A 72,089-nucleotide genomic window follows, 5' to 3' on the forward strand; every position below is an offset into this window, starting at 1 on the left:
AATGTTAAAATTACTTGCTTCTGGGGAAGAGAACATGAGCAGAAAACTGCTGTTTTTGCTTAAAAGCTTTTTTACTCCATTTGTCTTTTTAAACTGTGTGCCTATAGCCGGTGGCGCAAGCAGTTAAGTGCGCGCGCTCAGTTGCGGAGGCCTGTGGTTTGCCGGTTCAGATCCCGGGTGCGCACCCATGCACCACTTGTTAAGCCATGCTGTGGCGGTGTCTCATATAAAGTAGAGGAAGATGGGCATGGATGTTAGCCCAGGGCCAGTCTTCCTCAGCAAAAAAGAGGAGGATTGGCATTGGATGTTAGCTCAGGGCTGGTCCTCCTCACAAAAAAAAAAAAAAAAAAAAAAAATGTGTGCCTATGTTAATAATAAAATCTAATTTTATAAAAGTGAAAAAAAATGAAGGAATTGAACTAGGTAATCTCTAAAATTCCCTGCAGTGAATATTCCGTGAGTCTATGCCTCTGAAGTTTTGATCTGTAAAACAAACCCTGTCAGGAGATCAGTAAGAATCATACTGGTACAAGAATTTCTGCTCAGAAAAAGACATGGTGGTGATTTGAAACTTTCCAAATGATAGTTCTCTCTTGAATGGAGATCCAAGTGGCTTCCCCCCATTACTCTACCTTATCACCTGTGGTAGATTACAAAAATATCACAAATTCTTCTGCTCCCTATGCCCATGACCTTGCAATGTGACTTTGCAGCTTCTCCCATCAAGAGATGGAGTCTATTTCTTCACCCTCCTGTCCTTTTTACTCGATTTGACCAAAAGAATGCAGCAGAAGTGATGTTGTACCGGTTCCAAGCCTCGGCCTCAAAAATACTAGCAGACAATACAAGTGTCTGCTCTCGTTCTTGAAACTGTGCCAGTCTACCATCGTCACAAGCCAAGGATGGCTTCCTGGACAAGGAAAGACACCTGGCCCCACTGCCTCAGCCAACAACCAGTCGAATCCCAGGAGCAGAGCTACCCAGCTGACTTGCAGCTGACCAGACACATGAGTGAACCTAGTCCAGACCTGAAAAACCACAAGCTGTGCTCAACCCAAATAGAATCATGAGTTGAATAGGCCCAGATGTTTTGTTATGCAGCAAAAGCTAACTTCTATGTAGTTCCTTTATAATCTGTGATTACCTTTTATTTATTAATTTTCCTTTCCTATAACAAATACTGGTAGTTATCCAACGTCCATTTCCCTCCTTCTTTCCTATTAATAGAACCCCAAGTTTGTTCAGGAATTCATCCCTCCTCCATGAGACTCAGGAGCCCCAGAAGAAGACCCTGCTTAATTTAACCAACAAATTTCCATTCCCTTTGCAGTGATTGGATTAGGGTCAGTCCCATAACCCAATTGTGATCGATGGAACCTGAGAGGAAGTCTGCTGGAAGCTTCCGGGAAAGGTTTCTTGGTCTTAAGAATGTCACACGAAGAGATGATCACTTTCTCCCTCTGTATATTGGCATATCTGAAAGTGACACTTGCAGTTGTAGCAACCATCATGAAATTTCAAAGAGAATGACCTGAGAAAAAAGCCAGCACAATCAAGAAGGCAGAGCAAAGAGATGAAAATAACTTGAGTCTTTAACTTTTGTCCTGTGCTGTTGAACCAACCAGCCCTTGAGCCTATCCTACATATGTACTTATGGTTTTGCAAGATAACCTATTTCTCTATTGCTTAAGCCAATTTCAATTGGCTTTGTTGTTACTTACAGCTAATGTTATAATTAACATAACTCTCACTCAAATATAAACTCCAAGAGAGCAGGGAACATGTCTGTTTCGTTTACCACTGTATCTCCACTGTCTAGCCCAGCATCTACCCCCTAGTAAGCATTTAATAGTTATTACTGAATGAATGAAAGTGTATTATATCAATCATTTATTTAGGACATCTGGAGTTGACACTTGACTAGACAGTATAAAGATCTAATTAGGGAGCCTGACTACTATTTGACTGTGAGCCCCTCAAGAATAGGACTCTTATCTTTGCAACCTAGTCCCTGGCATACAGTAGATCTCTACACATTTGTTGATAAAGGTCCTTTCTCACAGAATTCTGCCAACTCTCCAGCAGGGAGTGCACACAACCAGGTGTTCTGGGCTCTAGAATTCTCCTTGGGCTCTTCAGCCCCTCCTTTGCTGCCTTGTCCTCTGTCTCCCCCACTTGGAGTCAAAGACCACAGCAATGCCTATGGGGAGCTCAGGAGAAGGGACTTTCTCATTTTCAGAACCTCAGTGTCTGTCGTGTCCCAGCTTCCAGCACCTGTCAGAGAGCACGTGATAGAACAGGCTTCTATCAGAGGAAGTTCGCTTTAGGTCAGGGTTAAGCAAATGTTTTCTGTGAAAGGATAGTCAATATTTTAGGCCTTCTGGGCCATAAGGTCTCAGTCCTGTCATGCCCTTGTAACACCAAGAACTGTGGAACCAACTGGCTCTGGAGCCTACACTTCCTCTATACTTCTGGTTATGTGAGATAGTATATTCCTTTATTGCTTACACCAATTTTAGCTAGCTTTATTGTTACTTATAGCTGAAGACATAATTAACATAATCTCCACAACTAGAAGATAAGCTCCAAGAGGGAGGGAACTTAATAAGTAAATAAATAAAAGAATGAAATGAGTAAAAGAACGGATGTGGCTGTGTTCCAAAAACTTTAACAAGAACAGACAGCTGGTTAGATTTGGCTAAGGTTCTGCTTTAGGCAAACAAGGCATTGCTTAAGGTAGTGGTTTTCAAACTTTGTGTGTCAGAGTCACCTCTAGGGCATGTTAAAACACTGATGGCTGGGCCTCACCTGAGTTTCTGATTCAGTAGGTCTGGGGTAACAAGTTAACGGTTGCCAAATAAAATACAGAATTCGCTGTATATCTTAAATATGAATTTCAGGTAAATGATGAATAATTTTTAAGTTCATCCCAAGTATTGCATTATTATCTGAAATTCAGATTTAATTTGGCACCCTGTATTTTATTTGCTAAGTATGGCAGCCCTAGACAAGTTCCCGAGTGATGCTGATGCTGCTAGTCCAGGAACCACACTTTGAGAAACACTGGCTTATATAAGCTCATACATATAGGAGCTTTGCTAGTTCAGAGGTCTTGAGCTGGAGTGAAATAAATACCCACCAGCCCAACCCAAGAATCTGAACACCCAGTGTGTATATGTGAACATGTGCCTACTTCATTCACGAAAGGGTTTTTTGCCTAGACTAGATACTTTAAATATGCCTTAACTTTCAACATTTATTTATTCATTGTGCACTTACTATATGTAAGCTTTTTTCTAGGCTCTAGACATAAATGAAAGAATAAGGAAGATCAGATCCCTTGCTCGCCTAGAGCTGACATTTAGTGATTATCTGGGGGTAGATATGATTGGGCATTCATTTGAGAAGTTACTGGACTGCACATTGTGAGGTATTTACTTCAGACACATAAACTATGTTGTCTATCACCATGGTTATAAACATGGACCCTGAAGCTAGAAATTAGTTCTAACTAATTTGAAAAACACTGTCAAAGAAAATACAAGAGGCTAGGCTCTGTATGTGCTAGGGGCTAAGAATATCAAGGCCAGTAAGGTAAAAATCTTCCCTTTCTTTTCCCAGGGCAGCTTTACATAAAGGAATAGGCCTAGTGGTGTTCAAGCATGCCTTCATCACTCTATTCACACACATGGCGGGGGGGGGGGGGAGGCAGTTCATATTGTCTGAAACTCATCAGACATTCATTTGAGCAAAGATTTCTTAGCTCATTTTTGTTCATTCAACATTTCATTGAATGCCTCCTATGAGCCAAACAGTGTGTTAAACATCAGGATTCAAAAAATAAGGAAAGGCTTCTGTGTTTCAAAAGCTCTTAGTCTGACACTGATTTTATAGCATAGGAAACCACAACGGTGCATTGCATTTCAATGGTATGCTAAAATGAGGAGGTTCAACTAGAGATATTATGAAGGGAAGCAGAAGAGAGGCAGTAACTCAGAAAGGTGGAAACTCTTTCCAGGGGACAAACATTTATTCATTTAAAAAATATTAACTGAGCCCCTACCATGTGCATGCAGAAAGCAGCTTAACTATCTGGAAAGCCTCTGCCAGGGAAGCAGCCTGGCAGGTGCTAGTCCCAAGCCTGGCAAGACCACCAGAAGGAAAGAGATAGAGGCATCAGCCCTTGAGGGGCCCCAGCAGGAAGAAGAATGGAGAGACTCCAGTCTATGTGGGACCAGCCCTGTCAAGTCCCAGTCTCTCTGCAGCTATCTCTCATGGATGTCCTTTTCTTGGTTGTGGCCCAGAAGACTAGAAAGCAAGGCCATAGAGAGAGGAGTCCTGACAGGAAGCTGAATCAGGACCCAGTCTGGGACCTGGGAGGAAACAATGCTAAATCTCAGCCTCAGAGGTGACCCAGCAGACAGCAGAGCTATTAATTCTCCATCACTCCCACCAAGTAGCCTTGGACATGAGTTTGGGAGGCACTAGTTAGCAAGAGCAAGAGTTTCAAATGACTGTGGAAAGTTGTGCTGCTGGGCTAAGATAAACTTAATATGTGCATTAGAATCATCTGGGGGAGCTTTTAAAAAATAATGAATTCGAATGTCTCAGGTTGGGACTCAAGAGATCTGTCATATGCTCCCTAAATGATTCTGGTGCACTCTCTTTCCACAGACCAGCATTTGGGAGCCATTGCATGACACAGGTTTATATAGGGGCCTAAGTAATGTGATGCTTTGCATACTTGGCCAATTAAATGTATAAATAAAGGATTCTCTTCTATTAGGAGCTCACATTTTAAGGCAAAGGTAACTTATTATTTTGGAGGGCCTTCACAAAGGGTTTTGACCTCTAAGAGTTACAAACATTCTGTTCCAGCCAGCTTTATTCAGGAAGTCGAAGGAAACAACGCAGAACTCTTAGGTAGCTACTCAGAACTGGGGTTATTAAGCCTTGACTTGCAATCAGTCTTTCAGAAGGATAAACCAAACCTTTTTTCATACAAAATTTTAGCAGTTTAAAAAGTGATTTTGCATCAAATAAAAAAATCAAGTAATGGCCAACATAATACCACACATTTCTAACAATCAATGATTTTCTGACAACCCACAATTTAATGGTTTTATAATTAAACACAAATATACACTCCCTCACTCATTACACAAAATGTAACAGAAATCACCCTACTTTTTACGTTTCACATTAGCCTGAGGTAACTAAAGCAAGGAGGTGAAATGAGCCTGCTTTCATTCATGTGAAGTCTTGCTCTGCATCAGAAAATAACCACAAAATACCAAGAATCTTTTTAGAAATCCACCAGTTCAATTCCAAAATGATAGTCATTTTCTACAAATCACAACAGGAGAAACCCACAGGTGATAAATGAAAGTAGGGGAAGTTACACACTTTACAGTGTTAGAGCTGTGCTCTGTGGTTAGAGACCATGTAGCATTTTTTTACTTATGCTTGTATTTCTGACAATGTGGGTCCTACTCCCAATCTCCTTGGTAAAAGCCATCTAGACTAATTTTCCCTAGATCAGTGTGTTTCAAACTACAGGTTGAGATCCATTATTGGGTTGTGAAATCAATTTAGTGAGTCACAACTGCATTACAAAAAAAAAAGAAATAGAAAATTTTAGAATAAATCATACATGATAACTGTATTGTTTCATGGAACTTTTTGTTTTAGTTATGTGTGTGTGTGTGTGTGATTGGGATATTATGTATAGTCTATTTCTTACTGTGGATTGCATTAAAAAAGTTTAAAAATTATTGTCCTAGATACCACATGCAAGCCTGAAGATACAATTAAGCAGAATGACTGTCCCCTTTGCCTCAAATGAACATCTTAATTCTTTAAGCACTTCTGGACAAGGTAACCATCAGTTCTTTAGAACTCTGCCCTTCTCAGGCATTTGCCTAAAAACAACTTTAAAATCATTTCATTTCTATCTAGGCCTTTTCCAATATTCTGTAGTAGAATGATACACCTAAGCAACATCCCAGCCTTTTCTTAGTCCATTCTTTTTCCTTCTAAATGCCCAAGACATCATCTTACTTGTCATTTCTGCAACAGCAACCACCTACTCTGCCTCGTGGGTTTCTTTAGACTCAGTCCCCTCCCCACAGAGCACAATATGGCTCCTAGCTTCTCCCCTATTTCCTATTGCTGAAACAAACACTGAATTATTTTTCTATTTTTTGGGTGGGGAGGGATTGGGGAGAGAAGGGGAAAAGGTGGAGAATTGTTCTATTCATTTTACTTAAACTGAACAAAGAAATCAAGATAGAGCCAGAAAGAGACTGATAATAAGACTAAATAGTTTAGAAAAGAAATGAGAACCTATCAACAGAGATGTCAGTGCCAGAAGGAGCTGCTGGGAAAAAGGAGGCACAGGACCTCAGGTCAGCCCCAGGCAGGGTCAGCTTCACAGACATGTGACCTAGGCAGTACAGGGCACTGAGCTCAGAAAGACCCCATGCTTGCTTTAATGCTCTGCTGTTCCCATCTTGAAATTCTTAATAATTTTATCCTTGAACTTGCATTTTGTAAGTAAAGACCGATGGAACAATGCGGCATGTGTATGATAGATGTGCAATATGCATGTCTTGTGTTCCTTGCCACTCTATTTACAGATAGCATTCGCAATTCCCCATGAGCAAAGAATTCCGTTGGACTCATAATGTGTGGAATTCAGTAAGACTCAAAATGAGTGCAAGGTAAGCGTGTTAATCTACAACTGATTAGGCAGGGGTGCTGACAGCCCCAAGAGGTCATCTTTCAGTTTGAACCAGGACTTGAACAAAGAAGACATGGCATTTTTGAAAACACCAACAACCAAGGAACCCTATTCTTGTTACTTCCTTGAATCAGCCAACCTCTTAACACTGAAGATGACAGAGAAGAAAAGGGAAAGATAGGGCAACCAATAGTCTGTTTTCCTTTTAGTTTCTCCCTACACACCAGTAAGTCAAAGGCAGAATGTTGGTAGAATGAGTGGTATCAAGAAGTGAAATAAAACGTTGAGTTACTTCTGTCCAGCGTTTCCACTGTACTGGTAAAAACAAAATACACATGAATGTCTGAGCTACGAAAAACCAATTACGTAAGTTGAATGATTCCACATAAGAGTTAATGCTTTTCCGTGGGACTACATCAAACTAAAAAGCTTCTGCTCAGCAAAGGAAACCATCAACAAAACAAAAAGACAACCTAACAATTGGGAGAAGATATTTGCAACCATACATCTGACAAGGGCTTAATCTCCAAAATATATAAAGAACTGATGCATCTCAACAACAAAAAAAACTACCAACCCAATTAAAAAATGGGCAAAAGATCTGAACAGACATTTCTCCAAAGAAGATATACAGATGGCCAACAGACACATGAAAAGATGTTCAACATCAGTAACTATCAGGGAAATGAAAATCAAAACTACAATATCACCTCACGCCCGTCAGAATGGCTATAATTAACAAGACAGGAAACAACATGTGTTGGAGAGGATGTGGAGAGAAGGGAACTCTCATACACTGCTGGTGGGAGTGCAAACTGGTGCAGCCACTATGCAAAACAGTATGGAGATTTCTCAAAAAATCAAGGATAGAACTACCATATGATCCAGCTATTCCACTGTTGGGTATTTATCCAAAGAACTTGAAAACACCAATTTGTAAAGGTACATGCACCCCTGTGTTCACTGCAGCGTTATTCACAATAGCCAAGACTTGGAAGCAACCGAAGTGCCCATCAAGGGACGAATGGATAAAGATGTGGTATATATACACAATGGAATACTACTCAGCCATAAGAAACGATGAAATCCAGCCATTTGTGACAACATGGATGGACATTGAGGGTATAATGCAAAGTGAAATAAGTCAGAGGGAGAAGGTCAAACACCGTATGATTTCCTTCATTAAGTAGTAGATAATAACAACAATAAACAAACACATAGGGACAGAGATTGGATTGGTGGTTACCAGAGGGGAAGGAGGGAGGGAGGAGGGTGAAAGGGATAATTCGGTACATGTGTGTGGTGATGGGTTGTAATTAGTATTTTGGTGGTGAACATGATGTAATCTATGCAGAAATAGAAGTACAATGATGTACACCTGAAATTTTTACAATGTTATAAACCAATGTTACTGCAATAAACAAAAAATTAAAAAAAAAAAGTTAATGCTTTTCCGTTTGCATTGAAAACTGTCATTATACAGTATGAAGATGAATGGTAAAATTCATGCTAATATAAAATTTTAACTTTACTTAGAATGGCATTAAAAAGCAAATAAAAAATACCTTGAAAAGTTGAGAAAGAAATCATAGAAAGGAAAAAGCTTTATATTTTAGTACCTTTAATGGCACTTTTTTCCTGCTTTTTAAACAAGAGGCTTGCATTTTCATTTTGCAATGGGCCCTGCCAATTATGTAGCTAACCCTGTCTACACACTAGAAATAGGACCAATAGCATCCTGTTCCTCTGGAATTATTCTACATTTCTTTCACAAAGAGCTGGGTGTGGAATCCTTGAAGCAGAGGGGGCTCCAGAAGACTTCAGTCTGAAATCCATAGACAGGAATCCTCAGTGTCCCTTACCCAGCTCTGGCATGTATCATGACTTTGGCTTCCTTGGGGCAATGAGCACTATCTTGGCAGGCATGGACAGTGTCATGGTGCTTAACACCTCCGCTGAGCAGGGTTTGTTGTCTACATTTGGATTGGAGGTCCGGGTGAGTTAAGCTTACTTTCAAAGGCGCCCTCACTATCCAAAGTGTAGTAACCCAGGAAGAAAATGGGCTCCAGGATGTGGCATTGAAGGGAGAACTCATGGATGATCACAGCACTGTAATACTTGTGGTGAATGACTGGAAGAGGGAGTTTAGATCAAGCATCAGGCCCTAGCTAGACCCATAGTGTAGGAATGCCAATCCTTGGGTCCCACTGTTTAAGAAATAAAAACACCCAGGGACTTTCACAACTTATTGTCCTTCAAAGTGTGGTGTGAAAGACCTTAGAACCACCTGCTGTCCTGATGAGCACCTTGCCTCACCACAAAAGGATACTATAGGACGTGGCATCAGTTGGCTCCTCACCCAGCTTGAAATAAACCATGGACACTTTTTCTCAGGACATGGATACAGACCAGGGTGAAGTTCTGGGCTTGGTAGAGACTGAAGCAGGCTGGCACTTTAGTGGCACTGACTGCAGTGGAAGTAGGAGGAGACACGATGGTAAGGAAGATGCCAGAACCATCTCTCTCCTAGCTCTATCATATATGCCCACGTGGCACTCTTAGATATCATGGTAGCAAGTAAAATAATTACCTTCAAATATTTATTCAGCAGCTACTATGTGCAAGATACTGTTATAGGTACTGGGGTTATACCAGTGAAATAACAGAAAAAAAAAAAAACCCACCCTCATAAAGCCTATATCCCAGTGGAAGGAGAAATACAACAAACCAAATAAGTCAATTATTCACTATATTAGTATATTGAATATTAGTATATTCAGTATATTGAAATGGAGAATAAGCAAGGAATGAGGAGAGCGAGTACAGTGAGGAGAGTTGCAATTCTACATGTGGCTCTTTTATATTCTCTATTGGAGAATTCTGATATCTGAAGTCTTGGGTAGTCTAAATATATTATGTATTATTTCAACTGTCAAGCAGCTTCTTTCATTGTCTATCTGGTCATCTTTTTTTTGTGTGTGTGAGGAAGATCAGCCCTGAGCTAACATCCGATGCCAATCCTCCTCTTTTTGCTGAGGAAGACTGGCTCTGAGCTAACATCCATGCCCATCTTCCTCTACTTTATATGGGATGCTGCCACAGCATGGCTTGACAAGCGGTGCGTCGGTGCGTGCCCAGGATCCAAACTGGCGAACCCCAGGCCGCTGCAGTGGAGTGCACACACTTAACTGCTGCGCCACCAGGCCAGCCCCTGGTCATCTCTTATTGTGAGCTATTTGGTTGACCTAAATTTTCAGCAATTTTAGGGGCCTCCTGAAGATTCTTTGTTTTAATAGCTAGTATCCACAGCAAGGATTAGCAAACTATGGCTTGTGGAGCAAATATGGCCCACTGGTTGTTTTCATAAGTTTTATTCAAACACAGCCAGGCCCATTCGTTTACATATTGTCTATGGCTGCTCTCACACTATAGCAGCAGAGCTGAGTGGATGTGACAGAGACTACGGCTCACAAAGCCTAAAATATTTACTATCTGGCTGTTTACAGAAAAGTTTGCTGAACTCTGATCTACAGGAACTGAAAACAAAACTGAAATGGACACTAACATATAGTGTCAGAGCAAGCAAATTTGGTACAAGCTTTATAAAAATACCCTCTCATTCAGTAATTAATTCTGACAAATGAACCTAAGGAAATAATCAGAGAGGTACATAGACTTGTGTGCTGGGCTGAAAATATTATAAGTAATATATATCATAAATATAAATAACAGCAAAAAATTGGAAGCAACATGTCCAAAAAAGTATTAAATAATGGTATACTCATGGAAATGTATTAAAAGATTTATAGAAAAAGGCTCATGAAATCTAAAAACTTGACAAAATTCAGTCTTGTGTATTTTACCCTGGCTCCCCTCATTTTACCTCCTGCCTTATCTTTACGATCACTCAGGCTTTCTTCATTCTTTCTGCTTCAGGTTAACGCCTCCACATGTCATCTTGGTCCTAACTCTTTGGGATTTTCTGGTCTTTTATATCTCAATTTCATTCTTGTTACTGTTTTTTGTCCATAAATATAAGCAAAGCACCCTATGTTTGAGACAAAACAACCAACTACTCTCATCCCTGATATCCTCAATCTACTTACTTCTCTTAAACAATTCCCTTCTAGAAAAGGAGACAATAACCCACTATTCAGATATATTCACTATTTCTTTCATTTTTCAATCCACTGCACTGAAGCTTCTATGTCCTCTCCTCTCTTGCTCTAATAATATTTCCATTAAGATTACTAATGGCCTAGCTGCAAACTGGATGGCAACAATAGCTTTTAACTGTAAAGACAGGTTATTAAAACATTATTATAGGGGCCAGCCCAGTGGTGCAGTGGTTAAGTGCGCGCGCTCCACTTTGGCGGCCCGAGGGTTCGCTGGCTCAGATCCCGGGCACACACCGATGCAATGCTCATCAAGCCATGCTGTGGCGGTGTCCCATGTAAAGTAGAGGAAGATGGGCACAGATGTTAGCCCAGGGCCAATCTTCCTCAGCAAAAAGAGGAGGAACATTATTATGTTACAATTCTATCGAATTTTTAACATAACTACTTATTATAAAACTATTACAGAAGAAATACAAAACCACAGGAAATACAATTTCCAATAAAGATATGGGTTTAGCATGGTATGTCAAGTACTGTTCTAATTGCTGAACATGTATTAAATCCTTTGATCCTCATAATTATCATTGGTAGGTATTATTATTTCTATTTCACACATGAGGAAACTGAAGCACAGAGATGTTAAGTTACTTATCCAAGGCCAATTAGTGGCAGAGCCAAGATTTAAACTCAGTTTAGTTCTAGAGCTTACACTTAGTCACTACATTACATTAGCTCTCTCCAGTTAAGTGAACTACAAAAAACAATTATTACAAAAATATAAGGCATAATTTTATTACTTTCAACATTTCTTTTCATCACAATGAAAATAAACTAAAATAACACACAGCTTTACAAAAATAAATTTTTATTAAAAGCAGTAGAGTCTGAGCAGGAGACAGTACAAAGAGTGTAAACAATGTAAACATCACTACATTCAGCTCAGCCTGATTGAATGCTGAAAGACAACTCTAAATGCTCTATGTGCCTTTACTAGCAAGATACATTAATTCTATTGTACAGAGAAAACACACTCTAATTTTGATTAGGAAAAAGTATTTTATCGAAGTCGGTCCCAGCGCCAAATACTGGCATCATCACAAACAGCTATAAGAATGCTGCTATCCCTGCTAAAACTGGTTTGTCGAATAGCAGCACCACATTTATGATGAGTCAGTGTGGTACATCTAGGGAGAAAACATGACAACAGGTTAAATACCATACATACATAATGTTGCCAATATCTAACTTAAAACAATGAATTAGAAAATGAATAGATGTTGCAAGTCATACAGAAAGCATTCAAAACCAGAACATACTTCACTAAAAGCTCAATCTCAAATTTCATAAAATTTGGGTATGTTTTAAATTCAAGAGGCACCATATAACTTACATAAAAAGAGAATTAACTTGTCATCAAAGTACTCATGAAAAACAATCATTATTAGAATAAAAAAGAAATACTTTAAAATAACTGAGACATGTAAATGTTACAAATGATTTAAGGATGACATTGCAAGTATCATTAGTTCCTCTATACTGGCATAACATGTTGGAGAAAAAGGGAGAAATTATGACCAGGTAGTTCTAAATACTTACTTGGCTTTATGAGGATCTTCTACTTCTAAATCCCAAACATAAAGTTTGCCAACCTGATTGCCCAATGCAAGCATCTGTATAAACATTTTAAAAAACATCTAATTATTAAAATAAGCTATAAAGATTTCAAGCAATCCTAGGACATCTTTTTTATTTCAGAAAAAACTCAACTCCTGCCTCTGCTATGCTCTTGATTATTTCTTTGTATCTTATATTTCTGATTTGTAAATGGGGATAAGAGCAACTTATGCTTACAGAGCTGTCTTGAATAAATTAAGAAGGCGTTTTGCAAATTTATAAAGGGCTTTACAATTTACATTGTTAGCATGCACTCTTTATTCTGCCTTGAAGAACTATAGCAAAAGCTATAGAAAACTCTTCCAAAGCTTTCTTACAGAAATAACTACACAGGTAATTTGTTACCACAAAATCCTAACACCAAATTTCTTTAAAATTTTAGTTAACTAGTATTTTGTCTCTTTCATGTTGATTTTTCTCTAAGTTTTTCTAGGAAAAAGCTACATAAAAAGATCAAAACATTAAATCTTAGTAACATATGTTATGGAAAGTAAACACCTAATTGCCACCATTGAAATCTGTCAATTTCATTTATAATAAGCACTGCAGATGGTGTGCAGAGCCACAAGGGTAGAATAAATAATGTCAAAGGCCAAAGCAATTAATACACAACATCAAGGCAGATTATTAAAGGAAACAAAACACAGATGCACAACAGAGAAAACTAAAATTGCCCTGGTTTTAAGTAAAATATATCAAAATGTAAAAATATGTTGCTACCTTTTGCCAGAAATCCATAGAAAACCTCATGTACCAAATGTCACACTGGCTGTAATCAAATCGCCCAAGAATAGTCACATTAGACTCACTGGGTTTAATTTTATCTATATCATCTTCCATTTTGCCAGGTTTCCAGCACACGATGGCGTTTTCACAAGACTTTAAAAAAGAGAGCAAGAAATGAGAAAAAAGGAAACGTTACTTGTAGAACTGAATTTTAAATATTAAAAACAAAGCTTTTCCTCTACTATCATTTTAGAATTGACAGCTCTTAGAACCTAGTTATCCATCTAAGTACAGTGATATACATTCATTTATATTTACAGAGTCATTGTCCACACTTGAGGACAAGAAGTCTGATTATCAACAGATTTTGACAATACAAAAGCATTACATTGTCTGGAACATTCATGTTGGAAGTCACAATTTCTCTTCTAAGCCTAACCAAATTCAGCTCTAGATACTTTAGCATCTAGGGACTTGAAGTGTTTTATAGCAAAGGTAAATTACAAGCATCGTATTAGAACACATGGCTCTTCAATATGGCCCCTGCTTACATCACTAGTTTCATCTTTTCCCGTCCAAATGCCCAGTCCACTTCTAACCCCACGTGGTTCCCTTTATCTGGTTAACTATTATTCCTTCATCCCGTGTCTGCACTACATGGTAGGTGCTCAAAAGATGTCATAAGAAAGCTAATGAATTCACAGAAAGGGCCTCGGAGATCCGATTATATAGAAGCCAATAAAAGCAGTGATTTAACATCAAGACATTGATGCAGGGACGGGATTGAAATAGGCTGAGTTACACCTTCCCTATCCCCCAACATCGAACCTTTGCACACATTCTACTTAAGCAGCAAGTGGTAAAAAATACAATGGAAGAAAAATTGCAAAACAGTGGGCACTCTTCATATTACTGTTTAAGTCAGTGGTTTGCCCATTAAGGGACATTTAGCAATGTCTCTGGCCTTTAGCAAACAGAGGCTAGAGATGCTGCTGAACACCTTACAATGCACAGAACAGCCCCTCCCACAAAAAAGAATTATCTGACCCAACCTCAATAGGGCCAGGATTGAGAAACCCTGATGTAGGTGAAGAGTGCCTCCTGGAGTTTTACAAGTTTTACAGCCTACACAATCACATGCAGCAGCCTCGTGGGGTTCACTGGCATTTAAACAGTTTAAGAGGGGCCGGCCCTGTGGCGTAGTGGTTAAGTGTGTGCGTTCCATTGCTGGTGGCCCGGGTTCGGATCCTGGGCTCGCACGGCTGCACCACTTGTCAGGCCATGCTGTGGTGGCGTCCCACATAAAGTGGAGGAAGATCAGCATGGATGTTAGCTCAGGGCCACTCTTCCTCAGCAAAAAGAGGAGGATTGGCATGGATGTTAGCTCAGGGCTGATCTTCCTCACAAAAAAATAAAAATAAAAAAAATAAACAGTTTAAGAGCAGGGCCACAGGAAGATTAGGGAGGGGACAACACACTTTTTACTTCTCTGCCTTTTTTAGATTATGTAAGTTCTTTACTGTAAAGTACTTTAGATCACCTCGTCTGATGACTCTTAAGTAAGTGTATAATTGGACCAATAGCCTGCAGAGTTTTCTCAAAAAACTCATCTTGGCCCCAACTCTACTGAATCAGAATCTCTGAGAGGGGAGGCTGAAGCAGAAGAATTGTAAAATAGCTCTTCAAGTGCTTCTTACTGTCTACATTGGTAAAGGATCCTTAATTAGTAGAGCTCCCTCATGGAGAACTAAAGCACAGCAAATAAAAAGAATTTGCCCATGCTAATGGATGGCTGCACTCAAAAAAATCATCTAGAGAGCTTTTTAAAATTACAAATTCCCAAGTCCTTGTGCCAGATTTAGAATTTCTGGGGTGAGGCCTAAGAATCTATTTTTACAATGTTCTCCCAATGATTCTGATGCAGAGCCAGATTTGAGACCACCAATAGTTCATTCAGTTCAGCTTCCCACCGAAAATGCAGAAATCATTTCCTATCGTCTGATTCAGTTGTAAGAGCTGAAATTTTAGATGTACTGGCTTTTTACGTCTGATTCCAAAATAAATGGAGTAGATGTACTTTTCCCTATTTGTCCCAATAAGCAAAGCTTAAAAGTCTGAATATCAAATATAAAGCAAACGTAAGACTCTGAGAGGAACAGAGAAGGCAGATTGGTAGGGCTCCTGGGACAAGGAGAAGGTTGAGTTCCCTTTCGCCTCATTTACGTATCCCAGACTGCTAGAGAAGGCAACAATTCAGCAGTGCTAATCGGTGAAGACAAAAAACGCTCCAACAAAAGCCTGTTCTCTCTAGCCAAAGGACCAGTAAAGTGGCAACCTAGCAAGAGAAAAAATTTTCAAACACTCTACTTCAGTCAAATACCACAGAAAAAACTGTGGACCTGCTCCCACACAGCCCAGCAAAGGCCCAGTGGGGAATCCTCCGGTGGTAACTAAGCACCTCAAGTGTATACTCCTGACTCCTCCCTACCTCTCAGGGTAATGAGGTTCTCCTCCTCTCTGGTTAGGGTCCTCCTCCTCTCAGAAAAGGTCCAGTGGAGAGTCAGAATGTTCACAACCACCCATTAACTGCACTGTCAGTGGAGACCACCTGGGGAGCAGTATTGAGGCATCCCAGCCTCTCCCAGCTAGGGTGGTGTCACCTGAGGCCCAGTGGAAAGCCTGAACTCCCACCCCAGCAGTAATGAGATACCATCACCAAGTCAACCAAGTGGGAAACCTAGACTTTCCCTGCCACTTGCGAATCATGAGGCAGCATTCCCATTCCCCAGCTGAAAATTTATCAGATGAAGCCTGCTGTAGAAGATCAAAATAAGATCCAGAGTCTCATAACATATTACCCCAAAATCCAGACCTCAGTTAAAAGTCACTTGTCATACCAAGAAATGTAAAAATCTCAACTTTAATGAGAAAAGATCAATAGATGCAAACACTGAGATGACATAGGTTAGAACCACCTGACAAGGATTTTAAAGCAGCCGTCACAAAAATGCTTCAATGAGCAATTAAAAATACAATTAAAACAATAAAAAAAAGTCTTAGTGAAGAAATAAAAGATAAAAATAAAACGGGAATTTTAGAACTGAAAAAAATGATAACCAAAATAAAAAACTGAAGGCTCAACAGCAGTAGAGGAGCAATGAAAGAGTAAATTTAAAATTAGAACAACAGAAATTACCCAACCTGAACAAGAGAAAACAGACTTAAAAAAATGACAGAGTCTCAGCCACCAAGCAAAAGATCTAACATTCATATCATTAGAGTTCCAAAAGGAGGGGAGGAAGAGAGTGAGGCTAAAAAAGAATTTGAATAATGGCTGAGAAGTTCCCAAATTTGGGACAAATTATGTCCCCAAAAGACATAAACCTACTACAGATTCAAAAGGCTGAGTGATAGGGGGTGGGGGGTTGGCACAAGGGGTGGAGGGATGCACTTATATGGTGACTGACAAACAATAATGTACAACTAAAATTTCACAACTAAAAAAAAAAAAACCCAAGTGAACCCCAAAAAGATAAACTCAAAGAAATCCATATCAAGATACATCATATTCAAACTTCAGAAAATTAAAGACAAAGAAAAAAATACTGAAAGCAGTTAAGACAGAGAGAATACCTTACCTACAGGGGAAAAATAATTCCAATGATGGCAGATTTCTCATCAGAAACAACGGAGACCAGAAAGAAGGGGCACAACACTTTTCAAGCGTTTAAAGAAAAGAACTGTCAACATAAAATCCTATATTCAGTGAATATACCTTTCAGGAATGAAGGTGAAATGAGGACATTTTCAGACTACAAAAAACTAAGAAAATTTGTCACCAGCAGACCTACCCTAAAAAAAAGGCTACAGTAAGTTTTATGAACAGAAAGGAAATGATATAAGAAGGAATCTTTGAATATCAGTAAGGAAAAAAAGAACAATGGAAAAAGCAAAATAAGTAAATACAGTATTTTCCTTTTCCCCTTAAGTTTTTAAATTATGTTTGACGGTTGAAGCAAAAAGTTTAATATTGTTTGATGTAGTTCTCAATTGTAAAGGGAATATTTAAGAAAATTATATTATAAATGGAGGACAAAGTGATGTAAAGGGAAGTAAGGTTTCTACACTTCACTCGAAGTGGTAAAATGCTGATGCATAACAGATTGATATATATATTCACATACATATCATATAGATAACATCTAGAGCAAACACCAAAAAAGCTACACAAAGAAATATACTCGAAAATACTATAGATAAATCAAAATGGAAATTCTAAAATATGTTCACATCACCTATAGGAAATTAGAGGGAAAAATCCAAGGAAATAAAAGAATGAAAAAAGAAAGGTAGATTTAATGTAATAACTGACATGTTAAGGATGAAATATAAATGGTCTGAATACACCAACTAAAAGACAGTTTGGCAGAGTGGATTAAAAAAAATATGACCCAACCATATGCTATCTACAAGAAACTTATGTCAGATATAACAATATATGTAGATTAAAACTAAAAGGTTAGAAAAAGATATACCATGCAAACATTAATCAAAAGAAAGCAGGAATGGCTATATTACTATCAGATACAGGAGACTTCAAAGCACAGAAAATTACCAGAGATAGAGATGGGCATGACATAATGATGAAAGGGTCAAGCCACCAAGACATAGCAATACTAAGTGTGTATGCACCAACCAACAGTGCTGCAAAATATAGAACCGAAAGGAGAAAGATAAAAATCCACAACTACAGCTGGAGACATCAATATCTGTCTCTCAGTAATTGATAAAACAAGTAAACAGAAAATCAACAAAGATACAGAAGAATTCAGCCACACCATGAACCAACAGAATCCAACAGATATTTACAGAACACTCCACCCAACAGCATAAACATTCTTTTCAAACTCCCATGGAACATACCCCAAATGGGCTCATACAGCAAATCTCAAGAATTAAAAAAAAATCGAAATTATAAAGAGTACATTCTGACCACAATAGAATCAACCAGAAATCAATAAGAAAAGAAAATCTCCCAACACCTAGAAACTAAACAACATATTTCATGTCAAAATTTATGAGATGCAGGTAAAGCAGTGCTGACAGGCAAAGTTATAGCACCAAATGTTTCCATTAGAAAAGAAAAGTCTCGGGGCAGGCCCTGTGGCCTAGTGGTTAAGTTCAGCATGCTCTGCTTCAGTGGCCCAGGTTTGGTTCCTGGGCACGGACCTACACCACTCATCGGTGGCCATGTTCTGGCAGCGACCCACATACAAAATAGAGGAAGACTGGTACAGATGTTAGCTCAGGGCAAATCTTCCTCAAGCAAAAAGAGGAAGATTGGAAACAGATTTTAGCTCAGGGTGAATCTTCCTTAGCAAAAAAAAAAAAAAAAAAAAAAAAAAAGTCTCAACTCAATAAGCTCCCACCTTAAGAAACTGGTAAAAGAAGAGCAAAATACACCCACAGCAAACAAGGAAAGAAATAAAGATAGGAAGAGATAACAGAAAAGTTGACAAACCTCTAGCAAGATGGACAAAAGAAGAGTAGACATAAATTACCAATTTCAGGAATGAAACGGGCTATCACTAGAGACCTTGCAGATATGAAAGGATAATAAGGGAATACTATCAACAACTCTATACACATAAATTTTACATTAGATATAGGAATGGACCAATTCCTCAACCAGCACAAACTACCACAATTCACCCAATATGAAATAGTGAATTTGAACAGCCCTTTAACTATTAAGGAAATTGAATTTGTAATTTTAAAACTCCCCCTCAAAAATTTCTAGGCCCAGACAATTTAACTGGAGAATTCTACCAACCATTTAAAAAAGAATTAACACCAATTCCATATAATCTCCTTCAGAAAAATAGGAGAGAAGACTTACCAATTCATTTTACAAAGCCAGTATTATTGACAACAAAACCATACAAAAACAGTAGAAAAAAGAAAACTTCAGACCAATATCATACCTCATGAATACAGACACAAAAATCTTTAAAAAAATATTAGCATACAGAATTTAGCAACAAATAAAAAGAATGATACAGCATGACCAAGTAAACTTATTCCAGGGATATAAGGCTGGATCAATATTCAAAAACCAGTCAATGCAATCCACTGCATTAACAGGCTAAAGAAGAATAACCACATGATCATATCAACTGATGCAGAAAAAGGATTTGGCAGAATTCAACCCACACTCATTATAAAACTCTCAAAAAATAAGGAAAAAGGGACAGTTCTCAACTTGACAGAGAAAATCTACAAAAAACATACAGTTAATATACATAACTAAAAGACGAATTCTATCCCCCTTAACATCAGGAACAAGTCAAGGATGTCTGCTCTTAACAATGCTATTCAACATAGGACTGGAAGTTTGCCAGTGCAATAAGGCAAGAAAAGGAAATAAAAAGCATCCAAATCAGAAAGGAAGATATAAAACTGTCCCTATTTGCAGATGATATGATGGTCTACTTAGAAAATCCCAAGTAATTAACCAAAAAACCCTCCTAGACCTAATAAACAGTTCAGCTAGGTCCCAGGATTCAAACTTAATATGCAAAAATCAACTGTATTTCTATATACTAGCAATGAACACATACATATGGAAATTAGAAATACCATTTATAATCACTCAAAAAAAGAGAAAGGTATAGATCTAACAAAGCACGTACAGGACTTGTATGCTAAAAACTACACTGGCCCGGTGGCACAAGCGGTTAAGTGTGTGCGCTCAGCTTCAGCGGGCCAGGGTTCGCCAGTTCGGATCCCGGGCGCGCACCGACACACTGCTTGGCAAGCCATGCTGTGGCGGCGTCCCATATAAAGTGGAGGAAGATGGGCATGGATGTTAGCCCAGGGCCGGTCTTCCTCACACACAAAAAATTAAAAAAAAAAAAAACAAAAAAAACACAAAATGTTGACAATAAAAATCAAAAAAGTTCTAAGTAAATGGAGAGACATATCATGTTCATGGATTGGAGGACTAAGCAGAATAAGACACTAATTCCCTACCAAACTGATATATAGGTTTAACACAAATCCAATCAAAATCCTCCCTCCCCCCAAAACATCTAAGCAAGATTTTTCATAAATGCAGACAAGGTTATTCTAAAATGTATATGGAAAGGCAAAGGAACTAGAATAGCTAAAATAATTTTGAAAAAGAATAATAAAGTAGAAGAAATCACTCTACCAATTCCAAGACTTATTATAGAGCTACAGTAATCAAGACTATGTATGTAGTACTGATGGAGGGAACAGAACAGAAAAACCAGAAACAGCCTCACACAAGTATGGCCAAACAATTTTTGACAAAGGTGCAAAAGCAATTCAAAAAAGAACGGATAGTCTTCAACAAATGGTGCTGGAACAAGTGAATATCTATAGGTAAAAAATGAGCTTCTACCTAAGCCTCATACAAAAATTAACACTACAAAACTTTTAGAAGAAAACATAGGATAAAATCTTTAGGACTAGGGCTTGGTGAGGAGCTTTTAAACACAACATCAAAAGCATGATCCATAAAATAGTATTAAAAAAATCAATAAATTGAACGTCAAAATTAAAAACATTTGCTCTGCAAAAGACCCTGTTAAGAGGATGAAAAGACAAGCTACAGACTGGAAGAAAATATCTGCAAACTACATATCTGACATAGGATTCAGATTTAGACTATACTAAGAACTCTCAAAACTCAACAGTAAAACAAAAACAAAAACAAAAAAACAAAAACCAATCCAATTAGAAAATGAGCAAAAGATATGAAGAGACATCATCAAAAAGGATATGTGGATGGTAAATAAGCACATGAAAAAGATGTTCAACATCACTAGCCATCAGGGAAATGCAAATTAAGACCACGATGAGATATCACTACACACCTATCAGAACAGCTAAAATAAAAAATAGTGACAATACCAAATGCCGGCGAAGATTCGGAGACACTGGATCTTTCATACATTGCTGGTGGGAATGTAAAATGGCACGGCCACTCTGGAAAATAGTTTGGCAGGTTCTTAAAAAACTAAACGAACTTAACCATGACCCAGCAATTGCCCTTCTAGGCATTTATCCCAGAGAAATGAAAACTTAAGTCCACACAAAAACCTGTACACTATTGTTCATTAGCAGCTTTATTTGTAACTGCCTAAAACTGGAAAGGACCGAAATGTCCTACAATAGATGATAGTTAAATAAACTGTGGTGCATCCATACCATGGAATACTACTCAACAATAAAAAGGGAGAACTACTGATACACACAACAACTTGGATGGCATTATACTGAGTGAAAAAAAACAATCTTAAATCTTAAATCCCATACTACATTCTTTAAATGACAAAATTCACACGTGATAAAATGACATAGAACTATACACACACATTATACAATGTCAATTTCCTGGATTTGATATCGTATTATAGTTATATAAGATGTAATCACAAAAGGGGGGAATTGGATGAAGGGCAATATGGGACCTCTCTGCACTATCTTTGAAACTTCCTGTGAACCTAATTTCAAGATCAAAAGTTAAAAAAAAAAAAAGTAAAACTATACCCATTAGGCCAAGAAAAAAAATAAATCAGGCTCTGTCCAAGAAAATGTGAAATGTCCTGAAATCCACATCAAGAAAAGAAGCTGGATAGCAATTTCCAAATTTGACAATCCTAAATGTTAAGATGACATCACCAACTTTTCTAAATTATCAGCAAAAAGTATATACATCAACATGCTAGAAAGGGGTTGGCAAACTACAGCCCATATGCCAACTCCAGCCACCAGTTCTGTACATACAAGTTTATTGAAATGGACACAAACATACAAAAAAACACTACTGGCTTTAGATATTGGTTATTTTACAATAACATCGGATATCAGAGAACAATATCATCTTACAAATTAACAGGTTTCATCTTATTAGAGCACAAATTTTAATAATTCATCGGGATGTTTTATGCCTAAAACAAGTTTCCAAATCTATCAAAATATCGTGAGACTTTAAAAAAAAAAGCAATTTCCCATCTGCCATCCAATTTACCAAACTGCATAAAAAACTGCGCTCCCTGCAAAGTTCCACCTCACACAAACAATGGAAGTACAGCTTAATAGCAGTTACTATACCTTGGAAAGTATCAAATCACCTAACCATCGCACACAATCGACATAATTCCTATGTATGTCTCTGGTAGAAAAGTCAGGAAAGTGAATTTTCTGAGAAATAAATGGCCTGAAATGGAAACGTCAAAAGTTAAGAGAAAAAAGTATAGTAGAACCAGACTAATTTTCATTTTTGGATTTATAAAACTCTGAAAAATAAATATATGACTACTAATTCTTCTGTGTTCCTCGAAAACTGAATACCTCTTATCTGTTTGAGAGCTAAAGTCTCACTCCACTTTTATGTCTACATTTTATTCCATTATCAGCTCTCAATTCAATTTTATTTTTATCCTATGAAATTTCATTTATAAAAATTGCAGCTTCCTGCCTTACTATACATAGGCCAAAATTAATCACTTCAATTCTGGCTATCCTAACCAATGATAAGCAAAGACATCTGGTTACAACACTGAAAGTTTCTCAAAGGAAATACTAAGCTACCTACTCAATCCTTTAAAATTAAGCATTAATGGTCTATCAAAGTCAACACATCTTGATTATTTCTTTCTAAGAACAATTCTAGGACACATCACTCCAAAGGCTGCTAAAGATAAGGTTAGATGGGAGTCCTGCCTTGAGCAACAATTTCTGAAAATGATATCTGATAGGAATTTGACATTTATTAGTTAGGACTTTTCCTGTATTTAGGAAAGTAAAATGTGACGCCAATTTCTCCTTAAAGATGTTTGTGAGAAAACCAGAAACTAGAGAAGTTACTACCAATTCTGTAGTTAATTCAAAGTATACCTAACATCTAATATTTCTAATCTAGTAAGTGATTCAGTTTTTATATTGAAATAACTGTAGAAGTATGATATACCATGAATTAGTTGTGTCTTGGGCAACTCACATGTCCTCTTCTTTACCTTTTCCCTCATATGTAAAAAGGATGTTGGGCTGAATCATTTCAAATATTCCTTCCAATTCAAATTCTGGGATCTTTTCTTTATTAAAACATTAAAATGCTATTAACGATCTAATATAAATTCTTTACTCTGCTGTAATTATGCTAATTTCTTTTTAGCCAAATACATATTATAATCTGTGATTAAACCTCTCAAAGAGAAGACCAGTATAACTCACTGTTATTTTCTATAAAGTGTGAAATACAATTTCTAAGTATTCCAGAGATTTAGAAAATATAAAAACATAAATTTAGTATTTTAATAGCCCTTGGTGTTTTAAAATAGAAATATGAAAGTTGTACTAAATTCTTAGAGACCACTGAGGTCTGATGAATGTTAATGAATTGAAATATTTACTGACAGTTACAAATTTAACAATTTATTAATAATCTGGCTTGATAACCAGAAAATAAACTCTAGCTCCTTGCTAAAAAGTGCAAACCTTAACATACACAAACATATGATAGTTATACTGAAAGTGTTAATAACAGCCTGATAAGATTCTGAAAAGACAGTTATTGAAGTAAGAATTGAGGCATTTCAAAAATATAAAGAAAATGGCAATGTTCCCATCTCTAGTCCTATGGAGCAAGCCTCCTGCTTTTGAATTTTCTCCATTTAATGAAGCAAGCAGCATTAAGGAAAGCATTATACTATCGTGAATTAAAGCTAAGAGCCCCATTTAAAAAATTATGATTGTCTTGAATTAGAATTTACAGTATTGACAAATAATGCTAATAACACTATTCTGAAGGGTCCTTTATTCCACAATAAATTTAAGTGGCTTAAAATTTTTCTAACTTGAAAGGCCAAGCAAATGCATACGTAAATAATAATAAGCGAAATGTGCTACTAAATTAAGATGAAAACATAAAGGGGATTTTGAAAATTGAGCCACAAACATACAGGCATATGTGGTATTATTATTGCTCTTGGCAGATACTGTTTTTTTACAAAACCCTCCACCAGCAAAAAGATTACATTACAACTTGCTGAAGTCACTGAAGGCTCAGATGATGGTTAGCATTTTTTAGCAATGAAGTATTTTTTAATTAAGGTATATACATTGTTTTTTTGGACATAATGTTACTGCACACTTAACAGACTACAGTATAGTGTAAACACAACTTTTATATGCCCTGGGAAACCAAAAAATTCATATAATTCACTTTATTGTAGTGGTCTGGAACCAAACCTGAAATATCTCCGAGGTATGCCTATATTAGATTAAAAATAAAAGGCTTCCATTTAAAAATTGGTGAATTTTATGGCATGTAAATAATACTTTAAAGTTACTGAAAGAGGAGCTTCTACACTCAATGTTGGGAACTTATATAACAATTTTGGAAAAAGTACAACACATCCATTCAGCAGCATGAGACAGCAAATTGTTTTAAATACCACAGCTGTTACCTGTTAGTCTTATTTGGGTTATAATCATAAGATTCCTTAATTGCATTCATCATTCTCTTTGAATTGATCCTCCAAAGTTTAAGAGAGTGATCCATACCACAGGACATTATTTTTTCACCCAAAAGATCATAATCCTGTACGTAAAACAGAAAAGCTTAAATTAAATATATAAATTATTTTCCCAAATTATACTATTCAATTTTCACCTGATGTACAGTATTGTGAAAACTGTGTTTCAAATCACAATACTAACATTTTGGATTCCATCTATGTAGGCCTATAGAGTTTCTACTGCTTTCAAGATTTAGTTTTAACTAATTTGTCACCACCACAATATATGAGCTTATATGGAAGTAAGAAAGTAAATTGTTTGAATTTAGTTTTATCTATTCAATTATCTTTAAATATTTCCTTTGCTTGATTTTGAAGGTAAATTGAATGCTGAGGTAAAACAATTATCCTATACCACAAAAACCTGAATATTTATATTGCTTTTCTTTGTCCAACCCTGATCAAGCAATGAAACTGATATCTGTATGTGCAACTACGATGAATCCTTCAACAACTTAAATTTTACTTTATCTGTACATCTATAAGTCAAAACACTTCAGGTACACTGGTTTTAGAGTTTAATTTCTAAATGAATAAATAAAAAAAAATCTAAAAAAAGAAATAGATTTAAACTTTTTCCTTTGCTGTTTACTAATTTTAATAGGCACCTAACAGATGATCTATCATAACACCCTTATTCCACCTTATTTCATAAATAAGCCAGAGATACAGAAACGCTATTTAATTTAATACATGGTACATGTGTTAATGAAAATTGCAAACATCAATCCTTCTAGCAGTGAACTCCTGAATTATACAGAAGAGACTGTCTCTCGCTCTCATTTTAAGAAATAACAGTACAGAATTCTATTTAAGGAGGATATTTTCCTTACTAATCTACATACTGTATGTTAATCCAACCTTTGGATTAACTGTGAACATTGTTTTACAAGAGCCTAAGAGCTTTAGGCTTGGTGTTTGTTGAATTCAAAAGTTTGGTTGGTGCTACTTTTCCTAATTATCTCATTGTCAACAGCAACCAGACACCCTTAAGAGTCAGTAGCTCTAATTTAGAGTTCTTAAAAAAGAATGATAGTTTTAGCTCTTTCACACATAAAGCCAGATGGAGAATGCTACTGCAACTTCTGGAAAATCCAAGTTGACAAGGTATCATCAGGTAGGTATGATTCTCACAAAAGCTATAGCAATATTTAGTACCTACAATTAAAATGCTACATGCTTCAAAATATGGGGCCCCTTTAAACAGTCTAATGAAAAAGAACTGAAGACCTGTAAAACTACTAAATAAGTACGCTAAAAATGGAACAAAAGCTAAAACACTGTAAAAATCTGAAACCTGACTAAAAACACTTGTATCATATCATTATAATAGATCAGTAGATAATAATACATAAATAGAAAGACAATGCCATGCCATCAAAGAGAAGAGTTATCTAAACTCAGTGTGAGCACAGTAAAACAATTCCTAAAAATGGATAACTTATATTCAAATTTCAAATAAAAGATGAAAAAGTTTCTTAATGGCTAACTAGCTTAACTTTTTCCTTTAATATGTGAGAAACAACAAAAGTTAACTTGGTGATTTTAGACAATAAAGGAAAAGAACAGGTTCACAGTATTTTTTTGAGAATCTAGGCGCTGGTATAAAAAAGTGCCAGAGTACAGACAGAACACAAAGAGCCTTACGTGCTTTATTCCTTCACCTGTACAATCAAGACTCTGCATGTCACAAGTAAACGAAATGACTGCCTGGCAGGCTACATGAAACAAACCATGTGCTCTCTTATGAGGAAAGAGTTCCATGGGGATTATTCACAGCCACGTACACCTGAAGGTCACTGCCCTGCAGCTTCAACTTACAGCACTTAGAACTTCGTCTCTGTGACCTTCTACGCCTCCAAATATTGCCACTAGAGTGTCCGTTTGAATATTCCACAATCGTAAAGCATGATCTGGTATAGATATAAAAAAATTAAGATGATCTTTTATCGTTTGTAAAATTTACCGTGGACCTTCAAAACCTCTTTAAAGAAGTAAAAATTACAAAAATGCAGACTTAAGTTATGTACGGTAAAGACTAAGCATGGAATCCATATTTTATAGCAACTTAAAATATTTGCGTTGTGTAGATTTAACCAGAGCTCAAACTTGCAAGATCAGAAATAAATATTTATGTGGCCTTAAAAATATTTTTAGCTTATTTACCTCAAATAATTTCCTTCAAATAACATCCTAATTTGATGGAGATATGGTTTTGAGATAAGAAAATAAATACTTAAGAATCTGACATAAATAAGTTTTACATTATGCCACAGAACAAGATACTAGCTCTTCCTCCACCATATCCACATTTATAAATGGAAGGGTACTGAGTAGAATTATAAGATTTCCACTGTAAACCCAAAACAGGACTGAAAACTGTATTCAGCATGATATAATTTTACAGTATTACTAGACCTTTTAAAAGTTATGTAAATGTAATTTGAGCAATCTCATTTTCCATTAAACATTAGCAACAAAATAATGCACAGCAATATTAATAAACACAAAAAATGCCATGTACAGCTTGAAATATAACAATGTACTGTACAAGAATATTAACATATTACATGGGTAACACTAAGAGGCAGTAATACATGTGTTAGCAGTGGGAATTAACATCACCATGAAAATGACTTCCTGACTCCAACCGTATACAAGCTTTTGTGTGGACATCTGTTTTCATTTCTCTTACATATATAATATATATATATTATATATATACATATATATACACACACACCTAGGAATGGTAATTCTGTTTAACTTTTTGAGAACTGCCAGACTGTTTTTCAATATGGCCACATTTTACATTCCCACCAGCAATGTATGAGGAGGTTCCAATTTCTCCACATCCTAGTCAACATGTAAGTTATTGTCTTTTTTCTTATAGCCATCCTAGTAGGTGCGAAGTGGTATCTCATCGTCTTTTTGATTTGCATTTCCATGATTAACGATACTGAGCGCTTTTTCGTGTGCTCATTGGACATTTGTGTATGTTCTTTGGAAAAATGTCTATTCAAAACCTCTACCCATTTTTTAGTTGGGTTGTCTTTTTATTGTTGAACAGTAAGAGCTCTTGATACAAGTTCCTTATTAGATATGTGACTTGCAAATATTTTCTTCTATTCTATAGGTTGTCTTTTCACCTTCTTGATGGTAATGTATGCAGCAAAATTCTTATTCATTTTGAAAAACTGACTTAAAAAAATGCTCTTACTGACACAATGGGGGAAGAGCAGGGCTAAAAAGTTGTGATATTTAGAACAAGTGAGGCATTATGGCCTAATCACTTGTAAAGAAATACCTGAGCCCAGGTACTGTTATCAAGAGAAAAGACAGCGCCGGCCCCGTGGCTTAGCAATTAAGCGCGCACGCTCCGCTACTGGCGGCCTGGGTTTGGATCCCGGGCGCGCGCCGACGCACCGCTTCTCCAGCCATGCTGAGGCCGCATCCCACATACAGCAACTAGAAGGATGTGCAACTATGACATACAACTATGAACTGGGGCTTTGGGGAAAAAAAAAAAGGAGGAGGATTGGCAAAAGATGTTAACTCAGAGCCGGTCTTTCTCAGCAAAAAGAGGAAGATTAGCATGGATGTTAGCTCAGGGCTGATCTTCCTCACACACACAAAAAATAAATAAATAAAACTGTTTAAAAAAAAAAAGAAAAGACAAAGTTATCAGCTCTTCTTAGGTGTCCATTTCCAAACTTAATCCTTGGTAGTTCAAGAAAAATCATACTGAAGCATTTTCATATGAGTTTTAATTTGAAGACATCTTTTAATATGAGTAGATTGTGGGGGAAGGCTGTTAAGTTTGACAAGCCTGTAAGAATAAACTTGACTAGATAATAATGTAGAAATGAAAAGAGAAAGGCGATCAAGAACAGACTGTAGAAACAAGAACAACTCAACTCATTTCAGAGAGCTCAGAAATGATTAAGAAGGATTAAGAGGCCTGTCTGAACCAGAATAAACTTATAACGCCAATACAGGCACATGGAGCAAGGCAATGCTTTCTTTTATAAGTACGGGAAATGTTTCAAAGAGCTTATGCTGGACAACTTAGCATTTTCAGGAATTCTATAGGAAATCCTTTATAAAACAAAGCTTTTTTTATATATATAAAAAAGTAATATGGATTTTCAGATGCATTATTTCTTATTATATGATTGGACAGAGTGATAGGACTGTTTGCAAAAGTATCTTAGAAACTCTTAAAAATGTCCTGACTTTGGTGATCTGCCACTTAAAATTAATGAAGACTAATATAATAATTCAATTGAGGATAAAGTTCTACAACTATCAAAATGCAATATGGTAAATAAGAAGGGTAGCAAATACCTAATCCTCAGTACCAATTATTTTATTTATGTCTGATGTTAACAGTGTATTTCAAGGTCCCTTTCCCCAATTCTTGGTCTGGGGATGCTAATGTAGCCTGAGATTTTTCTACTAAAACTTACTATTACAAATTCTTTTTAAATTTGGCTTTTTTCCTTAGAACAGTTTGTCCCTTAAAAAAAATAATATTTATTCCCAAATAAACAGGACTAAAAAAACATTTGCTTGTCTTACCTTTACTTACTGACAAGAGAAGATTTGGATCTCTTGGGTGGAATTTCAGTTCATTGATAGCATTTCCATGGCCAACATAGTGCTACAATAAATTTAAAACATTTCAACTTTCATATAAAAATCAATAAGTTCTTTTTCATCAATCTTAAGAGAATGGAAAAAGAGTTTCACTTAAAGTAGTGGTTCTCAACTTTGGCTGCATATTAAAATCAACCAACAAACTTGAAGAAAAAAAGATGCTCAAGTCCCATCTGCAGATATTCTGATTTGACTGGATTAGCTGAGACATGGCAAGGATTTAAAAGATCCTTGGGTGATTCTAATGTGCCCCCAGTGTTTAAAACTTCTGATTTACAGTGATTTGTAAAGTTTCTCTTAGCATCAACCTCCAAAGCTTCACCTTTCAGTTCTTTAGGAGGTACCCTTCACTCTAAGTTAGGGTATCTCGGTAAATGGACTCACTTTTCTGTTATTGTTCATTTAGAGCCTCTCAGAATAAGGTAAGGAGGGGCCGGCCCCGTGGCTTAGCGGTTAAGTGCGCATGCTCGGCTACTGGCGGCCCGGGTTCGGATCCCGGGCACGCACCGACGCACCACTTGTCCGGCCATGCTGAGGCCGTATCCCGCATATAGCAACTAGAACGATGTGCAACTATGACATACAACTATGAACTGGGGCTTTGGGGAGAAAAAAAAGGAGGATTGGCAATAGATATTAGCTCAGAGCCGGTCTTCCTCAGCGAAAAGAGGAGGATTAGTACGGATGTTAGCTCAGGGCTGATCTTCCTCACAGAAAAAAAAAAAAAAAGAATAAGGTAAGGAGAAAGGAAATGATTTAAAAAGAAGATATTGCAAATAATAAAATATTCCAACTTATTCCTTAATTTGCATTACCCAAATGTAACAAAGGTCTCAAAAGACTTGTCTAAAGGAAGAAATAACCAAGTACAAATCAAATTAGAGATTGTACAGACATTGATTCCATTAGTTTTAAATTCAACTTGACAAGTTTCACAGGTGTGCATTCAAAAAAAAAAAAAGCAAGTTGGGGCCGGCCCAGTGGTGTAGTGGTTAAGTTCGCAAGCTCTGCTTCAGCAGTCCAGGGTTCATGGGTTCGTATCCCGGGCGCAGACCTATACACCGCTTATCAAGCCATGGTGCTGCAGGCATCCCACATGGTGTGGCAGGCATCCCACATAATATAGAGGACGATGGGCACAGATGTTAGCCCAGGGCCAATCTTCCTCAGCAAAAAGAGAAGGACTGGCAACAGATGTTAGCTCAGGGCTAATCATTCTCACACACAAAAAAACGCAAGTCTACAACTTAACCAGAAAACCCACCTTTATGCACTGCATTGTTATAGGATTAATTATCCTAATTATGCCTCTAGATCCAGCCACAGCTAGCAGAGGATGGCTTGTATTGCTATCATACGTCCATGCACAAGTGTAAAAGTTCTCATCAGCCTAAGAAATGCCAGTTAAGAAATATAATGTTTTTGAAAAGTAAACACCTCAACAATTACAAATACATGGAAACCTCCAAAGTACTACCAAAGTTTTTGACAAAGAAGTTTTAATTTCTCTTTATACTACCAGATTTAAACAGTGGAGATTTTAGGTCTAAAATCTATACCAAATGATCAAACAAAACCACTCCTTCCACTCAATTTTGATTACTATTTAGCTGTTTGCAGAACTACTCGACTCTGTTATTGAAAGCAGCCACAGACAATATGTAAATAAATGAGCATGGCTGTGTTCCAACAAAACTTTATTTACAAAGAGAGGTGGCCAGCCCCACGTGCTATAATTTGCTCTATCCCAATAATTCTATGCACCTCTAGATAAAGATGAATAACTATTCAGTTTTCCACCTTTTCCTGTGTGAGACCTTCCCAATATGGCTACAGGTCACTTCTTTCCGTATCATCTAGGAAAGACTGAAGGTCCTTGTCTTTTTTTGTTTGCTAAGTTTTTCAAATGGATCTTACCACCAAGGTTTGACTATTGTACAACCCTTTGGCTTTTTAAATCTTTCTTTTTTTTTTATGAACTCATGGTTTGCAATATTTTATTTCCTAAACAAACTGAATACGTTTATTTTTTCCCTATAGGCTTTGTAGATCAAATACTTGGTCTGACTGCCAGTCACAGCTTCTGATCAACCCAAGTTTATCAATATAACCCCTGAAATGTTACAATTCTAAGCAAAGTCAAAGAAGCAGGAGGTTTTAGCTACTCTCTGCTATCATTTTCTATTACAGGATTGTCAATGCTCATCTCCAGCCACCTGCACCCTCCTTCCCCTCATATCCACCCTACAATGGATTTCTAAGGATGAAAAAAAGATAAATTAGATACCAGGAATCTCTTGGGTGATGGTGAAGGAAGAGCACTGTTAGAGGTAAGAAAGAACAATATAACTTTCGGGAACTAATTAATTTAGAAAAGTTTCAGCGTACTTATTGAAAATCAATTTCTTTAGCCAAAGATATTAAAAACCCAGGAAAGGATACATCAGCATCCACATAAGATTGCAACAACCGGATTTCTCCTTGTGAGTGACATTCATATAAGGTAACCTAATGAAAACAAAAATACAGTCAATTTTATCACAAATATAGAAACACACTCTCTTCAGCTTTTAAACGTATTTTAGTCACAAATGTATCTTAAAGATTCTACAGAAACCATTGCTTTAAAATAGCTCTTTTAAACTTAAGGAAGCCATTAGAAAGCCTAATGTACTACATAATTTCCAGAGTATATTAAATATTGTAGTAATAATAATGGTTTCTATTTCAATGTTTTTAACTTATAGCTCATCCATATAATTGTACCAACTCTTCAAAGTGAATAAAGTTGAATACCTCAAAATGAAGTAAAACTACTTCCTAAGATTGTGGTTTATCATCTTTTAATTAAGTTCTTAAAGTCTCTGCATAGTTTTAGAGCATTTACATATTAATTACATTTAAGAAAATCTATAATTTTCCTAATGATGATTTTCTCATGGACACAGCTCATCAAATGTTAACTCTCTGATGTACAGTGGCCCTTTTATTTGTCACATATTCTAAAATTAATATATACACTATATACAATTCTGTAATACTACAGTACTAAACTTTTTTATAAATTTCTTTCCATTTTTCTTATAGCTTATAGTCATGTTAGCAATAATCTGTTATTAATTTTTTTTTTTTTTTTTTTTTTTTTTTGTGAGGAGGACCAGCCCTGAGCTAACATCCAATGCCAATCCTCCCCTTTTTTGCTGAGGAAGACTGGCCCTGGGCTAACATCCATGCCCATCTTCCTCTACTTTATATGGGACGCCGCCACAGCATGGCTTAACAAGCGGTGCGTCAGTGCGCACCCGGGATCCGAACCGGCGAACCCCGGGCCGCCGCAGCGGAACGTGCACACTTAACCGCTTGCGCCACCGGGCTGGCCCCTGTTATTAATTTTTAATAAGACTATATAAGAACTCTATAAAAGATCCTGAAAATCATCTATCACTGCCTATTAAATTAATTAAAAAGCCTCCTCTACATTAATATTCTAAAAAAATATTCCTTATACGGCTGCTAACTAGGTTATGCCCTAGGAGATATTTTGTTTTTCTTTCTCTTCTTAAAGAAGTTCAAACAGCAGATCTTTTTATAATTCAATAAACTATATGACACCCTTAATGTCATTTTAAATGAGAATAGAGATTCTTTTTGTTAGAAAGCCTGGAACATTGAAATAAGCATACTGGAGCACAAATTACACCAATTCTGGTGCTATCAAGGCCAAGTTAGTGAAGTATAACCTTAGGTTTATAGTGATGTCTTTAAAGTGGATTCAAATTAATTAATGGACTATGTTCCCAACTAGAAAAAAATAACCTTAATCTTTTCTTGAAATTACATCACTTTCCCTCTGAATTGCTATTTTCAAAGAATGTAGGAACTAGACAACTATAAGCAGGCTACCTATCACAACCTACATTTGGCTGAACAGCTAAAAAAGCTGTTATCCCATGTTCTCAACTTCAGTAGCAAGTTTCAAATTTTCAGAATTTCAACAACTAGTAAAAGCACCAGAACCTTGAATGTAATTAAACTTCCTTAAAGACTTCCAGGAAATTACCTAAAGCCAAATATTACTTTTTAGATAACAGGAATAGGAAGGATCTAGGCCAGAATGGATGCATGTGTGTTTGTATGATTCTCAAACTTTTAAAAGAAAAAAGCTTGGAAATATGCTGACGTCTGAAAAATACTGAGCTGACAACTCCCTTGTTATCAAGTTAATTTTGATTGAGAACAGAAGAATACCAACGCTAAGTAATAAAAAACAAATATAGGAAACTGTGTGCATTAAAAATCATGTTCTTTTATTTCTCTAAGAGGCTTGGCACAATTACTAAAGAAGCATAAAATTTTATTTTACTCAATTCAAATAACAACTTATGGAACATCTCTCAGATTCACGCCTCTTCTCCTTTTGGGCTAATGGTAGAGGAAGTGACTTGTATTTGTTGCCAACCCATATCCAATTAGTCTGTTTCCTCGATCTTTCTTTCCCAAATACACCAATCTATTTCTATGTTATTATTCCTCATAACTCCTAGTACAGTATTAACAGATAACCAGAATGTTAGCTAATAAAGACTTAGAGGACAAGTTTTCCCTCAGGTGATTTCAATTTAATAGAAAACTCCTCAGACTCCCTGGAAAGCACTAGGGAATATCTTCCTGTTCTCCATTTATTTAGAAGTGAATGCAATGAATAAATAAGTCTTTGCAATCCTCCTCTTTTAAAAAGAAAAATAATGGTTGACCTTAAAACGTGCTCAGCATGGTTTTTTCCATGCACTTCTCCCAATTTAAGATGTTTTGGCTTCCTTAAATAAAAACAAATCAACCAAATGTTTATTGCAAATAATTAAAATACTTTCAATAATTATTATATAAATCCACTTATGCTTTGCATTTATAGAGAGCCACTAATTATGTCTATCAGTTTTAAGAAATCACAGACTTCTTACCCTAATTTGAACGATAAACAATTATTAAAATCACTTCCCAAAAGAGTAAAGACAGTTCTTTCAACCACTCTAAACAAAATATTTATAAAGACAAAATATAAAAAAGAAACCTGTTTTGTGAACAATTAGGAGTAATATATGAAATAAAGATGTATTTTCAGTCATGAGTACTAGTTTTAATTTGACACTTTCTAGAATGCTTCACTTTCACATAAAGAATACTGCTAAACCAGCTATACAAAATTTACTTCAAAATCATTACATTTCAATATTATATTAACACCAGAGTCTGATAATCAAGCCAAATGTCCAACAGACCCCTTAACACTCACTCTGTTGCTTCCTACAGTTGCAAACACTAATGGATCTCCTTCTTTACTGTGCCAGTTAAATTGAACTCCAAACAATGGTTGATTATGATCTTCCTATAAAATAACCATGAAATAAGAAAAATTAATATATTTTAGAAACCAAAAAATGGCAGTAAACTGACCATCCCCCTTACAACTTTTTTCCAAAATGCAGCTGCTATTTCATATATCATATATAAAAGTAATCTATTAGTCCAGTTTTCACATTTTAAAATCTTGGTGCATGATCAAGTTTTATAACAGACTTAAATCCGAGGTTAGGTAACAAGCACTTATCTATGAAAATACTTTGATATTTGCCTTCTATTTTCTTAAACACAACCATATTCTTCAAATCAAAATCAACTGGATAATTGTTGCAGATGCATTTAATCTATTGGGACATAAGGATACAATTTATTTTTCTGAAACAGGAAACTAACAAATGACCTAAGAGTTAATACAGCTTCTCTGGCACTCACTAAATTTTATTAGGTTTTATTTTTCCCTTGTAAAGTGAAGCTTAACAGATCCATCCAAATCATTGTCTTCTATTAGTCCTATAGAAACAATTTTAAATAAACGTGAGTTTGGGTCCCAAAAGAAAAGCATACCAAGAAGTGTTATAATGACCAAGAATACTTGAATCGTAGGGACCAGGGGAGGCAATGGACTATAACATCACAGTTCCCAAAAGGCTATATGGAGGTAGGTAAAAAACAAGTATTCACTTTTGTACACAAAGTTATTTTTCAGCCTTGGGATTTTACTGGCAATCTCCTAGCATTTAACAGTAACTTTCGTATTCACTTTAAGGCACTGTTTTCACTTTTAAAGTATAACTTTCATTTCTTATCCTTTGAAAAGCCACAGCTTTAGGCTTTTGAAATATTTAACCAAAACATTTAAATGGCAGTTAAAACCACCTTTCAGATACACTACCTAAAAATAAGTTAATATAATTAAATATTAACATGAAACTATAATGGATACTTTGCTTTTTTTTTTAAATATATTGAGATTTCCCTCCTTTTAAGAGAGCATAATTTGACACACTGAGCAATGAATTTTGCTACACAGACAGGAAAATTTCCATACAGCCATAGCTTCTTATGCTTTCTGAAGACTTTACACGTATATTTAGATATTTAGAAAAGATTCTAACTTACATATGTGTAAGATAATGCATATTTTTGCTCAGTATAGAAAAAATATCCCCAAATTTAAAAAACAGAAAATAAATATATGTAAAGAAAATGTTTTAAATAAAAATCAGTAATCAGTTTTATAAATAAAAATACTATTGAGGAAGCAGTAATTTAAATAACTCCAACCCCTTGTTTTCCCCAAATAGTGAATATTTAAAAAAATATTTTCATTTACACTTTTTCTTAAAAAACAATTACAAATAGAACAAAGGATTAGAGTTAAATTTTTAAAAACAGCACAAAGTAAGACTGTTTCAATTTACGCTGACTCAAAGTTAATGGGTCACATTCAGTTCTTTTTAATAACAGGTACCAGGAAGTGGCTTATTTTTTTAAGTTTTACCAAAATATGAAGAGTAACATCTCCCCAAATTTTTTATTTGAATACAAACAATAAAGAAAAACCAGCCTGTGTACTAAGTGTTACTCATTTAAATTAAAAGAAAAAAGCTAAATAAACATGGGCTGCATTACAATAATTATGCAGTCAGCGATACAAAGAAAACTTCAAAATACTGTAATTTTAAAATATTTTAAACTTGACAGAGCATTTAGAGCATAAAATGTTTACCACTGAGAAATAATTCTGAAGCCTAGCATTCAGCCCACAGGATCTCTCTCTCTGCACATACCTTGAGACTATTTACACATTTGAAAGAATATTTGCATTTCTTTGACTTCCATTTTCCCTTCCCCCAACTTTTCCTTCCAGGTGCATTTGGCGTATTTGTAGGTGTATCAGGGCGTTCAGTGTTTGTACCACTTTCTATACTGACAGCATCGTCCTGTAGGCAGTAAATTACGAAAAATTATATGAAACAGCAATATTGTACTTAGCAGCAAATAAATTTGTACTGGGTAACTGCTGATTTACCTAAAGGAATTAATAAACTATGCAAGAAATGAAAAAATTTATTCCTGCCTCCAAATGAGTATAAAAAGCAAACCAACTACGCATTAGAATTTGTGAATATCTGATATTTCAGCAAAAATATAAACCAAAAAAAGCTAATCAGAATGATAATGCTAAGAATAACATTGCCATTAAATAACACAGCACTGGTCTGTGCCAGCCACTTCAATACATTGGCTCATTTCATCTTTCCAGCTCCTCACAGAAGGTACTGTTAGATAAGGAAGTGTTGCTTAGAGAGCCTAAGTGGTCTCCTGGTTAAGGTTGCTGGGATTCAAACCCAAAGCTGTACTCTAAATCTGACTGAATTACACCACCACTTCATAATTTATTTGACTGCTGCTCAGTTTGGACCATGGGGTGGGTGGCCGTTTGAGGCTGGAGTGCTTCCTACTTTAGATGTAATTTCTGAAAATCCTTTTATCATTCAAATTCTGCTTATTAATAACACTTAAATCATTGAGAATTTTTAGGAAGTCCTACATATTCTGTGCTTTATGTACAAGTGAAATTTGACTCATATCTCTAATAACGATATTCATATATTCGAACTCCAGAAAATATAGTAAAATCCTTCCAAATGTAGAAATGACTGCAGGAAACCTTGAAAATTCACCTAATTTATACCCTCTCTCCAGTCCACAAGATATATAAATGGCCATCTAATCTCAAAAGAGGATTTCACTACTGCCTTTGATTACATATTCCAACGTATTCTTTGGAATAAAGAGATTTATTTAAACCTATTACCTTACGGCAGCAGTTCCTAAATTCATTCCAGAGGAAGCCTTTTTCCACAGAGGGAGTGCCTATTAACATCCATCAGAACAGTCTAAGAATCACTGCCTTAGGAGATATTTTTAAGTTATTGCTTTCTAAAGCTGGTTTTATGACATTACAGAAGGTTAAAAATTAACTACGGTGTCAAAAAGTATATAAAAAATTCATATTAATTCACTTAATATGCTATTATACAGTAGTTCTTAGTTAGGGATGGTTTTCAAAACTTCAAATGGTTCCTACCAAAATGAAATGCTTTTTTAAAAAAATACACGAATTATTCTGAAATATACTGATTATCTAGGTGAAAAAAGAAATGAAATGGATAGCTGGCACACAGTAGGTGCTCAATAAATATCTGAATTATAATTTAAAGTAAACATACTCAGGGGCTGGCCCGGTGGCGCAAGCGGTTAAGTGCGTGTGCTCTGCTGCGGCGGCCGGGGGTTCGCCGGTTCGGATCCCGAGCGCGCACCGACACACTGCTTGGCAAGCCATGCTGTGGTGGCGTCCCATATAAAGTGGAGGAAGATGGGCACGGATGTTAGCCCAGGGCCAGTCTTCCTCAGCAAAAAGAAAAAAGAGGAGGATTGGCAGATGTTAGCACAGGGCTGATCTCCTCACACACACACACACACCAAAAAAAAAAAAAAAAAAGTAAACATACTCAGCCTTTTATAGAGATGGAAAAGGTAAAATAATAAAGTTCAGTTCCTAGGTTGAAATCACTGTTCTTACCTCTTCCTATTTTCTCCCCACCTTTCAGTCATATTTACACAGTTAAAAATCTACTGTAGAAAATAATTTTGTGTTTCAATGGAAAACTATGCATTATCTATTGTACACCCTTCCCTGTTGTCAGATTCTAGTCCTCTTCTTTGCCTCTGAACAATCTTCCATCTCTTGTTAAGCTGTAGATAACTGATAGTTGGCAAATTCTTTCTCTAAAGGTAGAGGTTTAAAATGTCTTCCCTTCCACTCTGGAAAAGTTTTTGCCTCCATTTGCAATTTCATATCTACATTCCTTTAATCCATATAAATCTGTACTATTTGACTTACATTTGCCCAGTTCCCTCATATGAATAAATTTTTTAACGTGTTCACTTACCTTTTTCTGAAAATTATATTTTAACACTAGAGAAATGAAATAATAAAACTATTAGACATTTATTCACCAGCTTCTTTACATTCTGGCTAAAAATTCAACTTCTAATCAAGAAGCCACACAAAACATTGTCAATAACAGGATACATTGCTTTTTTTTTTTTTTTTTAACTCGTGACCACTTAATTTACCCATCTCCTTCAAAGGCAAATCAAGATGGAATCAAATGGAAATGCAATACAGTCTCAACACTTAAACCAAGCCTTTGCTGAGTGTCTAATATGTGTATAGGCTAATTTACACCTTGGCCTGTCCTCCAAGTATAGAATGATACTGTGCAACAGATAGGGCACTACCATCTTCATTTGCCCAAGAAAAACCAGAAGCAGTAATCTGTCCCTTTATCTTGCCACAGGTTATTTAAGCAACAGACAAGTCTCCAGACTCAGCCCTCTGATCTTACTACCAGGCAACTATTAGTACTCTTCCAGAAGCTAACTACTCTGCAGTCATATGATCTTAAAAAGTTCAATAAAATGGCAGATACATATACAATGAACTTAAAATATGTCCTTTCAATTCTTTGATTCACTTTAACAGTAGCAACTGCTCAGGTTACCTTAACTCCAACTCAAAAACACATTTTTCTCCACTTGCTTTTGGGCTTCTTGTCATTATTTGCTCCTTCAGAAGAAAAACCACTGCCTTTGTTAGCTCTTTTTATAGCATTCTCTACTCCCTTCCGTTACTGCTTCCCCTAACCTACGTCCCAGGATCTGGGGTCCGTGGATGGAATTCAGAGGGCTTGTGAAGGTAAATGGCAAAAACAATAAAATAAAGTTGCATCTTAATTTTCACCATCTTAAACTGAAATTAGCACTTCCTTCTATTATAATGCAGGTAATAAACATGCTAATGTTACTGTGGCTATGACTTTCTCACCACCAAAAATCAGATATTTTATATTATATTATAGTTGTTGCAGATGTCGAAAAATTGTCTGTGCCCATCGTTATTATCAGACCCGATGCAAGATCTAGTTATTTCATATGCTAATCAAGAAGCACTTTATTTAAACACTTTAAAGCACTTTATTTATTAAAACAAATCTCAAATTTGTTTTTAAAATATTTTTATAACATTTTATAATTTTATCATTGATTTTGTTTGTAACCTTATATATTGCATTTTACACATTTAAAAATGTTATTCTGAGAAGGCATCACAGGATTCATTCAGGTGTCCAAGGCACAAAAACGGTTAAAAGTCCTTATCCAAATGGAGGAACCAAAAGGATTAATCCAATCATTTGGTTCTGAACAGCTTTAGAATGCTCTAAAGAATATATTCCCCAAGTGTCCACAAAAAGAATATAAGCTTTCAATTTATGTGGTCCTCTGAAATTTTCCTCAGTCTAAATAGGTTATTGACATTTTCATTTACTCTTCTGCCTGACTATTTAGTATGTGGAAGGTCCAGACACATAAGTCTATACTATGTGATCTCAAAATAAGTAAAATTCAGCCATAAAAAATGAGGAAATCTCACTATTTGTGACAACATGAATGGACCTCAAAGGCATTCTGCTAAGTGAAATAAGACAGAGAAAGACAAATACCATATGATCTCATTTGTACGTTGAATTTAAAAAACAAAAGCAAAAAACTCCACCAAACTCACAGAAAAAGAGATTATATTTGTGGTTACCAGGGCAGGGGGGGAGGGTGGTGCCGGGGATTGGAGGAAGGTGGGTCAAAAGGTACAAACTTCCAGTTATAAGACAAATAGGCTCTATGGATATAATGTACAACATGGCTATAGTTAACACTACTGTATGACACATAGGAAAGTTGCTGGAGTAAATCCTAAGAGTTCTCATCACAAGAAGAAATTTTGTTTTTCTTTTTATTGTATCTATATGCGATGATGGATGTTAATTAAATGTATTGTAATCATTCTACAATATATGTAAATCAAACTATCATGCTATATACCTTAAATTTATACAGTGATGTATGTCAATTATTTCTCAATAAAACTGGGGGGGGGACGACAAAATAACAGTAATTAAATAACACTTGTATAGTACTTATTATGTGGCAGGCACTCTTTTAAGCACTTTACCTATGTTATCTCATTTAATACTCACAAATATACCATTATTATCCCCATTTTTAAGAAACTGAGGCAACTAGATTTAAGTACCCTGCTCAAGGTCAAGCAACCAGTAAGTAATAGAGAGGGGATTTTAACCTAACATGTGGATCCACTCAGTGCTCCTAATCACTAACCTAATTCGCCTAGAGAAATTGAAAAAAAAAGGCAGAAATACAACAGGCTCCAAGGACTGCAATGAAGAGGGTCAAAAACGTTAGATCCCAGTATATAAGACTGGGAAGCACAACCAGGAAAAAAAGATTTTAAGTAACATTCAACACCTAAGCTTTCCAGAAATTTCAAGTCCAAATCCCACAAACTGACAATTTTCAAAATATATTTCTTCTATCTGCCAAAAGAATTCTTTCCCATCTCTTCAGTGAAAATTTTGGTCGTAACACCAGGCCATATATATGCTTCAGTCAGTGATGTAGAATTTAGGAACTGGGTGTGTAAGACGTAACATTTATTTCTAAAACTAGCCAAATTGAGAAAATGAAGAACTTACACCACCCTCCTACAACCCTTTAAAGATTTTTAAAAGATATTCAGATGTTATTGCCATGTATTCTAGAAGAGGGTTCACGTTTTGGAGTAATATCTTTGAATGAACTGTCAAGACATTTTGCTGACCTTACTGGATACAAACCAAAAGCATGAAACTGAATTAAAATCAATGTCAATTCGGTTATTACTGGCGACTCACCTAAACAGCTGGGTCAACTACTGGGACTAGATGATTACTGAGATCCATTTCCGAGCTGTTAAAAAATATGATTCCAAAACACCTTACACCTGCGGGGCCGGGAGCCCGCATCTAAAGACATGTGCCTTTACCACTGCTGCCTAAAATCTTCCAGGTCGTCCCCTTTATCTTAGTAAAAACTTTTAAAGAAGTAACCGTCCCTTCTCATTCCTTCCTCAAGAGTGGTTCCCCCTCGAAGTCAGAAGACGACCCTCTCAATTCTCCTCCTCCTGAAGAAAAGCCGACTGTCAGGCACACCCATCTACACGGACAGGACAGGAGTAGACATAAAAATCCCTTTAAAAGAGTCACTCAAATCCCTTAAGTCGAAGATCTCCTCTTCCCGTCTTAGTCTATAAGGATCTAAGAGTGGCACAGTCCCTAAATTCCTTTAATAGAGTCCCTTATACACTCTGTTCCCTCTTTCCAACTTTCTCAGGAAAACCTCCAACTTGCCTTTAAACTACCGGAATCTCAGATCCGCACTCTCCCCAAATCTCCCAAAGGCCCAAACACTCCCCGTCCATGCAAAAGGGTCTCTGAGCAGACCCCTCGGACCCTCTGCCCACCATGCTCTCCCTTAAACCACTCTCCTTCGCCAAGCTTCTGCTTGCTCTCGGCCCCAGCAGAGACAAGTTCGATTTTCTCCTCCACGCCCGCGTTTTCCTGAGTAGAGAGTGACACCTCTCCCTCCCCCCACAGCCGTCCGCCCGCCCGCCCCCGCGGCTAGAGTTTAAAAAGAATTTAAAAGTTTCACTCCAGAGTCCCGTTCGGACTGCTCAGGGCTGCACTCACATTCTCGTCTCCAGAGAGGTCCGGGTTGCTGTTCTCGTCGCTGCTCAGCTTCTGCTTCTTGGCCGCAGGCATGTCTGTTCCCGCCGGCGCTGTCGACACTTCCCTCTCGGACATATTCCTCCGCCTCCCTCCAGGTTCCTGCCGCCTAGGGCGGGGCCTCCGCCACACCGCCGTCAAGCAAGCCCGGCCGGAGCTTGCCGCAAAGCTGCCACTGCCGCCGCCACCTCCACCGCTCCCCCCACTGTCGCAAACTGCGCCCAGCCGCCGAGGCGGGCGTGCGTGCGACCCCGCCACACTGCTGAAAAAGGGGCGCGCGCGCGCGCCCTCCTGCGCAGCTTCCTGGCTCCTTTCCTTTCCCTGCTCCCGTCTTGCCCTTTTCCCGCCGCCCTCCCGGCAATTTGCCCGGAGAGGTGTGATCGTTGCCTTTCGAGGGCAGTATTTCCTATGTCCCCCTTCCCCACTACCGTCTCGAAAAAGGAGAGGCGGAACTCAAAGGGATGCCCCCTCACCCCCTTCCTCCTTCAAAAGACGTTTCAGCCGCAATTGGCCCAATCCTTCGATCCCCGACCCGCTGCAAGGACTCGAAAGTCTGTGGAATGGACTAGACCACCAAAGTCCCAGGGTACGGGGGAAGATACGAGAAGTCACCTCTTACTTTAGCGGTGTACGCCAAGTGTCCTTAATCTTGAACTCGGAGGATAACGCTCTCACGTCATTCATGGAAGTGTTCACAATCTAATTTTCAGTTGAGAATAGAAATTCAAAAACTGCAGACTGCTTCTCACTTGCCTCCCCCATCTAGCAAATGGAAGTTACCCGCCAAGAGGTGCGCATGCGCCGGGGCGTATTCTCGCGCTGGGTTGTGCGGACCCGCCTCCTCCAAGCCCCTCCTCTTCGAAATCCTGTTTGCTGAACCAGGTAACAGTGTTCCACAGGGTTTCCGTAGCTCAGGATGGATTTCAAAGCGCTACCAAATCATGGTCTCTGGACACGTCCTAAATTCTTGACGAATATTTATTCTGATGAATATCTATTGCAGTGAATGATTATCCTCACTCAGTTGGTGCCAATATTGGGTCAGGTTTAAGTAGGAATATCCTAAAATTATAATATAATACTAGACTCCAATGAGTTACAGCCCCAAGTGCTCTTTTTAGCTGTTAAAGGATTGTCAAGGCCCTGAACGATGCCAAGATCTAAAAATCAATAGTCATCTCCAGTTATGCATGAGACTGTGAGACTTAAACCATGGACAATGTTTTTTGGACCACAAATACAACATATTTTAACATTTTAGATACAATAACATTTTAGAAGGCAACAAAACTATTATACTTCACCAAAACATTTCTCTCTTAAGTGTTACCATATTTGTGCTCTTGACAGGTGCCAAATTCATTGGTGAGCCTCGTGGATTTGTTGGATGGGTCATTAAGCCAGAGAACCGAATGAGCAGCAGGAAAAGGAGAATGATGACAAGAAATAAAAGCCAGTCTCCCGTACCCCTCCTCTTTCTTTTTTTTTTTTAAGCGCTCAGTTGTTACTACTTATCTTTCTGGGCCTCATTATCCTTGTCTTTAAAAAATGAGGAGATAGGAAGGGACCTAACATTTCTTGAGCACCTACTTGATATTGTATATTTTTTCTTATAGACCTTATTTCATCGCCCAATGGATAACTAGTATAGGGTGCCCCATCCGTAAAATTCTAGCACTCTTGAATTATTTCTGCATAATGCCTTAAGAGAAAGAATATTGGGGCCGCCCCGTGGCTTAGCGGTTAAGCGCGCCTGCTCCGCTGCTTGTGGCCCAGGTTCGGATCCCAGGCGCGCACTGACACGCTGCTTGTCTGGCCATGCTGAGGCGGCGTCCCACATACAGCAACTAGAAGGATGTGCAACTATGACATACAACTATCTACCGGGGCTTTGGGGAGAAAAAGGGAAAAAAAAGGAGGCAGATTGGCAATGGATATTAGCTCAGGGCTGGTCTTCCTCAGCAAAAAGAGGAGGATTGGCATGGATGTTAGCTCAAGGCTGATCTTCCTCACAAAAGATAAAAATAAAAGAGAGAGAGAGAGAAAGAATATCATTATGTTTTTCATTGTCTGTGGATTGCAAATCACTCTTCCTTTTGGAGATAAAGAGAAAACTTGGTTGAAATCGAGAAGAGAAAAGTAAAGCAAAGGCAGGGCAGAATAAGAGATTTTTGCAATGAAGATTCAAGAAAAATAAGTAAGCTGAAAAAAATTAAAGTTCAGGTCCTAATAATAGTGATTGCAGTTATTTGTGGAACTCTTGTAATGTGCCAGGCACTGCTAAGCACTGCTCACTGGGGAGAGAGAGATGAGACTGGTATGGAGTCAGCCACTGAGAAAGTAAGATGTGCTTTGGTATGACATTTTCATGGGCGGAGACAAACATACTCCCCTTGTCTGTTGAGAAGCTATTCGTGAAATATAGCCCTACAAATAAAGGATAATCAACTAAAGCATTACCAATCCAAATTACTCTGTGTGTCTGGGATCAGTAGGAGCTGGGAAGTGGGAGTCAATTTCTAGTCATAAAATTTAAAAAGTGCTGAACATTCGGATAAAAGACAGATATGGGAGGAAAATGCTTTCAGCATGCATGTTATTCATAACAAAGCAAAAACATTTTTAAAGAGTTTTATTAAAACTTGGATATTTTTAAAATTTTTCTGATGAGTCAGGGATAATAAAATGGAAATTAGTTAATATTCATTATTACTGATATTAAAAAATTATTCTGACACTTGTTAAAACAGTATGGAATTTTATTCAGGGTATTGTAATAAACGTCAAGACTATCGCTCTAGGAGAGAGAGATAGGGCTCAACTCTAAATACAGCAAGGACAATTGGGGATTTATAATCAAGGAGCAGAGTAGGGGATGAAGGAATTCAGGACATGCTACATGATATGCTACTTTGGTATGTTGATTATTTTGAGCTGAAGGCACTTGAAAAACGCTTTCTCTGAACTCTCCTTATCTGCCTAAAGACAGATCCTCCAAAAGGAACTCAACTGTCATAAATCCCCTCCCGAGGATTTCCATCAACCAGAGAAGATTGACTCTTATCACAGAAAAGGAGAGTAGAAGTCGATACCACACCCAAGTAAACTTTGTCACAAGGCCCATGCGTCTTTCCAAAAAGTCATTTCCCCTTCCTCTTTCCCTGTTGAGATGGTATAAGCTCTTAAATCTCACTGCTTTTTTTGAGTATTCACTTTTTTTATCCCCGTGATGCCCCTGAGCACATAATATTAAAAACTAATAAATTTGTATACCTTTTGTCCTGTTAACCTGCCTGTCGTCAGTTGATTTCATAGACCCAGCTATCAAACTTGGGAGGATAGGGAGAAAGTTTCCTCCCCTACAGGGGGGTTGGTGGACGGAAACTTACTGGAGGAGACATCAAGGATAGGGAGATTCTTCCAAAACCAACTTGCCAGGGAGATGAGATATCAAAGGTGGGGGATTCTCTCTAAACTGACTTAGCTGAATTCTTGCTGCAACTGGAGTAGGCATGCTGAAGACAGGGCCCAAGTACAAGTCCTAGTTGAGAAGAGGGCTCAGAGGAGCCTGACTAAAGTTTGGTCAAGGAGAGAGTCTTTAGTCAGGCTCCTCTGAGCCCTCTTCTAATTTAATATATGTAAAATATCATAGGTATTCCAGTTAGAGTCCTATCTTTATGGTATTAATAAATACAAAAGACTAATTACCTATTAAAATCGTACATTTTTTTAACACTGAATTCTACTGTGAAGGATTTCAGGAAACATCACAGTTGGAGAGGTTTTACCACCCACATTTTATGAATGTGGAAACTATGGCATAGTGTAATTAAACGATTTGCCCAAAGACACACAGCTCTTCAAAGTGGCAGAGCTAGCAATCACATTCAAGTCTGATTGACTGCAAAGACAAAGTACTTTTGCCTCAAGATGAAGGACCCAGGCAGCTCTAGATTTATGTAATTTTACTCACAGAGCTTGATCTTTAGACCACACAATCTTTTATACACTACCGAACAACATCAAAAAGCTGTCTCGCTGGGACAGAAAGAGGACGTAACTGGAGAAGCTGGGGAAATCCAAATAAAGTCTGCAGTTTAGTTAATAGTTATGTATGTATTTCAATTTCTTAGTTTTGACAAATGTACCGTGGTATTGTAAGATGTTAACAATGAGGGGTACTGGGTGAGTAGTGTACAGGAATTCTCTATACTGTCGTTGCAACTTTTCTGTAAAATTATCCTGCTCAAAAAACATTATTTAAAAAAAAAAATCTATCTCATATTAGCCTGTTGAGAACTCTATTCAGAAATACCCTGTAGCCTTTAAATAAGTGGTTGATCTAGCTTGGAAAATTTTCAAAGATCATTTATTTATAAAGGAAAAGAAAATTCACAGTCTCCCTTGGTATTGTCTTCTAGTATCTTGTAAGCTTCATATCAGGAAATGAGCTTCAAAAGCTAAATTAAATCCTTCCCATTTCAATTGAAGTTATTTCTCCTTCATTCAACATTTTTTTCTCTTCTGCTTCATAAATAGCAGCTGTTCATCATCACTCATGCAATGTGCAATCATATGCTTGCAGATCCAGTTTTCTATGAACAGAACATCATATGGCTTCTTTGAACATTTTTAAATCAATCGGGAGAAATTTACTGAATGCCATTTATGTGCAAAGCAGTATGGTAATCAGTGGGGAGATAAAATGGGAAAATAAGACACAGTCTCTACCTTTAAAAAGCCGAATATTCTTCCAGCAATAAAAAATATCTCATGCATTTAATAAATATTTACTGAGTACTATGTGCCACTATGTGCCAGGCACTGTTCTAGGTGCTGGGAATACTTGATAATAAGCAAAACCAGACAGTTTTGTACTGTCATAAAGCTTACTGTCTAGTGGAAGAAACAAACATTAACCAAATAATCACACAAACAAATGTAAAATTACAACTGTGGTAAGTACTATGAAGGGGAAGTACAAGGCCAGGGCTGCTGTTAGCCCATATGGTATCTTTGTGCTATTTTTGAAAAGGCACCCCCATAGACAGAAATAACCAAAGTAGGCACAGCTTGGCAAGCAGATTCTGCCTTTGATGAGTTACAAAAAGGCAGCCCTTCTTCCAGGTTGACACAGCCCTGCTCCATGTGTAAGGCTTTGTGAGTGGAGCACAAACTGGATTTCAGCCACTAACACCTCAGCTAGGAACACTTTTTTAGATGAACTACCTGCACAAGTGTAAACAGCAGCCCCACAAAAGGTTCCGTGGACTCATATAATAGAGTGAGATTTGAGAGGGTTTCCCTGATGGACAAATAAAGAATGAAAACTGAAAGAAGAATGGGAGTTAAACAGGTGAATGGAAAGAAAGAGAAACATTCTAGGGAGTGGTAACAGCACATGCAAAGGCCCTGGGATAGGATAGAAATATATGCCATTGGGAAACTGAAAGGTCAATGCTGGTGAAGGACTGAAAAAGTGACAGAAGCAATGGTAACAGGTAAGGCTAGAAAAGAAGGTAGGGGGTCAGGTGATGTAGGACCTTGTAGACCATCTTAAGATTGCTGTGTAAAAATATATTTCCTGCTGATAAGACTTATATGGAAGGAATTAGAATGGCATTACTTTATTTTAATTTTTTGTTGTTATTTCATTTAAATGCAGTGAAATGCACAGGTCTTAAGTATACAGTCTGATGAGTTTTGATGTAGGCATACACCCTTGTAATCCACATCCCATCAAGATATAGTTAGAACTTTCTAACACTTCCGAAATTTCCCTCATGCCTCTTTCCATTCAAACCACTCCCCCCAACCGCCCACCAGGCAACCACCCTTCTGGTTTCTTTCACCTTATATTAGTTTTGCCTACTCTAGAACTTCAAATAAATGGAATAATTCAGTACATGCTCTTTTGTCTCTGGCTCTTTTGCTCAGCATAATGTTATTGAGATTTATAAAATGGTGTTAACCTTTAAAGAAAAATACTGTATAGATCAGTGGTTCTCAAACTGTAACAGGCCTAAGAATCACTCAGGTAGCTTGTTAAGTCACAGTTTGCTGGGCCCCATCCCCAGAGACTCTGATACACTGGGTTTGGGTGGGGCCCCTCCATGTGCATTTCTTTTTTTTTTTAATTTTTTTAAATTTTATTTATTTATTTTTTGTGTGTGAGAAAGACTGGCTCTGAGCTAACATCTGTTGCCAGTCTTCCTCCTTGTGCTGAGGACGATTGGCTCCGAGCTAACATCTGTGCCCATCTTCCTCTATTTTGTATATGGGACGCCACAACAGCATGGCTTGATGAGCGGTGCATCGGTTTGCGCCGGGGATTCGAACCTGTGAACCCCGGGCCACCAAAGCGGAGCATGCAAACTTAACCACTATGCCACTGGGCTGGCCCCTCCGTGTGCATTTCTAACAAACTCAAGGTGATGCCCATGCTGCTGATGCAAAGAGACTTTGAGAACCATTGGTCTAGATGATAACATCAGAAATGTCTTATACACAGTATCAGAAATTTATCTATTCATTCAGTGAACATTTTTTTAAGTACCTGCTATGTTCCAGGCACATTCTAGGTGCTGGGGATTCAAAAGTGACTAAGACATCATGTGTCTCTTCTATAGTCTGATAAGAGAAGACAAAAATAAACCAAATGAGTATTTCTAGCTGTCTAAGAAAGTCAGTTCACTAAATAATGGACAAAATATTTTAAGAGAAAGTGCTCTTGCTTTCCAAGTAGATACACTACCAAGATATAAAAGCAAGGCTGTATAACAGATCCCGTCCTGGACACAGGATTCCTCACTGCCACACTGAACACAAAGATGATCAGTAAGATCTACTTTATTGAGTGTTTTCCATGTGTCCAGTACTGTGCAAAGTGCTTTCCATGCAGCTTGTCATTTAATCCTCTCAATGACTCTGTGAAGCTAGTACCATATTACCTATATGTTATGGGATGAAGGATCTGTAGCTCGGAGAGGTTAAAGGACTAGACAAAGGCCACTCAACGAGTAAGTGGGAGAATCAGAATTCAAACCCAGATCTGGTTGACCCAAGTGCTAGTCCTTTTAATCACTAACACTTGGTGATTTTCTTCTTCTAGAAGAAAGCAACCTTCATAAATCATTTTAGTGCTAAAGATACTAATGAGTCCTATAGTAGAAATATTCAATACAGAATACAGTCATATGATTGGATGGGTAGGGGAGTAAATAATTTTAACTAGGTGGAAATATTAGAAGCCTTCATGAAGAGGTGGGAGTTAGCTTGGGAAATAAATTTTTGTCACTGTTTCCCTAACAGAGTCTGAGAGGCAAAGACAATCCAGTGGATGCAAATGATGTATTCAAAACACTAGAAAAGTACGCTCCATAGTGGATAAAGGAAAGTTTATTGGGATCAATTATAGCCTGAATGAAATCTCCCTTGTGATTATGCAGTGACTTTGCTTACCAAGTACTACCTTATGATTGCTAGTTCAAATCTCTGGTTTCCTTGATAATAGGAAGGGAGTACCCTAAAGAGTGGACATTTGTATTTTAGCCACTGGAGAGGTATATTCCACAGCATAATTTTAATATGTGGGCATACAGTTTATAAATAGGTGTCTTGTTAGTTTGGAAGGGGCCAGATCATAAAAAGCCTTATGCCATTGGTCTGAAGTAATGGGTGGCCAAAGAAGAGTTTTCCCTTTGGCAGACTTCAGACTGGAGGCAGGGAGATGAGCTCCAAGGCTACTGCAACACTGCAACTACTGCAGACCCGAACTAAGGCAGTGCCAATGAAGATGGAAAGTAAGGGGTTGTTTCCAGAGATGTTTAAGAAACATAACACAGGACTCAGTAATTCATGGAATGCGAGGGGTGAAAAGAGAAGGGCACAGGATATCTCAGGTTTATAGTTTGGCTGACTTCCTGCATGGTGATATCTCTAAATAAGATAGGGAAAATAGGAGGGGAAGCAGGTGGAATTTTTAACTTTTAGTGTTGTGCAGATAGACATGTAATTTTACTTCTCCCCAAATCTAAATATAGTCTTCAAGGGCAAATGCAAAAGACAATAGTCTATCATTAATCTAAGGGAAGAGTTAGCTCAAAAAATGGAAATAATTCTAGTGTCTTGTTCTTTTAAAAGAGGTTTGTATGAGCATTAAATGAGACAATAAGTGTGGAAGAGCTTGAAACATTTATCATGGCATGAAAAATTGTTGAATGATAAATTTATTTTGATTTTTGAAATAAAACTTTGCTCTTGCTCTAAAATCACAGGCTTGATGTTAATAAGATTTTATCTACAATTTTCCCCTTATACAATTAAAAAAAAGTATGAAAAGAAATAGATTTTGATTATAAGTGACTATCTTCTGAGACTCTCTTTTCAAATGTAAATCAAACCCAGTGATGTCCCTATTTGAAAACACTAAGACAAAAATGATCTAGAAAGTTGAACTAAGAGTTAACATTTGTCGAAGGCTTGCTACATGCCAGGCACATTACACCATTTATCTCATTTCATCTTCACAATATCCTTACATCTCTATTTTACAGATGAGGAAGATGAGACAGAGAAATTAAATTGCTAGCTCTGAGTCGCAGAGGTGGTAAGTGGTGGAGCTAGATTTGAATACACACAGCCTAACTCTGGGAACTAAGTTCTTCATCTCTGCGCCATATAGTTTCTCACTAAGTTGTCAACATGTTTATCTCTGGGTGGGTGGACCTGAGAATACTTTTTATTTCTTTCTTTCTGCTTCTCTGCATTTTTGGTAATAAGCATGTATTACTTTGAGGTTGAGAAAAAAGATTATTTTAATTTAAAAAGCAATCAGATAAATGAATTTAAGTAGCCAATTCTCATTCATTCCCTGAAAAGAACACTTCTGTATCTAATTTTGATTTTAAGCATTAAGTACATTGATGTTCAAAAGCCAAGTTTTGTCTGGTGCATGGTTCATATTGTGTGCTTAATTTTCTGAAAAATAGACTATAATTATTGCCTGGTTAATTAACTGTCATTATCTTAGAGTCTGGAATATTATAGATAAATGTGTAATTTTGAAATAAAGCTTTAGCTATCAAAGTCAGAGAAACAAGAGGTTTTTTTTTTTAACATTTGTAATCTTTAAATGGTCTGAAAGATTGTTAATCAAGCCTTAAGAAATTCACTACTCTTTCTAAGTTGAAGTCAGTGCCCCAAAAGTCCTGAGATCCGAGGTTTACCTTAGAAATATGAGGTTAGCCCCTTAGAAGTGCAAAACTGCATTTCTAATTTCTTTGTCAATATTTGGTTTTCCTTTTTCCCTGTGTTCATATTGGTTTGTTATTGTTTGATGTCTCAGGAGTATTCGTCTGCTGGATCGGCTAGTGCTGTTTTTGTTGGCATAAGGCAACATCAGGGAAGTTTTTGTGCTGAAAGGGTAATTACATAGGTTAAATTACATGGACTTTGCAAAACAACGTGAGGCACTTAAAGGGAAGCTAAAAACAAAAAACAACCTCTAAAACAGGTTGCATTTGGATTCACTGAACTTGACACTAGTTCACCATCAGTGCATATAACCAAGGCAAGAAAAGAAATATGCTTAATGCAAATATACTTTATACAAAAATTACTTGCTGCTTTGGGTTCGAAGATATGTATATATTTAAACACATGTCTGAGAGAGAACCTTGAACAGGTTTAAGGTACAAGGCAGTTTTTCCCAAATGAAGATGTGATAGGTAAAAATAAATGTGCTTTAAAAAAGGGGGTAGGGAACTAAATTAGAAATTATACGTTTTGAATTTACTCCAACTTTGGTTCTTACTTTATTTCATCTCTTTGAGAGAGCAAAAAGTGACTTCTGGTTCTTAGACTTAGTTCAAAGACTTGACAGAGCCAGTTCAACCATTCAGAAGGCTAAGAGGGACAGCTGTGAAAAGAGATTTTGATGAATTAAGTGTAAAAGAATCAGAAACATGGATTACACTTCTCATGATGCACATGAGTTTAAAAGTGCAGAGGAAAACATGCTCAGCAAAACGCTCAGGGGCATTCTAAAACTCAAACACTTGACACGTTTAAGATTTGAGGTGTGCACTTAATGAGACCATGGCTATCCATATCCAGGGTAAATGTGATAATTTGCATTAACTTCATTTCTCCAAACCACATTTTCTAATCTTATGCTCAAGAATAAGGATGCTATATTAGTCAGGGTTCTCTAGAGAAACAGAACCAATAGGATGTGTATATATAGACAGAGAGATTTAATTTAAGGAATCAGTTGACTCAATTATGGAGGCTGGAAAATTCAAAGTCTGCAGTTCAAGTCCAAAGACCATCTGCTAGCAGAATTCCATTTCACTTGGGGGAGGTCAATCTTTTGTTCTATTCAGGCCTTCAACTGATTGGATGAGGCCCACCCACATTATGAGGAGCAGTCTGCTTTACTCTAAGTCCACTGATTTAGATGTTAATCTCATCTGAAACACCTTCACATAAACATCCAAAATAATGTTTGACCGTATATCTGGGCACTGTGGCCCAGCCAAATTGACACATAAAATTAATCATCACAAATGCCTAGGTGGCTGATATTTTCTGCTTGTTGAATTTGAGATTTAGAATACTAAAGCAATGCCAGTTCTAATGAATGAATAGAATTCACTAACAAACTTTTAGAGCTGGAAAGACCATTGGAGACCTTCTAATGATATTTCTCAATGGGGATGCTATTAGCATAGGGGGAAGAGCCATTTCTGTAGGTAGGGGATTGTCCTGAGCACTGCAGGGCATTTAGCATCCCTGGCTCTAACGTCTGAATGCAAACAGCTCTCCCAATCATCGTGACAACCAGAAAACCATCTTGCAGATTTCCAAACACCCTGGGGTGGGGGTAGCATTCTTCATTTTGAGGAGGAAATAGATTTAATAAGGTTATTTTTACCATATCTTACATGTAGACCATGACTTTTTCTCTTTTTTTTTCCTGATTTGACAGTGTAATTAATTGTATCAGATTATTTTGCAGGAAATAATGTGTGAATCTATAATTGCTACCTAAAATAAGGTTTAAATTGTAAATTCTGGATAGTATCACAAGCTATAATGTACAAAGTTGGGTAAGGATTTCAGTGATAAAACTACCAGGGCTTTGGTAACACACATATGCATTTTTGGCATTAAACTAAAAGTGTGGATAAATTACCCCTTATTTTGAAAAATTGATTAGTTGGGGAAGTATTAATCCAAAACAGTATATATGAACATATTGGATGTCACTGTCCATACTGAAAGGGAACACTTCTGGGTAACAATTAGCTTTGTTTTGGTTAACTAAAACTCACTCTTTAGACATGAGCTTAGATGTTGCTTGCTCCAGGAACCTGTCGCCAACCACACAAATACACTTCATCGATGTGCTATGTTCTCCTGATCGCACAAGTCATCACCGTAGATTGTAGTTGGCATTGCCATCCGCCCCCTCCCCCCCCCCCCCCACTAAACTGTAGGCTCTGTGAGGTCAGGGACTTGGTGAAGGTTGTTTGCCTGTCTTTGTATTCCTAATATTGAACCAAATGCCTGGCATGTAATAGAAGTTCAATAAATATTTGTTGGATAGGTAAATTAGGAGGAGGCAGCATAAAGAAAACAAAATTCTATCTTTACTGAAAACTTTGCACAGTGTCATTTTCACTTGTGAATCCTAGGGAACAGTAATATTTTATCATCTGTGTTTGCACAAGTCCTTAGCATTGCACTTGGCATGCATAGTATCTCTTATACTTCATTGAGGTATAATTTATATACAATAAACTGCATTCATTTAAAGTATACAGTCCAATGAGTTTTGATACCAGTGTACCCCCTGCCACCAAGATACAGAACATTTCCATCATCCCAAAAGTTCCCTAGTGCCCCTTTGCAGTCATCTTCCTCCTCTACCTCCACCCCAGCCAACCACTGATTTGCTTCCTGTCACTGTAGATTAGTTTGAATTTTCTAGAAGTTTTTATAAATGGAATCACATGGTGGGTACTTTTTTGTGCATACATACTTCTTGAGATTCATCCGTGTTGTTGCATGCATATGTAGTTTGTCCCGTTTTTATTGCTGTGTAAGTATTTCATTGTATGGATATATAATAATTTGTTTACCCATTTATCTGTTGATGGACAATTGGAGTGTTTACAGGTTGGGGCTATTGTGAATAAAGCTGCTATGAACATGCATGGATAAGTCTTTGTGTGGACATATATTTTAATTTCTTTTGGGCAAATGCCTAGGAGTGGAATTCTGGATTATATGGCAAGTGTATGTTTAACTTTATAAGAAACTATCAAATCATTTTCAAAGTGGTTGTATCATATTGTTATTACCATCAGCAATGTACGCGAGTTCCATTAGCTCTACATCCTTCCCAGCACTTGGTATTGTTAGTCTTCAATTTTAGCCATTTTGGTGGGTATGTAGTGGTATCCTATGGTTTTAATGTGCATTTCTCTGATGACTAATGATGTTGAACACCTACTGATTATCTATACATCTTCTTTGAGGAAGTGTCTGTCCAAGTCTTCAGTCCTTTTTTTGTTTTTCTTTTTTCTGGATTGTTTGCCTTTCTTTTTATAATTTTATTTATTTATTTATTTTTTCCCCCAAAGCCCCAGTAGATAGTTGTACGTCATAGCTGCATATCCTTCTAGTTGCTGTATGTGGGATGTGGCCTCAGCATGGCCGGAGAAGCGGTGCATCTATGCGCGCCCAGGATCTGAACCCAGGCCGCCAGCAGCGGAGCACGTGCACTTAACCACTAAGCCATGGCGCCAGCCCTGCCTTTCTTTCATTGAGTTGGAAGAGTTCTTTATATGTTCTGGATATGAGTCCTTTGGCTGATGTATGTAAAATGTTCTCTCTAGTCTATGACTGTCTTTTCACTTTCTTAATGACGTCTTTAAATAGCAAAAGTTTTGAATTTTATGAAGTTCAAACTATCAATTTTTAAATGATTTATTATTTTTTCTGTTCTGTCTGAAAAATCCTACTTCAAAGTCAAAAAGATTTTTCTCCTAAAAGTTTTATAGTTTTAGCTATTACATTTAAATCTACGTGACATTTTGAGTTAATCTTTATGTATGATGTGAGATAAAAGATTGAGGTTTAGTTATTTTCCCATATGTATATCCAATGGTTCTGACACTGCTTTGCTGGAAAGACTTTCCTTTTGCCGTTGAATGCCTTGGCACCTTTGTCAAAAATCAACTGACCACATATATGTGGTTCTATTTCTGGGCTTTCTATTCTATTTCATCAATCTATATCTTTATCCTTTCACCAATACAACATTGTCTTGATTACTGTAGCTTTACAGCAAATCTTAAAATCAGATATTATTTGCCCTGAACTTTTTTCTTTTCTGCATATGTTTTTTATGTTTCATGATCCTACTTACCGGGACCAAGCATAACTTTGCTTCTTTTCATATCCCCTGGTGCCTTAAAGTGTCTATATAGCTATAAAAAGCAAGGATTATGCTTTCCTTACTCTGTTATTTCTAGTTTCTTCCCCTGCCCTAGGAGACCACTCTATGCTTTGGCCAGGAGATTCTTTGACTTACCAATGGCTAAAACTTGGTTTTAACTATAGAATGTGGAGGGTCATGAGATGGGCAGATGGGGTACTTCTACACATGCTCAGGTGAATTGCAAAAAGAGATTCATGTGTGATATTACAAAAATTATTTGGGAATGAAAATTATAACAAATAGATGAAACATGTTCTTATCCCATAAGCTAAGTCTAAACTTCTTTACCTGGCATTCTTGTCTCCTAAAGACTTCTTCATATATGTGATGCTCCTGGAAAACTGTTCAACATCTATATTTTATAGCTTCCTCACCTCTATGCTCTGAAGTTGCCATCACCTGAAATGCCTTTAATGCTCATCTTAGAATATCTAAATTTTCTCCTTCTACAAAGCCTTTTGTAGTCTTCTCAACTAGGAGGAATTGTGCCTTTTCTAAATCCCCCGTAACACTTATTTTTATCTCTTTATTGTATTTAGCATAGTACTATAATACCTTGCATTTATTGATTATCTACTATGTGCCAGATATTGCACTAAGTACTTAACAGGCATTATCATTTTTAATTATCATAGAAACATTATAAGTAGATATTATTATGATCTAATTGACAGATGAGGAAATTGAGACACAGAGATGATGTACCCAAGGTCACACAATTAGTAAATTTCAGTGTTAGGATTCTAACTAAGGTCTGTTTCACTACAGAGTCTGTGTTCCTAACTAATATGCTGTTTTGCCTCCAAACAGGGCCTATTTTGCCAGCCTCTCTCAGAAACTCTGGGAGGCTGTTGAAGGCCATTAATAATCCTATTTGCACATAGCCACCTAGTATACTGGAAGAAATGGCAAAGACTTTGGCATTGCTTGTGAGGCCCCAAGGATACCATAATTAAAAACTCTTAAACAACAACAAAAAGATGTAGGAAGAGTCCCTGCAGCTCCTGGTGAGTGTGCCCCAGTCAGGATGGGAAGTGACTCGTTTTTTTTTTCCCTCCAGATACAGGTTCTGTGAGTAATGTTTTGAGCTGGCACAGTTGGCATCACTAAAATAGCCTTCCGTTCCAGCCCTTGGGGAATTTGGTGAAACATCTTTGTCAAAAGGAACTATAAAATGAGAGAGCTAGACCACTTTTTGGTCCTTCTTTTCAAAAATATATTTGTTTCAAATAACGAAAGTAACACATGTACGTTTTGGAAAATTTGGAAAATATAAGAAAACCACAAAGGAGAAAACTCTCCTACAAACCTACCACCCAGAGATAACCAATATTAATATATGAGTCTTGTATTCTTCTAGTCTTTGTCTGTGCATACACAAACATGAATATGCACATATTTGGAAAATATCATTGATACCATGTTACAGTTTTGTAAGCAATTTTTCCAACAGCACATGGTGAATATTTTCATTTTCCTAAAATATCATTTTAATAACTGCACAGTACTACATCATAAGGATATCCATAATTTATTTAACCACACTCCAATTGTTCAGCCTTTCAATTGTTTCTGATCTTTTCATATATATACACGTACATATTTATATCTGGTCTGATTGTTTCCTTAGGAGAGGGAAGGGGGAGGGAAGCCAAGTCACTCTTCAAAGTTACATTTCACCCTGGCAAAGTTGTACCAGTTGCTACTCTAAGTAGCATTGGGTTACCATCTGATTACTAGAAGATTTGTAATCCCTTAGGGGCCAGATTCTGAAAGGGTTGCCAGAATTGCAGGGAAAGATCCTTCCACTGGGAGGAGAAAGAGCAGTGGCTCCAGGCAACAATGAGAAAATACCAACCAAGCTTTTCAAGTTTCATACTAGAATGCCAACTTTGCCACATGCTGCCTGTTTATTGGTATATACCCCAAAGATCAACATGGATCAATAACACAAAAGCCTGTACTTCAAGTTCTTAATAGAGATGTCAGCCTTAACCTGCTAATTAGCTGTGCCACAGCCTTATTCCAAGCTAAATTATTTGTGGGCAGAATCCATTTCTGATTCATCTTGATATTCACAGTGTCTCACATTCAATAAATGTTTTCTGAATGGATGAAATCACTGCTATCTCTGCTTACTACTCTAATTTATATTAGAATTTAAAGGAGGCAAGCTCCTGGAGATTTATCACAAGGATTAAAAGATTTTACCTATAGTGAGAACAGAATTAGACCAACTGAAACCACTTTTAGAGGTTGGAACTGCTGGGCAGAGACTTCTTCCACAGGTTCACTAATCCGCATAAGTAAAAAGACCTTGAAATAATCATGTTCAAACCTGCATTTGGAGTCTATCCAATTACAACACATTTTTGTCTAACTTGCTTTTATAGTATATATATGAATTTTTTTTAAGTCACTGTTCATATCAGCAGGAGAAATGTACTCTTTTGATAAGGTTTGTGTTGAAACTTCATGACCTATTTCTATTTTTTCAGGTCAAATTCCAGTAAAACAGGTTTCACTATCCCAAGATGGATTATAGTGAAAATATTTCTAAGCTTTTGCAGGCCCATAATAATAATGTTTTACTTTATAAGAAGATGGTTTACTTATCTCTAACATTCATTCACGACATGCTTGTGAAAACTCCATAGAATATCTCCCACAGCCAGTACATTTGCATAAAATAAAGAATATTGTATTGGGTAAAGCAAGGCCTTAAGAAGTCCTATAGTTTTCTCTCTAATGATTACAGTGCAGAAAAGATACTATTTAGTTTCTGATGCCTTTATTATGAAAGTTCTGAGCACACATATCATTATGCAAACAAAGAATTAATGTCTCTTTGCCTGTGAATGCTAAAGGAGGGAACTGAAGTTTTAGATAAGTTTTGGTAAGGATTGGAATTTTAAGGTAAGGTGTTTTTTAAACTTCTCTGAGCCTTAATTTCCTACTGTGTAAAAAGCATGGGAATAGGGGGGTTAAGGAGAGCTGATATTGTACTAGTATCCTCTCTTTCCTACTTCTGCTTTCCTGGTTTTGCTAGTCTATATATCCACGAATCATAAGAAATTTGGAGCCAGCATGGTGAAATGAAGATCTGTGGAATTTGAGGAAGACTTGGGTTAAGATCCCCTTAACAGTTCTTTAATATCATATCTCCTCCTCTTCCTTCCCGCTGCCATCACTTAGTTGAAATCTTCATAAATTATTTCCTGGATTACTTGAATAGTTCTCCTTCCGGTCTCCCTACCTCTGTTCTAGTTTCCCTCTAATCTATTCTCCTCATTGTTGTTACAGTAAGTTTTCTAAAACATAAATATAATCATGTCATTGTTATTATGCTTAAAACCAGTTGTGGCTCTGCATATGTTTCAGGATAAGGTCAAATTTCTTGGGTTATCACAAGGCCCTTTATGATCTTGCTAAGTTTGAATTTAGTTTCCTCACCAGTCATTCTGCCATGTTTACCCTCTTTCCAGACACAGATTCTTTTCTACTTGTGAACAAGTTCATTTCCAAATGGCTCTGCTTAGGTTCATTTGTTTCTGAGACAAAAAGGACTAAGAGATGTTTAAGTTTGCAGGCCTAGGATGCAGTTCCACCAAATAGATTCCTTGAGGATTTCAAACCAGACAGACTTATTGTTTTTGATAGCAAAAGACTACGATATAAATCCATCAACGGAGTATTGATTATGTAAGTTATGGCATATCTTTATATACAGCTTTTAAAATGAATAAGGTGTATCTCTATTATTAATATAGAACAATCTCCAAAATACATTAAGTGGGACAAAAGTTGCAGAAATAGCATATGATATGCACTTATTTGTATGAAAGGAAATATAAGAAACTTAATAGGGTCACCTCTAGGCAGGAGAACTGGGGGTCTAGGGTGGAAGGGAGACTTGTTTGCTACTGTATATATTTTTATACTATTTGAATTTTTAAACACTTACAACTATTGGGGCCAGCCCGGTGGCGCAAGCAGTTAAGTGCTCGCGCTCCGCTGCGGCGGCCGGGGGATCGCCAGTTCGGATCCCGGGCGTGCACCGGCGCACCGCTTGTCAAGCCATGCTGTGGCAGCGTCTCATATAAAGTGGAGGAAGATGGGCATGGATGTTAGCCCAGGGCCAGTCTTCCTCAGCAAAAAGAGGAGGATTGGAAGATGTTAGCTCACGGTTGATCTTCCTCACACACACACACAAAAATAAAAATAAACATTTACAATTATTGCTTTAAAAAAACAATTAGTTTGCCTTTAAAAGCACAAACCAGACGTGCTCTTTTCTCCTACCTTCTATACAATGTATCAGTTATCTTTTCCTATAAACCAGTTTCCACTATGTTGAACATATGTTGAGATGGGTAATTCCCCTCCTTGGTGATGGCTGCAAGTGTAGGAAACTCCATGTTTTTAAACAGCGAGACTTAACTGTGGCTGTGTTAAAAGTCCCAGCAGCAGCATTTTTACCATGTTCAGCCTTTAAGTTCCCAAACAAACGCTTGTCTTTGTCCAGAATTAACTTTATTTAGGCATCTGACGTTGACCTCCCTCCTCTAGCTGCACATTTCATTCTGATGATCACTTTTCATTCTTTTTGCGAATTATTATGATAGCATAGGTATATGCATGATTGAATGATTGGATTTTTGTTCTTCAGAATTGTCATTATTACTGAACAATTTATCCCATACGTACATACATTTATCATTTCAATTTTTTAATACATCTATTTTTGTTTCTGTACTAATTGTATGTCTCTTCCCATGAACACTCTTAATACTCTAGCTGCATTCATTCTTACTGAACGTGAAGGGTTAATAACATTTTTAATTTTTGTAAAACATTGAAAATAAGAGCAAACACATCAAACATACAAAGATCAAGGGTTACAAAGTGGTGTTCAGCAGACTGGACTCAGCCTGCATAAGTTCTTTGTTTGGCCTGCATGACATTTAAAAACTTTGAACTAGTTATCAACATTTCAAAATTAAAGGAGGTTTCTGGTTTGCCTTGAGAGAGGAAAGGCACGGCAGCACTGAAGCTACATTCTGGCAAGGTAAAATCAGCTGGGGCCAAAGGCTGCTCCCCCATTGGAAAGATGGGCACCTAGTTCACCTCACACCTCACTCCAGTTCACCTCAGTCCCTGCCCTGCCAGCTTCACTCATAGTAGGCACTTGAGCTTGCCACCCTGCAAATTAAGGAATTAATGAAATGGATTAAGAATAACCCAATAGAATCATTAAATGGATTAAGGAATAACCCATCAGTCATGTGACTAGGACTAAAATGACCTCACCTGACCACTAACTCCTTCTGGCATATCTGAAAGAGTTTGCTTCAGAACAGAGCTTTTTAATTTATGAATGTTCATAAATTGAACGTTTTTAAGTAAAGACTTGTAGTGAATTGCTTAGTTTACTGATTAAGTTGTGAACTCTTTCATATATATGTTTCCTTTTGCTTAAAATACCCTCTCCTTCCTACCTTACCCTTTTTATTTAGCTCATCATTCAAAATTTAGCTTGCTGGGAAGTCTTTCCTAATCTCCCAATCTCATTTGGTTGCTTTTTTCCCATACTTTGGTAGAATGCATTTTTTGTCTTCTTATTTAATTATAGATTTTATTCTATCATTTGTTCTATAATCATTTGTTCTCACAAGATTGGGAGCTTCTTGAGAGCAGGCTGTATGTTGGGCTCACTTCGTATCCTATAGTTCTCCTATTTTCATTTTATCGTAGAGTCTCCTATGTGCCTAGAGTCAGGAGTACAGAAGGCATTCAACAAATACTTGAGGGAATGAATGAATGAATGTCTCAATCTTTAGATTGTATATGATTTGGTTTCTGTTACTCTGTCAGCAACAATTTTGAGCAGCAGTGTATAGATGGACAAGGTCTGACTTATTCCCTTAAATTATCAACTTATTTATAGTCTGTACTGGAAAGTGTTTTTTGATAGGTTAAGTGTTGGAGAAGAGGAGAAGTAAAGAAAGTTCAGATCTAAACTCATAAGTCTTGTGTGGGGCCTAAGATTGTTAAAAGACATCCACCTCTCTCTTCCTAGAAAAGCTATCTCAGTGCCAGAGTATTTAATTCAGCTGCACATTCTCATGAGTGTCTGTAACATCTAATTATCAAATAAATGCCTCAGAGTAAGATGGTATTGGGGCTAGATGAAGTGGGGAGGGGAGTGCTGTAATTATTCAGTGAAGACATGCTAATGTCATTAATTTGCCTATTTAAGAAGTTAGTGAGAAATAAATTGTGATGAAATGCAGGTGTAACCTAATGACTTATATTACCTTTGAAACCTTGGTTAACAACACTGTTGGCATCATCATTACAAACTATTTATTAGCTGGATACACCCTTAAATTCATTCCAACCCTGTGGTATCATAGAAAGATATTTGTTTTTTGTCTCCAGTTCCTGGCACAGAGCTCCTAAAACTCTTGGAATTTCCTGAGTGATAAGGATGATAGGACCATCTTTTTATGAGGCTACTCTTGGCAAACCTCTAGATAGCTTCAGGAAGACCAAGCCTTGATTAGAAGCTTGGTACTTCTGGGAGCGGAAAGGGGCTGGAGATTGAATTTAATCACCAATGGCCAATGATTAATCAATCATGCCTACATAATGAAACCTCCAGAAAAACCCCTAAAGGATGGGGTCCAGAGAACCTCCAGGGTGGTGAATACATGGAGGTGCAGGGAGGTTGGCACATCCCAACTCCACGGAGACAGAAGCTTCAGCACTTGGGACCCTTCTGGACCTTGTAGTATGTACTTCTTCAACTGGCTGTTCACTTGTATCCTTTATAATAAACCAGTAAATGTAAGTAAAGTGCCTTCCTAAGTTCTGTGGGCCATTTTAACAAAATATCAAGCCTGAGGAGGGGTCATGGTAATCTTTGGTTTATATCCAGTGGGTCAGAAGCACGAGTGGCCTGGGACTTGCAATTGGCATCTGAAAGTGGGGGCAGTCTTTTGAGAGTAAGCCCTTTAACTTGTGGGATCTGATGCTAACTCCAGGTAGATAGTGTTAGGGTTGAATTGAATTGTTGGACACCCAGTTGGTGTCAGAGAGTGGGGAAGTGGTGTTGGAAAAGACATCACGTATGTGGTGTCAGGAGGAAAAAATCCTCTCACACCCTCTCACCAAGTCCTCATACCTGTATGACTCTGTCGTTGATCATTAGCAATACTGCTAAGTTACTTTAAGCAGTCTTTAAATCTGCTCGAACTCCTTTTACCCTATTGCCTTTCGTGCGACAATATTTGTTTATTCTACAAATATTGAAATCCAGTCATATGCCAGGCTCTACACTAGAAACTAGGGTACAGTGGTGAGCAAAACCAAATAAGAGTTCCTACTCTCAGAGCCTAGTGGTGGAAACAGACATCAATCAAAGAATCATATATACAGATAGATATAAAACTATGGAAAATGCTGTAAATGACAGGTATAAGATGCTATGGTTGTTCTTATCAGAAAGACCATGAGTCACTTTCCTGAGGAAGCCAAAATCTGAAGAACTGTAGGAGGATAACTAAGTGAAGACGTGGGAGTGGGTAAACTTAGACCTTGGTTCTTTGCAAAGTCTTCTGAGACTAAGAATTCTTTATCTTCACCCTCCTATTTCAGCACCCTTCTCCTCTAGATTTTTTCCCACACAATTTGGCTTCTGTTAAGAGCCTCTCAGAATATAATCATAACAGCATCAGAAGAAAACGTTTCACAAAGCTTTTTTTTTGTAACAGTTAATAGTATTAGATGCTCAATAAAGGCCCCTAACTTCTCACACATAATTGAGCACTGCTGTCCTAATCAATTTCCTCCTCACTTCCCATGCTGATCCCAAATTGGGTGCACCTGGCATTCACCCAGCTAGGACCCCAGTGATTATGAAAATAATAGAGTTATGAGTTAAGACTGTTGGATAACAGTAGGAGCAACTTACTTCACAGACTGGAGTCCAGGATACCTTCACAGAGATTTAAAACAGATTTTGAAGGATGGGGGAGGAGGGAGAACTCTAAGAGAAGGGAACAGCACCCACAAAGGCACAGAGGAGTGAAAGAGCACCACATATTTGCAGGGCTGTGGGTAGTTTGGAATTCTCTTAAGTAAGTCAGGAAAACAGTACAATAAAATATTGAAATTAAATCCACTTTTTAGAAATACAAAGAACTAAACTTTAGTGAACTCGAAACGTCCCATAAACAGAAGTCTTCGTTTCTCTAAAATCCTTGATAAATGAGTTGTTCCTACATGTATTAATCTGAACATCTGCAACTGTCCTAGGTTCCAGAAACTTAGTTTAATTCCCTGGAATCTGTTTATTTTCCTGGCATACTTTATTTAAATTCATTCCCATTTTTTATTGGCTTCCAAGTGTTACCCTTCTCCTTTCTTGCTTACCATTTAGAATCTTTGTCACATGATTTTCACATCTTCTCAGTCCATGATGTGGTTGACTAAGAATTTGGTTTGGCATAGCTCTTTTTCAGTTTCCCTTTATTTGCTGGAATGGAAGCTTCTACCTGAAATGGCATATGGCAAGAGCTAGAGGAAAAAATGATAAGAAAATATTTTCAGCCTAATGAGAGACCCAACCACCAAAAAGTTCTTCCATAAAGTACACATCCAGAGGGGAAAACAAATGTTTCTGCAATATTTGTGATTAAACAAGTTGTACAGTTCTCTATTACCATATTATCAGGCAAATATCCCTGTAGGCGTCCACCCTCTATGGATAAAGGCAAACTTTTCCCTTTCTTAAAAGTGAGAACATTGCAGAATGTTTCCATTACGTGTGAAGAAAAGAGGAACTAACATTTATTATCACACACATTATGCTAGGCTCTGTGGTAGGTGAATCTGAATGCTATCTTGTTTAATCAGCTCTCAGTGTGCCTAAATGGGGAGATGGTCATACAATTTCAGCATGGCAATAAACTTCAGAGTTCGTATAACCCGCTGCTTTGGTTCTTTAGGGAATAGTTTAGTGTGGCTATTTCGTTCATCAACAGCCAAGTGGGACTTAAGCCTAGGTTCCTGATCTTTAGTCCAGTGCTCTTTCTACAACATGCTGAGATTCTCGTGACATTTATCTTCCTCACTTTTCTCTCTTTCTCTCTTCTCCCTTCTTTTGTTCTTTGTTAACAGTGCAGTTATCTCTATTCTTTGAAAATGGGATGTTTGAACTCATCCTTCAACAACTTAATTCAACATTTATCTAATGATTATTTTCTACACACTAGACTTTGACACCAAGCCGGGCATTTGGTTGGATACAGTAAGATAAGCTATGTAGAGTTAATTAAACACAAAACGGTATACACAAGCGCTTTGTAAATAAGTTTTACAGGATTTCAGAGGTAAGTGTGGGGAAGCAGGCCTGGGACTTGGGCTTTTAAGGAATGGAAAAGATTTTCATGAGGAGATAAGGACAGAGGGTAGGAAGAGATTTCTAGGTAATATGAAGAGTAATAATAAGGATACAGAGGAAGGGAACATGTTGGAGAGATGTCAAGTAGAATCATATGACTAACAAAGTGTTTGTATTAGAGGAGAAAAAAGAAGAAAAGACTGGGAAAGATAGGCTGTGCTGTTTATGCAGCTGGGCATGGGACCCTTCCTATTAGCAAGGCTGGAGTAGCTAAAATACAAAGAGGGTAGAAGCTCCAGTCAGCTGTCATGGAGGTTGTAGACAGGTCACCTAAACGCTGGCTGGAAATGGGCAAAAGTCAGCAACCGAGTTAACTGAGGTTGCTGCTAAGATGAACTAGTTGGGATGAGTCACGAGCCACAGTCCAAGGAGACTTTTAACTAGCACACTCCTACCTCCAGGGGGAGCTCAAGGTTTCCGTCCTTCATTCCAAAGAAAAAGGAACTTGGAAGTGAGTTCCTAGAACAAAGTGAAGATTTGTGGAGATTTTATAGAAACAATGATTCTGTGGGAGATTCTGCTGGAGGAATGAGGTCGTTATAAATGGAAATGGGCTGAGAGAATATTTTCCCCGTCAGTTATCTCTGGGGACTCTTGGCTTTGGTTAGCTCTTGTAATGCTCTTTTCACCTCTTCTCTGCCTTGTAATTAGTGTCTGGGGCATTCTTAGGGCAGAAGTATCCTTGGAGTCCACATTGTCCAGCCCGGCTGCTCAGCAAGAGACTTGCTAGGATTTGGGGCCAGCATGAGCTGATAATAAAGAGTGGACATTTGCCCCGAGTGTCCTTTGTGCATACGTCCGGTGAGAAACTTGTGCAGCCACATGCATGATTTAGGATCCTGGTCAGGCTGTTTCTACCTAACTACATGACTAGCATCTGGTGTGATTACAAAGGGTGCTAGGATTTAGGAGGCATGATTTCATGGGCAGGATTCTTGCTGAGAGTGGATCTTTCTCAAAGATTCAGCTAGTGAGTACCAGTAGGAAGAGATGGAGAACTATTTCTGGTAGCAGAAAAAGCTGAGACTACAAAGACTCCTAGTTGCACGTTGGTGTGGCTCCATGCCTCACGGTGGGAGCAGAATCTGGCTTCACTTCTGGGACTAGAACAGTCTTATCAGCATAAGCCTGGAATTTGAAGAAATGCAAAGCCAAATATGAGGCGTATATCTTCTGTAAAATAAAGGCTATCTTTTTGGACAGAGCTGGCCTTCCTTAATTTAGGAGTGAGAAACTGAAATTACCAAGAGCAATGGCACGAATCTAGGACCCTGGAAAGGTGTTTAATCTACAGGAATGAAGACCTGTGAATGACCTGGGGAAGACAGATGCCAATATTGTAAACTCACAGTGGTGTTTAGAGGCAAATCTCTGGGAGAGCAGGTAGCCTGCACAACTGCTAAACTTACCCTAGCCTGTGGGTGTCAGAATGTCACCATTTAAATTTTTCTGCATACATTTAGAGAGAGGTGTTTGTTTGTTTGTTTGTTTTTACTCCTTTCTATGTTCCAGTTATAGGAGCCACATTGTTATTCTAGCATGTCATCTGATATTCTAATAGGAAGGCCTATGTGTTCTGCCCCAAATAATCCCTTATTTTATCATTTATGTACTTCTAACTTTTTTTATTTATTTAATATTTATTTTCTTTTTTTATTCATTATTATTTTTTTTAGGAAGGTTGGCCCTGAGCTAACATCTGTTGCCAATCTTCCTCTTTTTCTTTTCTTTTTTTTCTCCCCAAAGCCCCAGCACACAGTTGTATGTCATAATTGTAGAGGTGTAGCTCTTCTATGTGGGATGCTGCCACAGCATGGCTTGATGAGCGGTGGTGAGTAGGTCGGTGCCCAGGATCCCAACCAGCGTACCCTGGGTCACCAAAGCGGAACACACCAACTTAACTGCTACAACACCAGGCCAGCCCCTAATATTTATTTTCTATCCCATTATAAATTCACAAATGACTAATGAAGAATATTTGAAAAAACACAACATACAACAAAAATTAGCCATAATTCAATGATAAGCACTGTTAACATTTTGATGTATGCGCTTTCACTGTTTCTTACTATATATGTATATTTTAAAACAAAAATCATCATAACATTTATATTCTGTTCTGTAGCTTTTTTTTCACATAGTAATCTATTTTTGGAACTACTCCAGTCAATAAATGATCTAGATCATGATTTTTTTATTTTTCATTATTATTTTTTTTGGTGAGGAAGATCAGCCCTGAGCTAACATCTGTTGCCAATCTTCCTCTTTTTGCTTGAGGAAGATTGTCCCTGAGCTAATATCTGTGCCAATCTTCCTCTACTTTGTATATGGGACCCTATCACAGCATGGCCTGATGAGCGATCCCAGTCCTTGCCTGGGATCCAAACCTCTGAATTCTGGGCCACCAAAGCGGAGCACACGAGCTTAACCACTATGCCACTGGGCCAGCCTGTATATCATGATTTTTTTTAAGAATTTTTTTTTTTTTTTTGTGAGGAAGATCAGCTCTGAGCTAACATCCATTGCCAATCTTCCTCTTTTTGCTGAGGAAAATTAGCCCTGAGCTAACATCTGTGCCTACCTTTCTCTATCTTGTATATGGGACACCGCCGCAGCCTCGCTTGATGAGTGGTGCGTAGGTCTGCATCTGAGATCTGAAACTGCGAACCCCAGGCCGCCGTAGCGGAGCACACGAACTTAACCACTATACCACCAGGCCAGCCCCAATAATTTTTTTTATTATATAAGTACTATCTGTGCATTGTTGTGAGCTTAGAAAATAGAGAAAAATTATACCAAAGGAAATAAGTAATTTAGAATTCTATCATCCAGAGATTAATTGCTTTTGATATTTTAGTCTATATCCTGGCAGTCTGTTTTTTTTTTTTTTTTTTTAAGATTTTATTTATTTATTTTTCCCCCAAAGCCCCAGTAGATAGTTGTCTGTCATAGCTGCACATCCTTCTAGTTGCTGTATGTGGGACGCGGCCTCAGCATGGCCGGAGGAGCGGTGCGTCGGTTCACACCCTGGATCCCAACCCGGGCCGCCGGCAGCCAAGCGCGCGCACTTAACCGTTAAGCCACGGGGCCGGCCCTGGCAGTCTGTTTTTTAAAGTTCCATAAGTAATAGGTAAATGCATTCTCACTATAAAATTTCAAATAATACAGATGTATTTTAGTCCTTTTTCTTTCATGTAATTCAAAAAATCGTTTTGTTGTTTCTTTGAGTAAAAATCTAATGTTCATATATATTTTTAAATTAAGTACAGAAAAGTATAAAATAAGGCATAAATCACACCAAAACCCATCATCCAAAGGCAACTATTATGAAAATTTTAGTAATTTTTCAGAAAATTTTCTTTGTCATTACTGATAACTTTGCTTATTTCATTTAATTTTTACAACATCCCTAGGGGTAGATACTGTTATTATCCTGAATTTACAGATGAGAAAGTAAGGCTTAGGAGAGTTACATTATGTGCCCAAGTTTCCACAGCTAGCAAGCATCTGACCTCAGAGCTTTGATTGCATGTCTGTCTGACGCTGAAGCCTTGGCCTTGACCCACTGTAGAATACTGCCTCTCATATTTGTGTATCTGCGCTCATTGGACACAGGCTGTCTTGTAACTTTTATAATTTGGCAATATGTTGTAGAGAACTTTTCATGTCAATAAAATATTCCAGTACCATTTTTGATAGTTTTATAGTATTCTATTGTATGGTGTCCTAACATTTATTTAATCAATCTTCTCTATTTACATTATTTCCAATTTTTTCCTATTACAATTAAGACTGCAATATAAATTGTGGTACACTGTTAGTTCCTCTGGATTATTTCCTAAGAATGAATTCCTGGGAGTAGAACTGCTAGTCAAAGAGTACATATTTTAAGGTTTTTGATGTACACTGAGAGATTGCCCCATGAAATGTCGTAGTCATTTGAACAAGGATGACCTGTGTATGAGAGTGCTAAGTTCCCCACACCCTCTAGATAAGTGAGTACTGGCATTTCTTCTTCTTTTCTTTGATTCTTATTCAGTTTGAATGTTTTTGAATTTTTTTTGTTGGTTTTTTTGTTTTGTTTTTTAAAGATTTTATTTATTTATTTTTCCCCCCAAAGCCCCAGTAGATAGTTGTATGTCATAGCTGCATATCCTTCTAGTTGCTGTATGTGGGACGTGGCCTCAGCATGGCCAGAGACGCGGTGTATCGCTGCACGCCCGGGATCAAAACCTGGGCCGCCAGTAGTGGAGTGCGCACACTTAACCGCCAAGCCACGGGGCCAGCCCCTTGAATGTTAATTGGACGTTTGTATTTCTTTTTTTTGTGATTCCCCTGTTCATATTTATTGCCTATTTTTCTATTAGAATGTTTGCTTATTTCTTCATCATAGTATAAAATCTCTTTTTACAATAAAGATACCAACCCTTTATATTGTTGAGTGTCACATTGTTGCAAATTTATTTTCCCAAATTTCTTACTGTTTATAATTTTGTCCTTTAAAAGATATTTAATATGTTGACATTGTTTCACTTTTAATACACTGCAAGGATATTTTCGTAATTTAATTTTTCCATTTTATGGATAATTCCATTGTAAAATTCTCAGATTTCTGCTTAATATTCTGTTGGGAAAAAACTGGCATTTAATTTGATTGTAAACCAATTGACTCCACATTTGAGGGATGGAGTCTATTATTGTTGTAGTTGTTTTAATTAATAGACAATTTTTTTGAGCACTTCTACGTTTGCAGAAAAATTTAGAAGTACGGACAGTTCCCACATACCACTTCACTCCCATCCCATCCTGTTTCCCCTATTTTTAACGTTATATAAATTTTATTTTCCCCTATTATTAACATTATATATGTATATAAATATCTATAAATACATATATATACATGTGCATCATTGTGGCACATTTTTTACAATTGATAAACCAATATTGATACATTATTATTAACTAAAGTTCATAATTTACATTAAGGTTCATCCTTTGTGTTGTACATTCTATGGGTTTTGAAAAATGTGTAATGACATGAGTCCACAATTACAGTATCATACAGAATAGTTTTGCTGGCCTAAAAAAATCCCCTGTCCTCCACCTATACATCCCTCCCTTCCCCCTAACCCTGATCTTTTTACTGTTCTCTGTAGTATTGCCTTTTCCAGAATGTCATATAGTTAGAATCATGCGTATGGAGCCATTTCAGATTGATTTCTTTCATATAGCAATATGCATTTAAGGTTCCTCCATGTCTTTTTGTGGCTTGATAGCTCATTTCTCTTTATTGCTGAGCAACATTGTACAGAGTTAGTTTATCCAGAGTATTCCATTGTACCAGAGTTTATTTATCCATTCACCTATTGAAGGGCATCTTGGTTGCTTCCTGGTTTTAGCAATTATGAACAAAAGGTCTATAAATATTTATGTGCAGGTTTTTGTGTAGACAAGTTTTTAGCTCATTTGAGTAAATATCAAGGAGTGTGAGTGCTGGATCATATGGTAAGAATATGTTTAGTTTTGTAAGATTTACCTTATCATTTTGATTATAGTGTTTATGGCTAATTTTTTTCTTTTAAACAGTTAGCCTAACACCACCACAATTAACTTCTTGATAGAAGTATTCTTTGGTTTCACAGAAGATTAAATCTGAACAACTACCACAGATGGATGTAAAATATGGAGAAGCCAAGTTGATAAAGACATTCCCCTTTTCTCTTCTGTTCTCACTTCCTAAAAAAGCTAATAAGGTCATGGGTAACCAACCAACCCGGTTTGCAGGTGGGTCTTTTAGTGCTATCACTACCCTGTGACTAATACCAGCAATGTGGTTCTAGATTGTAATATATAAGGTAAAGCAGATTCTAGGGATTCAGCTTTTGCTTTGGAAATCCTATTATGGAAGCCAAACAATTGTAAGACATGACAGTTGTCTGTGATTTGGTTCTGTGATTTCATTGTGTTTATGTTTTGGTCTGAAGTTTACTGCTGATGTGGGTCTTGTATGAGGGGTTATTCTGATGTCTTATTAACACATTGGATCTTTGAATAACAATAGAGACTTCCTTTTCTCTTGGAATTAATTCTCTTGGGTTAGCAACTCATCCTGGTTTGCCTGGAACTTTCCCAGTTTTAGCCCTGAAAGCCCTGCGTCTCTGGAAATCCCTCAGTCTTGGGTAAATGAGCAAGGTGGTGGATCACTTTCTTTTGGGTGCTTGTCTTGACTCTCTGCCTGTAGAGTTTTGACCAAAGCAGTGACATACTCATAATACACTCAAGGAAAATTTGTCTGGTGGTGGTGTGCAGGAGGACTGTAGTGAAGTGAAGTTAGATTCAAGGAAGCCCATCTACACACAAGGCCGTAAAGGCCTGATCCACTTTAGAAATGGAAAGAAAGGGGAAAAGATTTAGAGAATAACCTCTAGGGTGCTGGCTTTTGTCATTGTAGGGTCACTGCCTTTTTGAAGTTCACCAGTAATCACTTTACCACAATTTTAGCATCCTCTTTATAATTTGTCTTGTTTCACTTCTCT

General features: G+C 37.3%; 1 protein-coding gene across 4 annotated transcripts; it reads right to left on the reverse strand.

Annotated features, from left to right (window-relative positions):
• Positions 1-11,708: 11,708 nt before the first annotated feature.
• Positions 11,709-43,021, reverse strand: EED (embryonic ectoderm development). Of its 4 annotated transcripts, none has more exons than XM_058545459.1 (13): positions 42,542-43,021; positions 36,680-36,832; positions 34,822-34,914; positions 31,971-32,036; positions 30,793-30,918; positions 29,451-29,532; positions 26,691-26,782; positions 24,759-24,892; positions 22,402-22,507; positions 21,199-21,273; positions 13,255-13,413; positions 12,457-12,530; positions 11,709-12,044 (listed from the first exon to the last, which is right to left on the reverse strand). In XM_058545459.1, the coding sequence occupies exons 1-13, from the start codon at positions 42,653-42,655 to the stop codon at positions 11,918-11,920; spliced, it is 1,401 nt and encodes a 466-aa protein (XP_058401442.1). In that variant the 5' UTR covers positions 42,656-43,021; the 3' UTR covers positions 11,709-11,917. The 4 variants fall into 4 exon arrangements, with proteins under 4 accessions (XP_058401442.1, XP_058401443.1, XP_058401440.1 ...); XM_058545458.1 differs by having other exon boundaries at positions 11,962-12,044; positions 13,344-13,413; positions 42,542-42,747; XM_058545460.1 differs by lacking the exon at positions 21,199-21,273.
• Between the last annotated feature and the right edge of the window lie 29,068 nt (positions 43,022-72,089).

This window comes from Diceros bicornis, chromosome 7 (genome assembly GCF_020826845.1).
Source record: "Diceros bicornis minor isolate mBicDic1 chromosome 7, mDicBic1.mat.cur, whole genome shotgun sequence".
NCBI lineage: Eukaryota > Metazoa > Chordata > Mammalia > Perissodactyla > Rhinocerotidae > Diceros > Diceros bicornis.

Excerpts from the sequence above, each read along its gene's own strand:
- EED (XM_058545459.1), bottom strand. The coding sequence starts at position 42,655 with ATGTCCGAGAGGGAAGTGTCGACAGCGCCGGCGGGAACAGACATGCCT. Across the intron at positions 34,915-36,679 it reads AATGTGTAAATAGTCTCAAG|GAAGATCATAATCAACCATT; the intron begins GTATGTGCAGAG and ends GTTATTTTATAG. Across the intron at positions 32,037-34,821 it reads CAACTGTAGGAAGCAACAGA|GTTACCTTATATGAATGTCA; the intron begins GTGAGTGTTAAG and ends TGTTTTCATTAG.